We start from the raw sequence: 70,519 nt of genomic DNA, 5'->3' as shown, positions 1-70,519 counted from the left end.
AAGTCTTACTCAATCCTACCATTCCTTCACAGAGCAACCCGGAAATTAGTCTTTTATCCTTGGATGATTGCTTTTCTTTTCTGTTGTTCTCTGTTTTTACTATTTCTCATCTTTTACATTTGTACAGAAAGGATGGCTCATTATTGAGGAGAATTGTTGCCTAGACCTAAATTCTTTTAATCCTTAGTTTGAATTGGTTCTCCCAATAGGTTCCGTTTGTCTAATTCTAAAAAATAGGTGAATGCTGCTTTTTCTAGCCTTAACAAGAGCCCTATGTTTGTATCCTCATCCTTCACATCTTGGAGGCCTCATGCTGCTGGTATCTGCCAATCTGCTCCCTTCCCCTTTCCACAGGAGGAAAATTGCTGTGGCCAAGCAGAATTACCGCTGTGCAGGATGTGGCATCCGGACAGACCCTGGTGAGTATCTTCTCTCGCCCCCATCCTGACTCCAAGGGCTTTATTCTTCCACTCATTTGGGCAGGGAGATCTGGTCAGAGAGGTAGTAAGAGTAGGTGACAGACAGAATTGGGAAAAGGAAGGAAGGGGCCTGGAGGGGAAGGGATAAGACTAGGCAAGAACACTGGCAGTCAGGGGGGGATTATTTCTAGGAACACATTGCCAGGAGTGTATACCAGGGAAAAGTTGGTACTTTTGACCAAATTCTTGGAGGATACAAACTCTGGCAGGGTTTGTTTTCTGAGGTTCCTCCAGGATGGTACACAGAAGCCACAGGCCCCACTACATAGGTTGCTGCCAACTTTGGGAGCTCGAACAGAGGTGGCTAGAGCCCCCTGGCCATTCATTCCTCCTGCTCTTCAAAAGGAACAGCAGCGCTGCCTCACCAGCTTATATACATGGGGAAGACACATCTGACCTTTTGACTTCCTGGTTTTTCTAGATTATATCAAGCGGCTGCGGTACTGTGAGTACTTGGGCAAGTACTTCTGTCAGTGCTGCCATGAGAACGCCCAGATGGTCATCCCCAGCCGGGTTCTGCGCAAGTGGGACTTCAGCAAGTATTATGTCAGCAATTTCTCCAAGGACCTGCTCGTTAAGATCTGGAATGATCCTCTCTTCAATGTGCAGGACATCAACAGCGCCCTCTACAGGAAGGTCAAGCTGCTCAATCAAGTTGGGGTAAGACCGTGAAAAAGGTCACATCAGAGATTACCCTTCGCATCTTCTCCCTGTGTTTGTACAGACTTTCCCACGATCACCATGCTTCTCTTTGTCACTGTGTCATCGCTGTCACATCTCACCGTCCATACTGTCTCTGTGTCCCTCCTGTTGCCATCTCCCAGGTGTCTGTCCAGTTAGAATCCGAAACCTGCCAAGGCAGCTCGGAAGCCGTAGGTAGCGCTCACTGGCAACAGCAAGATTTCTCCCTTCTCTGAAAATATTATGAATGGAGAATAGGGTCTCAGGGGGGAAATTTGAACTCTGGATTTCTTAGCGGCTCCTAACTGTATGTGATTTGGGAGACTGACCCATCAGAGGGGCTGACTGGAGGTCACTTTGAAGTGAGTTGTTAAGTTACCGGTATAGAGAATGTCTGACTCTCAGGTTTAAAGGTACTGATCTAATGGTTGCTTCTCTTCTTTTCATACCCCTTCTTACCCCCACCCACCACCACACCGTCTGTCCCCTCAGCTGCTGCGGATCCAGCTGTATCACATGAAGAACATGTTCAAGACCTGCCGATTGGCCAAAGAGTAAGTCTTGCATGGAGGCCTCTGGCTGAGTGAATGTCTCTGACAGAAACATGTCCCAGCAGTTGGCCCTTGTTATGTGTAGAAGGAGAGTAGGGGGATGTTGCAGAAAATTCCAGAAAAGGTAAATGAGAAGCAGTAGCTGTCTGTATTCCTCTCTCTGGAAGGGGGAATCTGTGGTGATTCTCTCCAGGGCAGGCCCACCACTTTTTGCAAGCTGTCATTAATCACTCTGCAAAAGGGTATACAAGTCACTTCTGCCATCCAGACACCTGGTAGTGTGGGAGGGAGGGGGTGGCCTGGAACACCTAGGCTGGCTGAGCGTTGCCCACTTCATTACCCCTGCCCGGACCCCTTCTCTTCCCTTATCCTGCTTATGGATAGAGATCCTTCTACTCTGGTGTTCATTCTCTGCTCCCACGCACCTCCCCTCCTCTCCTGTAGCCTTCTGGATTCCTTTGACACAGTTCCAGGCCACCTGACAGAGGATCTCCACCTGTACTCGCTGAATGACCTCACTGCAACCAGGAAGGGGGAGCTGGGGCTCCGGCTTGCTGAGCTCACCAGGGCGGGGGCTGCCCATGTGGAGCGATGCATGGTAAGAAAGTCTCACTTTAGTGTGTGACTGGACCCTTGCCTAGGGATACGGGTTGTGGGGTGGACCCAGGGTTCTTGCCATTTAGTTCCAGGAAGTTGAAATGACCTGTCAACACTGAGAGAGAAGCTGGACAGGATTGCTAGTCCCTAGGATGAATAGCTAAATCATCCAGGTGGAAAGAATCTAGAATCAGGAGAGGATTTGGTGCTGGCATTGCCCCTGAGTAACTGGGCAGACCTTCACCAGAGAATTGCCATGATGTGGGAGGAGAACCTGGGTTAGCATCTGGAGAGGGCCTGGGTCTTGACTTTAGTATTTTCAGTCACTGTGACCAATGGAAATACTTTGCCCTCTCTCAGGTAAGCTTCAATTTTCTTGTCTCTCTCGCAATCTGGAACCCCTCGGGGGATGTCAGAAGGCCGGTTTTGGCCCGATCCCCACAGGCCAGGCCAAGGGACCCACCAGTGCACGAACCCGTGCACTGGGCCTCTAGTTTCAAGATACAGTCATTACCCATGCTGGAATTTTGACTTTAGGAAGCCTTCTGGCACTTTTCTTCCTTTCACTGGGAGCCATACTCATGGGTGGAATTTCTGAAACTTGTGCCTCTCGTCTCCACCTTGAAGTTTTGTCTAACACTGCCCAGCCTGGTCCTAGTTTTCCTGTCACACTTCTGAGTCCAGCCTGGGTCTCTTTTCTGAAAGTGGGAGAACACCCGAGAGCCCATTCAAGTCTCATTTATATTTTGCCCCTCCCTTCACTTTTGTTCACCTTCTTGTGCCAGTTCCTGGCGTTCTGTCCCTCATTTTGCTGCCCGTCCCTTTCCTCCCCAGCTCTGCCAAGCTAAGGGCTTCATCTGCGAGTTCTGTCAGAACGAGGATGACATCATCTTCCCTTTTGAGCTCCATAAATGCCGGACCTGTGAAGGTGAGGGCTGGTGCCGGGTGTAGAGTGGGCAGATAAGACTGAACACAAAGCTAATGTACTTCCCTTCGGCCACCCCAGTTAGTAAGCGTTTGGCCCGATTTAGCAGCTCCCTGTGTTTACCCCAGGCACCCTGGGCCACGAGGTGGGAAGGGGTGTAGCGGCAACTCACTTCCAGCCCGAGAGAATACAGCCTGTGCTCTTCTCTGTCACCTTTCCGTCCCCAATAGAGTGTAAAGCGTGTTACCATAAAGCTTGTTTCAAATGTGGAAGCTGTCCCCGGTGTGAGCGACTGCAGGCCCGGCGGGAGTTGCTGGCCAAGCAGAGCCTGGAGTCCTACACGTCGGACTGCGAGGAGGAGCCCACGGAAGCTTTGGCCTTGGAGGCTGCCGTCCTGGAGACCACCTGAAGAAAGCACGTCACGCCCTTTTTCTCGGGGCTAGGGTCACACAATGCAGAGCTGAGCCGCCCTGTTAAGGATTTTCCCCGCTTCTTTTTTTAATTATCATTATTCTCATGTTTTAATGACTTGTCTAATGTCCATATAGAGCCAACCTTTGTTGGGTTGGTGGGGTCCAGTCTGCTGTGACAAATCAAATCGTAGGTACCAGGTATTTCCATCAGAACTGACACATGGGTCCTTAAGCGAAGCTTGCGGTGCCTCTGCCAGGGGAATGGACGGTGAAACTCAATTCTCCGACATCCGTGGCCTCCTTCACCTGGACCAGATCCGGTTGCAGCTGCATCTCAAGTATCATTTCCAGTTTCATTTTGTTTTCGTTCTGGAGCCTCTGAGCCAGGCCTGTCTCAACCAACTCACTTCTCCTTTGCTGCTGAAACAGGAGGGTGGAGCTTTCTCCCTCCCAGTCCTGAAATAGGGCAGACCATGCCCCGAGGAGAAGCAGCAGAGGACAGGACACTGTGGACACTGTGTCCAGCTTACTTCGCTATTTTTGAGGCCATAGAAACAGCATTCTTACTCCCCTGGACTCCACAGAGACCTCACAGAGGCAGCCATGACTTCCTAGCTTGAAGTCTTTTAGGCGCAGGTGATGTGACCGCTCGCTGACTTTATCTTCCCTGATGGGCTTGAAGCAAAGAACAGAACTAATACTTCAGCCAGGCCCATTTATAGCCTTACACCAAGCATAAATGAGGCTGATTAAGGGTAATTTATTCAGTCAGAGAAGCTGTTGGTCTCTTCTTAGGTGATAAGGTCCCTACCTCTGGTGCAGATCTGATTTTTCAAGCTCAGACAAGTCCCTGATGCCATCCTAAACTGAGGACAGAAACCCCATCCGCCATCTTATTTGGTGGGTCTCTTGCTGCTGCATCCTCTGTTAGGTGGTCATTGTGATTCTGAGTAAAAGTATGGCCCAATTCCATTCTCTCTTTCCCCATCCTGTAACAGAGCTCGGACCCTCCCTGGTGGCTGGCTGATCTCTTCTTGCCTTAGTTTTTTTTTGTCAAAGTTGGGAAAAGCTTCCTGCGATTAGTGGTGTTAGAGAACCTGACAATTTGTGTTTGTGAGTCTAAGTGTTCCTGGGAGAATAAGTGTCTTTATGTCAATTATGCACTTAACTCTTTAGCTTGGTGATAGTCATACGTTTATTGATCCTTTTCATATTACTAACTTTAACACACACACCCCTTTTTTTAATGTGTGTTTGATGGGAGAAGTTGCTGACGGGACCATGTATGTTTGTGGTTGTTCTTAAGTTGCTGAAGCTCCTGACCTGTTTCTGAAACACTGGTTAGGGTCGCTGCCCCAAGGGCTGGCAGCTCTGTGACCTAAAGCCCACAGCATTTTTGTTCTTGGACTGACTTCTTCCCGTGTACCTGTCTTTCCATCGCTGCTTGCTAGTCGGGGAAACTTGGCGTGTGTGCTGCCCCAGGAAGCTGAACAGAAAGTTGCACATGGTTGGTGGAAGCTGATAAGTGCCTGAGCTGGAGGCAACCAGGAGTCTCACAGGAAGTAGCAGGGACTGTACGGTAACAGTCAGACCTTAGGCACCACCGGGGCAAGGGGAGCAGGGAGGGATTCGCCAGTGGCATTGGTCCCTCTGCCCCCTTGGAAGACCCTGAGGCCGTTCTCCCTTTAATTCGTGGAGGAGTCTCTGAAAGCAAGGCCTCCAGACCAGCCCTGTTTTGAAGGACTGACCAGCAGCCCTCTTGTCCTTCAAGGAGTTTTGGGAATGATCCCATAAAACTCAAGGCTCACTACTTTGGTTGAAATGACAAATCCAGCTCCTCATTCCAAGTCACTGCACTGGAGGAGAGACGTCCTCTCATTCCTGCGCTGCCTGTTTCATATCAGCATAGGATCAAAGGATGGAAAATGCTGACACCGTTTCCAAAGCCGAGCTCAGCAGTCTCACCTGCTGCTGGGCTCTCACGTATTTCCCTTCACCTCCCCACCCCGTCCCTTTAGGTTGCGTATCTGTTTTAGTGACCCTGACATCTGCTGTCACCACTGTCCAAAGACCCGTTTACTTATTTATTGGAGAGCAGGGGGAGAGAGGAATGAGGGTGGGATATTTTGAAAGCACTTTGCAGCTAGCCAGTGTCTGAGAGTCCCTGCTGTTGTGGGGAGAAGCTTTGAATGCACTGAAGAGAGTTCCTTCTGAATGAAATGGGAGGGAGGAGGTATTCTTTTCTATAAATAAAGGGAAAACGGTTGCTTACTAGGCGGAGACAAGATTCAGGACACAGCAGAAGAGTGGAAGGCAAATATTTTCCACTTAAATGAAGCTGTACTTGACTTTCTCCGCTGAGGCTTTAGACTCTAAAGTTTAGAGCTTTTTGTTAAGTTAACATAAAAGGAGCAAGAGTCTAAATCGAGATGTTCTGTGTATACAACTCATGTTCTGAACTGGATTCCTAATTGCTGTAATTCACACATACCTAACAGCTCATTGTCCTCTTCAATAAACTAAGGAAATGAAATTCTGCCTTTTATTTGCCTGCCTTGACTATCCGGAAATGGTAGTCAAGTACGGAGCGTCTACTGTAAAGAAGGCACATCTGAAAATCCAGGCGGTGTCTGTGTTAGAATGCCAGGGAACTGGATCTTACAGTTCAGGAAAGGGGGGTTAGATGCTTCATCACTGACTTGCTATGTGACTTTGGGAAGATCATGTCACCTCATCAGATTTCTGTTTCTTCATGCGTAAAAGATTTTGTGGTTCCCGAGTAGCTGGCTGTGCGGGTCGGGGCTGCCCGAACCGTTGGTCCTGCGGCGAAATGTTTCAGAGTCTTGTGAGAAATGTGTGGGTCCCCATGAAGCCCCACTACACCCAGGTTTACCAGGAGATCTGGGTGGGCATGGGGCTGATGAGCCTCATTATCTATAAGATCCGCAGTGCGGATAAAAGAGCTAAAGCTCTGAAAGGTTCGAGTCCCGCGCCTGCTCATGGTCATCACTAGCAGCCGAGCCGAGGGCACAGCGGGGGAGCGTTGGCTGTTAGATGGGGACGAAGGACAGTATCTAGAAGTGCCGTGCCCTTGCTGGCATGAATAAACATACCTGTAGACACCAAGAAAAAAAAAAAAGGTTTTGTGGCATGTAGTCCTTTCCAGTACATGGGTGTGCCCCCTGTCCATCCCTTGCTGTAACTATCACTTAAGGTGAGGCATGTCTTCCTCTCCACAACATCTGCATTGTCTTTGGTCAGGGGTGGGGAACTTTTTTTCTGCCAAGGGCCGTTTAGATATTTATAACATCATTTGAGGGCCATACAAAATTAGCCTGCTATTTGTGGTCAAACATTTAATTAACTCGCCCCTAATACCGTAGCAGGGCCAGACCAAATGATTTTGTGGGCTTTATACAGCCTGTGTGGGCTAGATGTTCCCCACCCCTATCTTAGGTGCTTTAGTCCCCACTTCTATGAACAGCTGGCTCTGAGCTTCTACCTTGTGGCCCAATGGAGCTCCAGCTCCACTCTGTAACTTTCTATGACCCTTATTCATCTTCAACCAAAAGAGCCTCAATAGAACACTCAAATCTGAGATGAATATGAAATATAAATATCCTGTTTCCCCAAATCTAATCATTATTCACCCCAATTTCTAAATTTAGTTGTCTTCGACTCCTTCCTCTCTGAGTCAGGTGGCACGTTTGGCTAGTAAAGTATTGTCTCCTTTATCTCCTTCCTACTACTCATCATGAAGTTCAATTGATTTCACTCTTTAAATGAAATCTATCTCATTCCTTTTCTACCACTAGCACACAAATCAGGTTCTTTTCTTACATCTCAACTGCCTCCAGCCATGCCAGTCTTTTCCTATTGAATCAGCCATCAACTATTTGGGAACCTCTTGCCCTCCGTAGTGTGGATAAAGAGATTGGACAGTGGGGAGGACAGAAAGCATTACTGTGGGGTCACACTCCCTTGCCTAAAACCAGTATTCTCTCCCCATATGATAAAGTTTGGTCCCTTCCCCTGGCACATAAAGAATCTTCAATACATGGCCACACTGCAGCTTCCCAGTCAGAGCTCTTGAACCACTAGCAGTTTCCCAAAAATACCTTGGTCTTTCCTCCATTCAAGAGCTAACTCAACTATATCCTGGCCTTCCCCAACAGCATTCTACTGTACTCACCCTGTGTGTGCCCTTGACACTCACTAAACCTCCTGTTAGATCACGTCTCACACAATCTTGTTATTTAGTATTTTTCCCCTAATAGAGCAACAAACAGGTGAATGAATGGAATGAATGAATGAATGACTTGCCATGTTGGGGTCCAACCCCAACAGGTCCAGGGGTTCCCAAAGGCGTAGACGGAGTCGGCAAAGAAGGAAGGACACGGAGACAGCGTTCAGTTGATCAGCAGCCTAGCCAGGATCTCTAGCCCGGATCTCCAGCCAAGTTTTGGTCTGGCATTATAAACTTTTGAACAATAATAGATACAGAGGCAGAGCTGCCTCAAACAGATTGTCGAGCTGCAGCGGGAAGGCCGGGGAGGGTTGGGGGGCAGGAGGTAGGGGGGTAAGAGATCAACTAAAGGACTTGTATGCATGCATATAAGCATAACCAATGGACATAAGACACTGGGTGATAGGGGAGGCTAGGGGACTGTCTAGGACGGGGGGATAAAATGGATACATATGTAATTCCCTTTGTAATACTTTAAGCAATAAAAAAAAAAAAAAGAAAGAAAAAATAAAAATAAAAATACTTTGGCCCTGAAAAAAAAAAATAAATAAAAAAATAAAAATTTATTATTTTAAAAAAAAAAAAAAAAAAAAGTTTTGGTCTGGATCTCCAGAGAGGTTCTGCTTCAGATCTCCAGCGAGGTTCTGTAGCCATGTTCCCTCGCTAGGTTCTCCAGCCAGGTTCTGTCCAGGCTCTCCAGTCAGGTTCAGTGTCCAGGTTCCAGTCAGGTTCTCCTGCCAATCTCTGTAGTCAGGTTCAGTCCAGGATCCCTTGCCATGTTCTCCTGCTAGGCTCTGTCTCTAGGCTCCGAGGCCAGTCCCTCTCCAGGATCCTCCGGCATGCTCTCGCCAGCGAAGTTCTTCTGTCTCTAGAGAACGTTCTGTGTAGGTTCTGTGCCTAGGCTCTGTCTCTCTTGGTCCTGTCTTCCAAGCCCTGTGTCCTTAGTTCTGTGTTCTGAGTTCTGAGTGTTTCTGTCTTGTTACAACTGTATTTATACCAGTTGATTCAATCCTATCAATCTCTATTACAAAGGTTAGGGCGTTTCTTATCTCCATTCCAGGGAGAAAAGATTATGTAGTTTAAGCATGATTGTTCGTAGTTAAAGGGATTAATTACCCGCCTGGCACTTACTTGAGGGGTTTTATTCCCTCCCTAACTTCAGGGGAAAATCCCTACCTGGGGATTCAACCTTTCTCGGAGAGGTGACCTTGGTTAAAACACAGCGCCAAGAAGGTGAGCAAACATATTAAGAACCGTATGCCATATATGCCAGGTCCCTTGAAACAGCAAGGATGGATCGGCTCCCGGCATTGCCAGGTAGCCATTCAAATAAGGAACTGTCCTACGTGGAAGGAAGTGGACAGCTGAAAGGACCCTTTGAAGATCCTTGCTGACAAGGATGCTTTTGCTGCAGCAGTGGCCCTCACTTACCACTGTCAAACACCTGTCCTCTTTAATCACTTTAAACTCAGCAGCCCTTCCTCTGCAGACACTCAATGACAGCCCCAAAGACCCAGCACAAGCCCTTCCAAGTTAAGCCAGAAGAACCAGAAGCCAGAGGGTCTTAGGCAGAAAGAGGCCCTGACAGGCTCAGCCCACATATGCTCTTCCTGGCTGCCTCCCTTTCCCTTGTAGTCACTGGATCCTGTAGTCAGGCGAATTTGGTCAGTTTTCCTCTTCGCCACATGGATCTTTGTAATAATGGTTCTTGACCTTATTACTACCAGCATGAGCAGGTCTGGTTTCTCCCAACCAAAAGAGCCTCAATAGAACACTCACTCAAATCTGAGATGGATATGAAGCCAACTAACCCTGGGGGTCTCTACTTGCGGGGTCTGTCTTTAAGGTACCCCTGTTATTTTTCTCCAGGGACCCACAGGGGAGTCTAATATAGGTGGGGGTCCACCTCCTCAGAGTCTGTGTGGGTTCAACTCTTCATTAGCTTTCTATAAAATAGACACGACCCTTCCTGGAGAGTGGGAGAACCATTTGGGGTTTATTCTGCTCTTGATCATGGTTTTCCCTCCCAGCCTCTCAGTGGGAAAAAAGAATGATCAAAAGTGAGACAAGGGACAGAGGGTGTTCCAACCTTGGCTCTGACTACCTCCGCTCTTAGCTGTCTTATCTCTTACCACCAAATCTCTGCAGTGGTTGCTTTCCCAAATTTTGAAGTGATGAACCGTTCTCATCCCTCGGCTTCTTTTTTTGCAATGATTTCTGTTTTGTTTTCTCCGGCAGTCATTATCAGAGTAGATAACATTCCAAATGTCCTTCACTCACTTTATTATTGAACTGCCAGCTTTTTCCTTGCCAGGAACTAAACTAGGAGATCTGATGATATTTGTATGTCCTAAAAGCACCCTAGGTATTTAAAATCAAGATAAGCTGAGAGAAGTAAAGCCACGTGAAAGACTGCTGAAATGAGGTAGGAAACTAGCTTACAGTACACAATCTTTACTTGGTTCTAAGGACCTTTGTTTATTGTTACAAACTAGGTGTGGTTTACAGAAAGCCAGACCTTGATTTCCAGGAAGTTCTCACATTTCTCCTCTACACATTTAACTTAGACTTGAGATCTTCATAGGCCAAGAGTGAGAGGACTGTTCAAAGGACCACTGGTTTATATTGCTAGCCTAGCATCCACCCATCTATCCATCCACCAATCCACCCCAAATAAACATCTATTGAATGCTTCCTATGTTTCTGTGTTCAGAGCTGGAATACAAAGAATCATAGAACGTTGTATCCAGAGATGTTTACTGCAGCATAATTTATAAGACTGAAAACTTAATAATGGAAAATATAAAAAAATAGATGCAACCATTAAAATGATGGCTATAAAGACCATGATAGTAACATGGGAAAAAATTTATAACCCAATGTTATTGTGAAAAAAGAGGAAAAAGTATATGTCAAATGTACATGAGTTCATACTGATATAAATAATGAAATAAATGGGGAATAGGAGGCAAATCTTCCTCACAGAAGAATTCCAAACAGTATATTTAAATTCTGCCCTTCTGGGAGATGGAGCTTAGGGTGGGCTGGAATTAGTAATTCACTTAAAAAAAAGAGTGTGGGAATAGAAAAATAGCAACTTTACAATGGGGAAACCTGGCCAATAAACACTAAGTGATCAAGGTTAACATCACTAGGGGTGTCATGTGTATATCATTTACCTGATATGATGAGTTGGACATATCATCTCTGCGGTGTTCTTTCCCCAAACCCATAACACCAGCCTAACCATGACAAAACACAGGAAAAACCCAATTTGAGGAACTTTCTACAAAATACCTGACCAGTACTCCTCAAAACTCTCAAGGTCATGAAAAACAAGGAAAGTCAGAGTAACTCTCACAGACCAGAAGAGCCTATGACATATGCTGACTAAATGAAATGTGCTACACTGGGTTGGATCCTGGACCAGAAAAAAGGTACCAGAAGCAAAAACTGGTAAAATATGAATAAAGTCTAGAGTTTAATTCAAAATAATGTGCCAATGTTGGTTTCTTAGTTTTAAAAAAGGAAAGACGGTAACATTAAGGAAAACTGCAATTGGGTAAAGGGTATGCAAAAATTTCAAACTACTTTTGCAACTTTTCAGTAAATCTAAAATTGGCTAACTGCCCTCCCCTGCTGGCCATCTTGTGGCGGCCATCGTGTGACCACATGGGGGCGGCCATCTTGTGTGAGGGCGTGATGGTCAGTTCGCATATCACCTCTTTATTATATAGGATTGAAATATCTGTAAAGTAGTTGTATTATTATTATTAAGTATATTTTAATTGACTTCAGAGAGGAAGAAAGAAGGAGATAGAAACATCAGTGATGAGAGAGAATCATCAATTGGCTACCTCCTGCATGCCCCCTACTGGGGATCAAGCCTGAAATCCAGGCATATGCCCTGACCAGTAATTGAACCATGACTTCCTGGTTCAGATCTACACTCAATCACTGAGCCACACCAGCTGGGCATATTATTATTTTTTTAATTATAATTTGAAGAGTTAATTTTGGTTTGGTTCGGTTTTAGGAAAAAAATTCTTTCTCTTGAAATACAGAGAAAATGTAGGAAAGTATGTAGATATTAAAGGGCAATTAAGACAGCTATTGCTTTAAAATACCACCAAAACATTCTTCTGCACAAGATAACTTGATGTCCCAGTGGACCCTTAAACTATCTTCATTTTTTAAAAATTCTTTTTTCTTTTTGCTTTTCTGATTGGGTGTTTTCTGCTTCCTTATCTTCCAAATCTCTGTTTTGATCCTCTGCTTCATCTAATCTACTATTTATTCCCTCTAATGTATTCTTTACCTCAGTTTAAAGTTTTCACTATTGACTGGTTATTTTTTACGTTCTATCTCCGTTTTTATGTTTCCTGTGTATCTCTTTGTTGAAGTTATCATTAAGTTTATCTACTCCTCCCCTAAGTTTATTGAGTATCCTTATAACCAGTGTTTTGAACTTGGCATTTGATAGATTGCTTATCTCCATTTTGTTTAGTCCCTTTTTATTTTGTTTTGTTTTCTATACATTTTTTAATTGATTGATTTGAGAGAGAGAGAGAGAGAGAGAGAGAGAGAGAGAGAGATCAATTTGTTGTTCCACTCACCCATGCACTCACCAGTTGATTCCTGTATGTGCCCTGATTAGGGATCAAACTCACAACCTTGGTGCATTGGGACGACATTTCAACCAACTGAGCTACCCAGCCAGGGTCTGTTTAGTTCTTTTCCTGGAGTTTTGTTCTGTTCTTTCATTTGGGACATGTTTCTTTGTCTCCTCATTTTGGCTGACTCCCTGTATTTGTTTCTATTAGGTAGAGCACTTATGTCTCCCAGTCTTGGTAGAATGGCTTTATGTAGTAGGCATCCTATAGGGCAGTGAGTTTTGATTGCTCTTGGCATGTCAGTGGGAGGGATTTATCCCCAGGTCCATGGGCTGTGAGGACTGGCTGCATCTATAGTAGAGAAGCTGCTGTGCAGAGTCTGATCCCATGGAGCAGGATTCACTTCAGTGGGACTCTGTTGCTGGTGAGTCTGCTGGTTTGTTGTTTGTGAAGGTGATTGGATGGTGGTCTGAAGCTTTCTATCAGCTGGCTCTGGGGCCTCCTGGGAGGTGCAGGCCAAGGTCAACAGCCACGTGTGCACTTGGGCTACCTAGCATGAGCTACAAAAATCTGCAGATGGCTGCTTCTTGTGCTGGACTTAGAGGTGCCTGAGAGAGATAAAGCTGCAAACCAACACTGATTGCCACTAATGCCAGACTTGGGACCACTTAGCAAGAGGTACAGGTGTGCCCTTGGCTGTGACAGGGTCTCAGGGAATCATCAGGGTGGGGTGATGGAGACTCAGATATCACATCTGCCTGCACCCACAAGGGAAGGGCTCAGTAAAGGAACAATGGCCTCCATCAGCACTTCCATCTGGAAGAAAGCTGCCCCTCCAGCTCTCACCCTAAAGCTAGACAATTCAGTTTCTTCCCATATGTTCCTGGCCTTTTGAGCTGCTGCCCAGCATTGGAGCTGAGAATGAGTGAGTCTAAGTAAGTCTGTGTGTGAGTCCTTTAAGAGGAACACCTGGATCTCATTCAGCCACAGTTCCCACTGGTTTTCACAGCCAGAAGTTATGGGACTTCTATACCTGGTACCGGAAATCTAGGCTGGGAAACTGGTATGGGCTGGGATTCCCTTGCTCTTATGGGGGCCCTCCACAGCTGAGATATTCCTTCCTATTTATAACAACCAAAATTTCCATATTTTTATACCTGAATAATATTTCATTGTATGCATGTACCACATTTTGTTTATCTTTTCATACTTAGGTTATCCATTAGAAACTTGGGATGCTTTCACCTTTTGGCTATTATAAATAATGCTGCTATGAACATTGCTGTACAAATATCTGTTCATTCCCTGCTTTCAATTATTTTGGTATATACCTAAATGTTGAATTGCTGGGTCACATGGCAATTTTGTTTTTAATTACTTGAGGAACCATCATATTGTTTTTGTAGCAACTGCACCATTTTACATTCATATCATAGTGCAATATTATTCAGTAGTTAAAATAAATGCTGAGCCCTAGTCAGTTTTGCTCAGTGGATAGAGCATTGGCCTGTTGTCTAAAGGGTCTTGGGTTCTATTCCTGTCAAGGGCATATGCCAGGTTGTGGGCTCGATCTCCAGTAGGGGGCATGCAGGAGGCAGCTGATCAATGATTCTCTCTCATCATTGATGTTTTTATCTCTCTCTCCCTCTCCCTTCCTCTCTGAAATCAATAAAAATTATAAAGAAATAAAAATAAATAAGTGCTGAGAATTACATGTATGGCATGGGAACTTCTAAACATGCCAGTTCCTTTCCTTGGAGCATTCTCTCATCCTATCCAGGGCTCCACCTGGGTAAATCCCACTCATCTTCTTAGTTTTGCCCTCAGCAGGATACTTCTGAAAAGTCTTTTCAGTCCACCTGCTTTCATCCCCACCTCTCAGGCCCCTGGCAGGTCCCCATCCTCTGTATCTCCCTCTCACAGTCATTGTCATATTGTATTATAATAAAAGGGTGATATGCAAATTGACCCTAATGGCGGAACAATCGGGAACGACTGGTCACTATGACGCACACTGACCACCAGGGGGCAGACGCTCAATGCAGGGCTGCCCCCTGATGGTCAGTGCGCTTCCACAAGAGGAGCGCCATTCAGCCAGAAGCCAGCTCATGGCTAGCCAGCACGGCGGAGGTGGTGGGAGCCTCTCCCGCCTCCGTGGCAGAACTAAGGATGTCTGACTAATGGCTTAGGCTTGCTCACTACAGGCTCCTGGGCTGCCAGAGGGATGTCTGACTGCCAGCTTAGGCCCAATCCCCTGAGGAGCAGGCCAAAGCCCTAAGTCAGACATCCCCTGAGGGGTCCTGGACTGCGAGAGGGTGCAGGTTGGGCTGAGAGACCCCCTCCCCGCCCCACCCCAAGTTCACGAATTTTCATGCACCGGGCCTCTAGTTGTATTATAATTGCCGGTTATAGTATGTCTCTTTTACTACTAGACTGAAGCTCCTTGAAGGCAGAACTGTGTCTGTCTTGTTCATTATTGAATCATCAGAGTTGGGTTAGAATGGATGTTAAATAGTCTTGTTAAATCAATTGATGAGTTTTTGAGATATGACCAAGTGATAGAAAGCATTTATAGTCCTGAGACCCCTGAATCTTCCTGTGTCCCCCAAAGCAAATATTCATAGGCTATGAGTTTCTGCACTCAGAGGTGCAGAAAGATTATTTCCTATCTCTATCTCACAGTGCCTCAGAATCTCTGAATGGGAAGGGACTTCTGTGGATCATAGTATCCAGCCTCCTGCAGAGTACAGTCTCCACCACAGCTTCTCTGAGAGTAGTTTTCCAGCCTGGCCTAAGTGCTTCCAAAGATGATCACTATATGGTTATGTTTTGCATGTTACAGAAACTCCAACTAAGAGTGACAAACAAATGGAGGTTTATTTCCCTCACATACCAAGAAGCCCCCAGGTAGGCAATTGGTGACCCTGGCTTAGTAATTCGATGATGTCTTTGGGGCCCAGGCTTTGATTATAGAATGGCTGCCACAGCTCCAGGCATCATATTCCATTAAAGACAAGAAGAGAGGAAAGGGGGGCAGTGCCATCAAGCTCTCCTCTTCTGCCTTCCCCTCTTTTTAAAAATATATTTTTATTGATTTCAGAGAGAAAGGGAGAGGGAGAGAATATCAAGGATGAGAGAGAATCATTGATCGACTGCCTCCTGCACGCTCCCCAGTGGGAGCAAGCCCGCAACCCAAGCATGTGTCCTGACCAGAATTAACTTGTGACCTCCTGGTTCATAGATCGATGCTCAACCAATGAGCCATGCCAGCTGGGCACCTCCACTGCATTTTGTTGAAAGAACGCTGGAGTGGGAGCAAGGAGATTGGAGCTCTCACCTCAGCTTTACAATGTTCGAGCTGTGCGAAAATGGGTGCCTCTTGTCTTACTTAGGCCTCAGTATCCTCATCTATAAAATGGGAGGGTCAGACTAGATCCTCTCCAAAGTCCTTGCCAGCAATAGCACTCTGATTTCTCTGATTCTGCTTCTCTCACAGGCCTGAAGACACCAAGAGATGGAAAAATAGGTGTGTTTTTTTTGTTTTGTTTTGCTTGTATTACCTCTGCTTGGGCAAACTATTCCAAGCAGCTGGGACACCTGTGCTACTGTCTTAGTGCCACAACCCCCCACCCTCTGCCCAGGTGTCAGCTGGCTCCTCCCCGGGGGTGCAGATGCCAAATGAGCATAGTGGAATGGGGTATTAAAAGCTTCAGCCTTGGTCCCTGAAACACTTGGTTTCTACTTGATGCCTGCAGCCATGTGGCTTGTTCTCCTACTCCTGCTGTGGCTGAGTCCTGTGGCCCGAAACTGGGAGACAGGTGAGGAGCCAGGCTAGCTGGTCAAAGGGACCCAAGCTTCTAGTCTCTTTCTTTTATTTATTTTTTAAATATATTTTTTATTGATTAAGATATTACATATGTGTCCTTATCCCCACGTTACCCCCTACCCCCACCCCTGCTCATGCCCTCACTCCCCCGTTGTCCATGTCCATTGGTTAGGCCTATATGCTTGCATATAAGTCCTTTGGTTGATCTTTCCCCCTTACCCCCACCCTCCCCTACCTTCTCTCCAAGGCCTGACAGTCCAATCAATGCCTCTCCGTCTCTGGATCAGTCCTTGTTATCAGTTTATGTTGTTCATTATATTCCACAAATGAGTGAGATCATGTGGTGTTTATCTTTCTCTGACTGGCTTATTTCACTTAGCATAATGTTCTCCAGTTCCATCCATGCTGTGGTAAATGGTAAGAGTTCCTTTTTCTTCTTCCTCTTCTTAAAGAATACCTTTCAGCATTTCATATAATGCTGGTTTGGTGGTGATGAACTCCTTTAGCTTTTTCTTATCTGTGAAGCTCTTTATCTGACCTTCACTTCTGAATGATAGCTTTGCTGGATAAAGTAATCTTGGTTGTAGGTTCTTGCTGTTCATCACTTTGAATATTTCTTGCCACTCTCTTCTGGCCTGCATGGTTTCTGTTGAGAAATCAGCTGACAGTCGTATGGGTACTCCCTTGTAGGTAACTGACTGTCTTTCTCTTGCTGCTTTTAAGATTCTCTCTTTGTCTTTTGCTCTTGGCATTTTAATTATGATGTGTCTTGGTGTGGTCCTCTTTGGATTCCTTTTGTTTGGGGTTCTCTGCGCTTCCTGGACTTGTAAGTCTATTTCTTTCACCAGGTAGGAGAAGTTTTCTGTCATTATTTCTTCAAATAGGTTTTCAATATCTTGCCCTCTCTCTTCTTCTGGTACCCCTATAATTCTGATGTTGGTACGCTTGAAGTTGTCCCAGAGGCTCCTTACACTATCTTCATATTTTTGGATTCTTTTTTCTTTTTCAGTTGGGTATTTTTTGTTTCTTCGTATTTCAAATCTTTGACTTGATTCTTGGGATCCTCTTGTGTGCTGTTGGATCTCTGTAAATTATTCTTTATTTCAATCAGTGTATGCTTAATTTCTAGTTGGTCTTTTTTCATATCCTCTAGGGTCTCACTAAATTTATTGGCGGCTTCCATAAAATTCTTGAAAAACCTTATAAACGTGGTCTTGAACTCTATATCCAGTCATTTGCTTTCCTCCATTTCTGTCATTTGTGACCTGTTTCTTTGTCTCCGCATTTTTTATGCTTCTCTGTGTTGGTAGAGTGGCTTTGTGTGCTAGGTGTCCTATAGGGCCCAGTGGCTCAGCCTCCCCAGTTACCTGAGGTGGACACTCTTGGTGCACCCCTTTGTGGGCTTTGTGCACAGTCTTGTTGTAGTTATGCCTTGATTGTTGTAGGATCACTGGGAGGAATTGACCTTCAGGCCAATTGGCTGTGAGAATCAGCTGTGTCTGCAGTGGGAGAACCTCTGTGCTGGAGACACCCTTCTGGGGCAAGACTTGCTTCAGTGGGGCTTTGGTGCTCACTGAGTCTGCCCCCTGAGTGTGTCCCTTATGGATCTGAGGAGTTGTAACCTGGATGGTCCCACTCTGACCACTGGGTACACTGGCTCTTGGATCTAAGGAGGTCCTAATTTAGCCTCTGCCTGAGGTTACACAGTAGGAGCTATGAAGAGAACTGCAGATTCCCCTTCCTTGTTTGGGATTTGGAGGTGCCCAGATGAGGCCCAGCTGTGAAGCAATGCAAGCTGCTGTGGGGCCTTGGGCCTTCTCTTGGAAGTTCTGGGTCTGTCTGGCCCAGCTGCAATTTTCAGGTTGCAAAGGGCCAGGGCATTCATATGCAAAAGCCTCTGCCACAGCCTGGGTGGGGCGGGGTCTCAAGGAATCAAAGGGCGGAGCAAGCAGCTATGGCGGATCCTCAGCCCTGCCCTAAGGGGCCCCTCGTCTCAGTGTCCTGGTAATTGCTACAAGCACCTCTGAGGGAAAGCCACCCTCAAGTTCCGAGTTTTGCCTGCTGCCAGACAGTCCAGTTTCTCTCCGTATGAGTCCTGGGACCCAAGAGACTTCTGGAACCGCAGTTCAGAGCAGTCGGAAGCTTGTGACTCCCTCCCGATTCAAAAAGACAGCCGCTTCCTCAGGTGCCAGCCCCTTTCCGTGCGCGCTCGAGCCTCCGTACCTCTGCACTTCCGCACCTCCTCTGAGTCTCTGTGTGCTTTTCTTTTTCCTTCTAGTTGTAGAGTTTCCACTCAGCCAGCCTTCCTGTAGTTCTGGATGATGTCCGTTTTGTCTTTTCGTTGTATTTTTGAAGTTGTTGTGGGAGGCAGCAATTTCCGGTGTTTACCTATGCCGCCATCTTGGTTTCTCCTCTCTTTCTTTCTTTTACTTGTTCATTTGTTCATTCATTCATTCATTCATTCATTCATTCATTTGTGTTCCTGGCATGATCTACCTCCTTGGAGTTAGTACTTACTAACTCAGTAATTAAGTAATCCATTTATTCAGACACTTACTAAGCACTTGCTAGTGTAATGTGGCTTCTCTGTGTATCCATCTTTATATTTATAAGATGTCCTTTGGTGATTAACCTAGGAAGATCTGTTTTGGTTGGGGAGTCCAGAGGAGTGTCTGGAGAGGTTCCTGTGAGTAGAGGTAGCATGGGGCTCTAGAATGTGCACTATTGCAGAGGGAGGATGGGAAGGGGAGAAGGTGGTGTGACAACCCCAGATCCAGATTAACCAGACAACTGCCATGCACCAAACTGTTAGGTTTCTCAAACATCCCTGGAAATGCAATGGATGGATAAAGTTGTATTCACCAGCCCGGCCAGTGTTGCTCAGTGGTTGAGCATTGACCTATGAACCAGGAGGTCTTGGGTCAATTTCCAGTTAGGGCACATGCATGGGTTGTGGTCTTGATCCCCAGTGGGGGCATGCAGGAGGCAGCTGATCTATGATTCTCTCTCTCCATTGATGTTTCTCTCCCACCATTGATGTTTCTCTCCCTCTCCCTTCCTCTCTGAAATAATATATATGTTTTAAAGTTGTATTTACCAGAACTTCTTTGGTAAGAAAGCTAGATGTCAATGGGAGGAATATATTGAGGGTGGAAGCCTTAAGGGACATGCTTAAGTAATAACAGACATGTTATTAAATTGCTTTGTGAAAAAGGACGTTTGGGGAAGGACAGGGCTTCAATTTTGCTGAGTAGGGCTTGCAAGTTTGGGGCTGGAGCAGGATTGTTGGGAACCATAGAGGTGAGGAGGAGGCTGCCCTGTGCCCTCCTTCTTCACTCTTCCCCAGCAGTGCTCACCCTCTTCAATATAAAATTGTAAAACATGTTTAAAGAGTATTGCTCTGGAGAGGTGCAAATTATTAGCTTTGGGTTCTTCAACCAGCCCTGTTTGGGCCTGTTCCTGCCTCCACAACTTGTCCCTTTACGAGCCTTTTGATATGAAGCCAATGGGATGGTCACAGAGGAGCCATTTAAGGTGTGGCTCCTGACCAGGAAGCTTTCTCTGATGGGGTCATTGCCCCTGCACCAGACCCTGTGGCTCTCTCCTCTTAACTGCGGCATAGCACTTACCTTCCAGTACAATGACATTCTGGTTACTTGTAGTATGATGATGCTCTGTTCATTAGACTGAACTCCTGGAAGGGGGGGGAGACACAGCACAGTGGAATATATCTCCATGATCCACCATGGTACCTGGTTCAGAGTGTCACTCAGTAGAACAAAATGAATGCTTGGTGCATTGGTCACTATGGAGGTAGACTTCCTTTCCCTTACTGTACTGTCATTTTTCTGATGGTACCAGTTAGGACTGTTAGAAATGGTAACTTTCTCCTGGCCCATGGACACAGTGGGAGCTCAATGTGAGCTCAAGAATTCAACTCAGATCTTTTATTTATTTATTTTTCTTTATTTTTTAAAATATGTTTTTATTAATTTCAGAGAGGAAGGGAAAGGGAGACAGAGAAAGAAACATCAATGATGAGAGAGATACATCGATAGGCTGCCTCGTACACCCCTCCTATCGGGGATTAAGCCTGAAACCCTGGCATGTGACCTGACCAGGAATCAAACTGTGATCTCCTGATTCATGGGACAATACTTAACTATTGAGCCATATAAGCTAGGCTCAATTAAGATCTTCTAAATTAAATTAAGAAAAAAAATTATTTGGCACTAGATATACAAAAATGCATTTTCTGCCCTGAAGTTTCTGGTATGGAAGACTGATACACACCTCCAGAAAGAAGGCTGTAGCAATAATGGAGACAGGGACACTGGACACAAGACACTAGGGGGGTGGGGTAACAACATGTGCCAGTGGGTAGGGGAGGCCGGGGGAAGGTCAATGGGGGGAAAAAAGGAGACATATCTACTACTATTTGTAATACTTTAAACAAGAAAATAAAATTTAAAAAAAGAAAAATATAAAAATGTATGAAGGCAAAAAAAATGGAGACAAGGATTAATGCTATGTTAGAAGGTAAAATCAATAGGTTTTAACAGTAAGAAGAAAAGGTTAATCTCGGCTGGGAGTATGTAGGAGGGCCTCTCAGAATAAATAAATTTATTAAAAAAAACTATTATGGAAAATTCCAAACACACACAAATGTAGACAAAATAGTGTAATGAACCAGATGTACCTATCGGCTAGCTTCAAAATTATCAACCCCAGTTCTTATCCACCATATTTTAAAACTATAATCACAACACTGTATCAGAGCTGAACTAATTATAATAATTACATACTATCATTTAATGTCTATCAGTGTGCATATTTTTCCACCTGTCAAAAAGGACTTTTTGCAGTTGGCTTATTTGAATCAGAATCCAAACAAGGTCTATATATTACATTTATAGTATGAGTGAGCGACAGAGCTGGGAGTAGAACCAGCCACCACACCACGCTCAGGTTCACATTAAAAACGAAACAAAACAAAAACACCTCTGGTTGCACTTGCCACCAATCTCTGCCATTCTCTAAGCACTTTGCAGACTTCTGCTTTTGAGTCTTTGTTCAAGCTGTTTCCGCTGCTTGAAAGACACTTCCTCCCATAGGCACTGGTATATTTCCTAAGTATCTTTAAATCTATATCCATCCCCTCTTTCTCCTTTTTTTCATGCTGTTGAAGAACTCAGGCCAATTGTCCTGCAGAATGTCCTACACTGGGGACTTGTCTGAATGAATCACTGTGGGTGTCCCTCTGTCCTCTGAATTTTCTGAAACCTGGTACTTAAGGTCCATTTCTTTTGGCAGGAATATTCCATAGGTGGGCTGTACACTTCCTATTGCGTCCTGAAGGAGACACACAACATCGCGAAGGAAACACACAATGTTCAGTTGTCCTACGTTTATTGGTGTTAAATTTGATTAGTCAGATGCATCCGTTTATTGCTGATTAGATTAATTTTTTTCATTGGTGGTTGCCAAATGGTGGTTTTCTAATTCCATCATTCCTTCTGCATTTATTAGCTCGAGTTTTTCTATAAAGAAGACACTTCCCTTTAGTTTGTATGAAAAGATTGTATGAATATTTGATTCTTTGTTTGTCATTTTTCAGAATAATAAGCTAGTTCCTTAGCAGCCCCAAGAAGGTTGAATTTAAACATAACCTTGAAAGATAAGAATGTGTTTTTTCTAGTGCCTATGGGAGGAAGTGTCTTTCAAGCAGCGGAAACAGCTTGAACAAAGACTCAAAAGCAGAAGTCTGCAAAGTGCTTAGAGAATGGCAGAGATTGGTGGCAAGTGCAACCAGAGGGTTTTTTTGTTTGTTTGCTTTTAATGTCACTCACTCATGCATGACCTTGAGAAAATGGCTTTTCTATTTCTAGATCAATGGCTTTCAAACTTTGCTGGCCACAATCCACATTAATAAATATATTTTACACTGTGACCAAGTACATACATGTATATAAAAATAAGCAAAAAATTCATAAAGAACTCTAAGCAATTTATACTTATACTAGAGGCCTGGTGCACAAATTTGTTTACGGGTGGGGTCCCTCAGCCTAGCCAGTGATCAGGGCCGATTGGGGCCAGCCGGCTGGGGGGAGGGACTGTGGGAAGTTGGCCAGCCACGGGAGGTTGGCTTTGGGAGCACACTGAGCACCAGAGGGCAGCTCCTGTGTTGAGCATCTGCCCCCTGGTGGTCAGTGCACATCATAGTGACTGGTTGAATGGTCATTCGGTCGCTAGGGCTTATATATATATATGTTATATATAAAATATATATATGTAGATAGATAGCTAAACAACGTATGTGGATATTTTCTACTCTGTTCTATTTTACTCCTATCCTATCCTATCCTATCCTATCCTATCCTATCCTATCCTATCCTATCCTAATGAATGCTGGTCATGACCACTGAATTGATCTCTGACTCACAAATGGGCTACAATTCTTGTTTGGATTGGTCCCTGGGGCTCTTTTCCAGTTCCAATCCTCTTTGATCTGTCCCTGTTTTGGTGACAACCTGATGCTGGACCAGGCACTTGGGAAAAGTGATGATGTGAGAGAGGAAACTAATCATTTGCAGGAGGCTCCTAACTGAACATGAGGCAGAAGTCAGGCCAAACTCAGAGGCCTCCACTCCAGCCCACCATCACCTTGAGAGGTCTGACCTTCTGGGCCACTGCTCCCCTTTCACCAGACACCCATGGTGCCTGTTTCCATAACAGGCTGGTTTGGCCACACCTAGTCCTCTCAGAGGCCTGCTCCCTGTTGATCATGTCAACTTTGGAAAGCCCTCAAGCTTATCCCTAAACAAAGCCCAGGTGCAAACCTACCAGGAGGCAACTGGGAAGGTCAAGTTAAAGTAGAGAAGAGCACTGAGAGTCCTGGGCTTGAGAACACCTGGGGCCGATTCCCACCTGAGCCGCAGAATTACTAGGTCACCTGGACCATGCCCCCTACCTGCCAATGCCTTGCTTCCCCGATCTCTTAAAGAAGATAAACCCACCACGGGAACATTTAAGAACTTGTTAGAAACTCATGAAATACAAGTAAATAAAGCCGTTCTAACATTGTGGCCGTGTTCAAGCACCGAGATTTCAGGTAGAAAGCAGAATACTGCTAATGTTTACAATTCCGGGGACTTTACTTGGCGAGTTAGGAACAAAGTTCTTTCGAACGTTAAGAATTCCCGTTTATAGAGTTCAAAATTTGTATGTGTAACATTTAAATAAGGAAAATACTGTTTCTATTTACCACTGTAGTTGAATTGTTTATGGTTTTTTGAATAAAACATCTTAAATAAAAAAAAAAAAAAGAAAAAAAAAAGAAGATAAACCCTCTCATTGTATAGTGGATGGCAGGAAAATCAATACTTCATTCTCTTTTATGACTTAATAATATTTCATTGTGTAGATATACCATATTTGTTTTATCCATTCATCAGTTGATGAATTTGTTTTGGCTGTTATGAATAATGCTGCTAAGAACATTCATGTGCAAGTTTTTATGTAAACAAATATTTTCAGTTCTCTTAGGTATATACCCAGAAATGGGATTATTGAACCATATTGTTAATTCTATGTTAAACATTCTGAGAAGCTGTCAAAATCTTTTTCAAAGTGTGTTAGCCATTTTTCAATTCCATCAGCAATGTATGTAATTTCTCCATATTCTCACCAACACTTGTTATTTTTTATTTTATTTTAGCGATCTTAGTCGGTGTGAAGTGGTACTGAGAGTGGGGAAGGACATGTAATGAGAATAGAGCCACAGTTGTCTAATAATTATTCACCTCACTAACTGTAGATAAGAAGTTTTCTTACAGACCCTGGGAAACTGGAGGATGAAACAGGCCTGTAAAAGACAAGACACCTTGGAGCCCAGATGGGTCCATTACTCAGGAAAGAAATACATTTTGAGAACAGACCAAGGACAGGACACGCTTTGATTTGGTTGCTGCACCTGGACCCTGACCCCCTCTGGGAGTTTTTCTCAGAAATGCTGACCATGCTCCAGTCCCAGGAATGGGCTGAGCTGTTTGTAACATCATAGAAGATTAGCCACCTTGTTATCAGACTTTGAGCTTCTGAAGGTTGGACTGCAGACTCTACCCTCCCCTTTTCATGTTACAATTGTAGCTCATAGCTGCATGTAGTTATCTTTTCCCTGTGTATATAATCAGCCAACTGACAAGGGGGGTCAGAGCAGATTTTTGTGGATCACCTGCTGCTCTCCCATACTGCCAGCGTTTTGGAGTAAATGCTGATATGATTCAACCCTGTCTCCACTTAATTGGCTCAAGTGGCGACAGGCAGCCCAGACCCCTTGGTTGTCCGGTTACATAATCTCATTGTGGCTTTGACTTGCATTTTCTTGTTGACTAATGATGTCTCATGAGCTTATTGGCCATTTGGATATCTTCTTTGGATATTTCCTTTGTCCATTTAAACATTGGGTTATTTGTCTTTTTTGGTTGAGTTGTGGGAGTTCTCTACATATTCTACATAAAATTCTCTTGTCACATATATGATTTGCAGATATTTTCTCCCATTCAATGGGTTGTCCTTTTACTTTCTTGATAGTATCCTTAGAGGCACAAAACTTTCAAATTTTGATCAAGTCTAGTTTATCTGTTTTGTTTTGTTTTTTCTCACTTGTGCTTTTGGTATCATATCTGAGAAACTCTGGCTTAATCCAAGGCCATGATGATTTACATCTATGTATTTGCCTAAGACTTTTATAGTTTTAACTCTTATGTTTAGATCTGTGATCCTTTTTGAGTTAATTTTTGTATAGTCTGTGATGTAAAGGTCCAAATTCATTCTTTTGCATTTGGATATACAGTTTTCCAGCACCATTTGTTAAATATTTTGTTGTTGTTGCTGTTAATTCTTATCCAAAGAGTTGTTTTTTCTCATTGATTTTTAGAGAGAGTGGAAGGAAGTGGGAGACACAGAGAGAGAAACATGGATGTGAAAGAGACACATGGATTGGTTGCCTCCTGCGCGTGTCCTGACCAGGGATCAGGCCTGCAACCGAGCTATGTGAGCTTGACTAGAATCAAACCTTAGACCCTTCAGCCTGCCAGTAGAAACTCTATCCACAGAGCAAATCGACTAGGACTAAATATATCTATTTTTCAATGTCCCCTTTTCTGCAGGCAGCTGTTCCCAGCCCCAGCCCCTCTGCTGCCTTGGAATAGATAACCACTGCAAGAGTGGAAACTGCTACTGTGATGCATTCTGCCATAAGGCATCAGACTGCTGCCCAGACCACCACGCCCTCTGCAGCCCTGGTAACTCACCTGCAGGCACCTTTCCACCTCTCCTAGGGCTGAATGCTGTGATTGACAGAGACAAGCCCCTCGTATCTACTTCAGGCCAAGGTCAGCATGTCAACCCCTGAGGTCCCTAACAATCCTGAGAGCCTTGCATTCTGTCCATGTTACGTTGAAAGTGCCTACACGTTCCTCGCAGCTTTGTTTCCCCGCTGCTCCTTACCACCTGCTGCTCCTCTTGGAGACACTTTTCCAGGCCCCACAGGGAGAGGTTAAGTTGTTGGTGGTGGGGGATCAGGGTGGCGAGTGGGGTGGTTGGGTTCTAACGGTCCCACCTTCTCTTGCAGTGTAGATGCCTCTTGACTGTGCCATGTAGACTTTTGAAGGCGACAGGAGTCTGCAGAGAGGTGCAGAGGATGTTGGGCAGTAGCAGGAGGGTGGAAGGCAGGGACAGGAGAGGTGCTCTCTCTCTGTGTTTCTCAGCTCCTCAGAATACCAAGATGGTGCTGCAGATGGTGCTGAGGATGGAGAACCCACCAAGCCCTAAGAGAAGCAATCTCAACCGAGTGCAGAGCATGGTGAGTCCCCAGAGGTTCTCCCCGAAAGGGTGGGGGCAATCTGCTCCTGCCTCCCTGGCTTCCAGGCCCCAGAGTCAGGGAGCAATTTACTGAAGGGGAAGGGAGGCCTGAGCTGAGGTGGAGTTGGTTGCAGTCATGGTTTTAGGGATACGGGCCAGGATGCTTGCTCCTGAAACCAGGCAGCAAGACAGATTTGGCTTATAGACTGTAGTTTGCTGTTTTCTGCCCTATCATCCTCTGTTTTTACTTTTCTTCTGAGTCCTGGCTTCAGCTCTCTGCCCAGCACTGGAGGAGAGGCCTTGGCCCCCATCCTAGCACATGACGCCTCTGGGAAGAAAGGCAGCATAATCCAATGGAAAGAGCAGGGACTCAGAGCCAGATAGACCTGGGTTCAAATCCTGGCTCCACCACTTATCACCTGGTGACCTCCTGCAGCTCCGTCAGCCTTTCTGAGCTTCCCTTTCCTCATCTGTGCACTGGAGCTTGCCTTGTCGGGCTGTGTGGAAGGGCCTGGTTCTTGGGGGATGTGCAACAAGAGATAGCTGTTAACTGGGGACCTGTGAAACTAGAGAGGGAACAGGCCTTCACTTACTTACTGCTCACTGCTTACTATTCATGTAGGTCCAGCAGTTCCTCCAAACCAGCCTCCCAGAGATGCCCCTCTCCATCTCTGTGAAGGGGACCAGGAAGAGAGCCTGACACCTCTCCTGAAGCCCCCCCGCCAGTCCATGGAGCAGAGCTCACCCTGCCCACCGGGACCTGCTGGGCACAGTGGTGCTTGCCTCCCCGCTGCCATCCCGTGTGCTTCCAATGTGGCTCAACCAGAGGAAAATGGAAATCTGCTATGGTTGTAAACACACTTTAATGTGCATAGAATCAGCCATACAAAATATAAAACATCAATTTGACTCATGCTATTCATTGTTTTGTGATAGTTACAGTGAATCTAGTAAACTTTTTTTTAAAAGAAATTTAATGAACCGTGAAGCACCATTTTTCACCCAAAGTAGATACTAACTGAGCCTGTACAGTAAGACACGACAGTTTTCTGGCCCATCATGGCCTTTGTAATGCTGAACCCTCCCTCACCTGTGCACCTTGGGGTGTGTACTATTTTTTTAAAAATTCTTTATTGTTGAAAGTTTTGCATATGTTTCCTTTCCCCCCCCCCCATTGACTTCTCCCCACCTGCTCCTACCCACAAGCGCATGCCCCCATTCCCCTATTGTCTGTGTCCATTGGTCATACTCTTATGCATGGATACAAGTCCTTGGGTTGATCTCTTACTCCCCCCCATCCCCCCACTCCAACTTCCCCTACCTTCCCTCTGAGGTTTGACGATCTGCTCAATGCCTCTCTGTCTCTGGATCTGTTTTTGTTCATCAGTTTATGTTGTTCATTATATTCCACAATGAGTGAGATCATGTGGTATTTTTCTTTCTCTGACTGGCTTATTTCGCTTAGCATAATGCTCTCCAGTTCCATCCATGCTGTTGCAAATGGTAAGAGTTCCTTCTTTTTTACAGTAACGTATTCCATTGTGTAGATGTACCACTGTTTTTAATCCATTCATTTGCTGATGGGCACTTTGGCTGTTTCCAAATTTTAGCAATTGTAAATTGTGCTGCTTTGAACATAGGAATGCATATATTCTTTCTAATTGGTGTTTCTGATTTCTTGGGATATATTCCTAGAAGTGGGATTACTGGGTCAAATGGGAGTTCCATTTTTAATTTTTTTTTGAGGGAACTCCATACTGTTCTCCACAGTGGCTGCATCAGTCTGCATTCCCACCAGCAGTGCATGAGGGTTCCTTTTCCTCCACATCCCCGCTAGCACTTGTCGTTTGCTGATTTGTTGATGATAGCCATCCTGACAGGTGTGAGATGGTTCCTCATTGTCATTTAATTTGCATCTCTCGGATGATTAGTGACTTTGAGCATGTTTTCATATGTCTCTTGGCCTTCCTTATGTCCTCTTTCGAAAAGTATCTATTTAGATCCTTTGCCCACTTTTTGATTGGATTATTTACCTTCCTTTTGTTAAGTTGTATGAGTTCCCTATACATTATGGAGATTAAACCCTTACCAGATGTAACATTGGCAAATACGTTCTCCCATGCAGTGGGTTCTCCCATGCAGTGGGTTTCTTTGCTGTGCAGAAGCTTTTTATTTTGATGTAGTCCCATTTGTTTATTTTCTCCTTAATTTCCATTGTTCTAGGAGATGTATCAGTAAAGATATTGCTATGACATATGTCTGATATATTGCTGCCTATGAATTCTTCTAAGATTTTTATTGTTTCCTATCTTAAGTTTAAGTCTTTTAACTATTTTGAGTTTACTTTTGTGTATGCTGTAAGTTGGTGATCTAGTTGCATTTTTTTGGTATGTATCTGTCCAGTTTTCCCAACACCATTTATAGAAGAGGCTGTCTTGACTCCATTGTATGCTCTTGCCTCCTTTATCAAATATTAATTGAACATAATGGCTTGGGTCGATTTCTGGGTTCTCTGTTTTGTTCCATTGGTCTATATGTCTGTTCTTGTGGCAGTACCAGGCAGTTTGGAAAGAACAGTGGCTTTGTAATATAGTTTGATATAGTAAACATTTCTTTATAATCAAAAGTAAGAACCTAGCATCCTTTGGCTAAGTAATTTGTGCTTCTCTCTCTGATATTCCTTCTCAGGTACCATATTATTCCCTGTATGTCCTACAGTAGCATGGTCTGAGTCCTGTAGCTTCATGCCCACACCTTTTCTTCCCAGGGTGAGAGGAGAAGCAAGGAACCATCTCTGGTGAGCTGGAACCGGCATGGGGGGGGGGGTTCTCCTCATGTGAAGATTTCAAAGCTCTAGGAGGATGATGCCAGCAGGGGCAGGGGTCAGCCGTGCCCATCACCTTCTCTCTCAGACCTGCTCTTCCTTTTATTCTGTGAATAGATCCCTGCCCTCCAGCCTTCTGGACTCCAGACCGCAGGGCCACCTTTACTTCTCTCTGCCCCTGCCTGTCCCTTGCCAAGTCTTTCCACGTGTCCTTCCCAACATGGTTCACATCAGCTCCCTTTACAGTTCCACTGCCCAAGTCCCAGCCACAGCCTCCTCACTGGTCCTCTTGCCCTGGACTCTCCTCTAACTGGTCTCTGCCCACATTGTACTGCCCAAAGCAAGCTTTGCTGTTGTCACTTCCCTATTCAAAAACCATCACTGGCTTCCTATGGTCTCTAGAATAAAGGCTAACCTCCCACTCATGGCAGGAAATGTCCTCCACCTCATGGCCCCAAGGCACACTGTGGCCTTATCTCCTGCTGGTGGTTCCTTCCACACTCTTACGTTCCAACTGAATTGAGTGGCCCATTACCCCTGCCCAAGCCTCACTCTACACCTTTGCGAATCTGTTTTAGCTCAGTTTCTCTGAACCCAGGACCTGAATAATTTATTTAGGAACACAGTCCAATGAGCAGGGGTGAGGGAAAGGGCAGTGGAACAGGGAAGAAGGGAGACAAAATATCAAGATGCCTTATCCACTTGGCCCCTATTATGGCTGACTGGTGGCTTGATCCTGTGGGACCTCTGAGAAGCCTTATGAAGTGTCTGAGAACTGTCTATCCCAGGAAAGAAACGGGAAGCGTCTGCCCATCAGCTCCCATGCCCACAGCTTATGAGTTGCTCTATAGGGTGGCTGACTCAGTCCATTGTTGCTGCTGCGTGAGAGCTGAGCTGCTCCCAGAAGCATCCCCGGGGCAGAGAGCAAATGGCACGTGGCAGGACACCACCTGGCTGCTCCTCGGAAAGTGGCCTTGGCACAGTGGCTGGAGTAGGAAGGGGGGCAGAGAGGACTTGAGCTGAGGCACAAAAGGTACCCCACCATTGGCTTCCAGAACACATGTTTCTTCCCTTCAGCTCTTCCAGCCACAGGTTTTTCCTCCTGCCCAGGGACAGAGGAGCCTGGGGGAGAGACAGCCCTGGGCTCTGCTTGGGTGAGCCTCACTCATATTGCCAGAGCCTGAGTTCTCCTTTCTTTGCTGGGAAGAGTTTTTTCAGGTGAGACTCAATGAGACATGGTCTCTCTGCTTGGGATGCATCATCCTATGGGCCTCATAGAGAGCCTCAGAATGCTGATTTGTGGGATCCCTATTCTCTCTGGACTTAATACTCTTCTCCTTCCAAATGCTCAGATATCATATCTCCTCTTCCTCCTGTCCCAGCTTGGTCATCCATCTACCCCAGCCTGGGTCCCTGTTTATCCCCCAGTTCTGAGATGTTCCAGTCCCCACATAGCTTCCTCTGTAGTGGAGTGTGCATGTGTGTGCACACCTGCATGCGAATTTCATTTCTACCCAGCCCCTCCTTCTCCCTCCTGTGTCCTCCAAATACCTCCCCTGTGAAAGGCATTTCCCTGGCAGCAGCACGCCACCTGGGAAAACAGAGGGCTCCCTGCAATGCACGTTAAATCCAGTGAGAAACACACATCCCCAAGAATGTCTACGGTGAAAAGGACCAATGATGCCAATTGTTGAGACTGTGGAGCGTCTGGAACTCTCATACTTTGCTGGTGTGGTATAAGCGGGCACAATCAGTTTGGAAAACTGTTCGATGCTATATATTAAGGAGAACATGTGTCCACCCACAGGCCTAGCAATACTACTCCTGGATATATATGCTCAAGATGTGTACAAGAATGTTCATAGCAGCTCTATTTAGAATAATGAAAAACTGGAAACAATCCAAATATCCATCTGAAGGAAAATGCCTAAATAAATTGAGGCATATTTATACAATGGAATGTTACCCAACAACAAAAGAATGAAGTCCTGTTACACACAACAACATGGGTGAGTCTTGCAGACATACTGTTAAGAGAAAGAAGCCAGACACAAAAGAGTATAAATGCATAATTCTATTTATATGAGTTCAAAAATAAGTAAACTAATCTACGGTGATATAGGTAAGAATGGTGTTTTTTTTATTGGGGGGGGGGTGTAGATATTGACTGGAAGGGAACACAGAGAAGCCTGTTGAGACACTAAAAATGTCTTATTATTGTGATTTGAGTGGTGGATACATCCTAGGTCAGTGATGGCGAACCTATGACACGCATGTCAGAGGTGACACACAAACTCATTTTTTTGGTTGATTTTTCTTTGCTAAATGGTATTTAAATATATAAAATAAATATCAAAAGTATAAATCTTTGTTTTACTATGGTTGCGAATATCAAAAAATTTCTTTTCTTTTCTTTTTTAATTAAATCTTTATTGTTCAGATTATTACATTAGTTACTCTTTTTTCCCACCATAACTCCCCTCCACCCAGTTCCCACCCCTCCCTCCACCCTCACTCCCCACCCACTGTCCTCTTCCATAGGTGCACGATTATTGTCCAATCTCTTCCCGCATCCCCCACATCCCTTTCCCACCCCCCCCAAGAATAGTCAGTCCATTCCCTTTCTATGTCCCTGATTCTATTATAATCACCAGATCATACTGTTTATCAGATTATTTATTCACTTGATTTTTAGATTCACTTGTTGATAGATGTGTATTTGTTGTTTATAATTTGTATCTTTACCTTTTTCTTCTTCTTCCTCTTCTTAAAGGATACCTTTCAGCATTTCATATAATACTGGTTTGCTGGTGATGAACTCCTTTAGCTTTTCCTTATCTGTGAAGCTCTTTATCTGACCTTCAATTCTGAATGATAGCTTTGCTGGATAAAGTAATCTAGGTTGTAGGTTCTTGCTGTTCATCACTTTGAATATTTCTTGCCCCTCCCTTCTGGCCTGCAAAGTTTCTGTTGAGAAGTCAGCTGACAGTCGTATGGGTACTCCCTTGTAGGTAACTGACTTTCTGTGTCTTGCTGCTTTTAGGATACTCTCTTTGTATTTTGCTCTTGGCATTTTAATGATGATGTGTCTTGGTGTGGTCCTCTTTGGATTCCTTTTGTTTGGGGTTCTCTGCGCTTCCTGGACTTGGAAATCTATTTCTTTCACCAGGTAGAGGAAGTTTTCTGTCATTATTTCTTCAAATAGGTTTTCAATATCTTGCTCTCTCTCTTCTTCTGGCACCCCTATAATTTGGATGTTGGTACGCTCGAAGCTGTCCCAGAGGCTCCTTACACTATCTTCGTATTTTTGGATTCTTTTTTCATTTTGCTTTTCCGGTTGGGTGTTTTTTGCTTCTTCGCATTTCAAATCTTTGACTTGATTCTTGCGCTCCTCTGGTCTGCTGTCGGGAGTCTGTATAATATTCTTTATTTCAGTCAGTGTATGCTTAATTTCTACTTGGTTCATTATCACAACATCGAGGGTCTCACTAGATTTCTTGAGGATCTCACTATATTTATCGGCGGCTTCTAGACAGTTCTTTAAAGACCTTAAAAGTGTGGTTTTGAATTCTATATCCAGCAGTTTGCTTTCCTCCATTTCTTTCGTTTGTGTCCTGTTTCTTTGTCTCCACATTTTTTATGCTTCCCTGTGTTGAAAAAGTGGTTTTCTGTGCTAAGTGTCCTCTAGGGCTCAGTGGCTCAGCCTCCCCAATTACCTGAGGAGGAAACTCTTGGTGCACCCCCTTGTGGTCTTTGTGCACAGTCTTGTTGTAGTTAAGCCTTGATTGTTGTAGTTATCACTGGGAGGAATTGACCTCCAGGCCAATTGGCTGTGAGAATCAGCTGTGTCTGCAGTGGGAGAACTTCTGTGCTGGAGACACCCCTCTGCGGCAAGGCTTGCTTCAATGGGGCTTTGGTGCTCACTGAGTCTGCCCCCTGAGTGTGTCCTTTATGGTTCCACGAGCTGCAAACTGGATGGTCCCACTCTGACCTCTGGGCTTCTTGACTCCTGGATCTCTAGGGAGGTGCTAATCTAGCCTTTGCCTGCGGCTATCCAGCAAAAGCCTCCCTGCAGGGCTTGGGCAGGGCAGGTCCCACAGGATCAACAGGGCAGGTCTAGCAGTTATGGCTGCTCTCAGTCTTGCCCTCAGAGGCTCTGCTTCTCAGTGTTCCGGTAATCGCTGGAAGCCCCTCGGAGAGAAAGCTGCCCTTGGGTTCCGACCGATGCCAGACAGTCCCACTTCTCCCGTATGAGTCTGGGTCCCTAGAGACTCGCCCGGAACTGGAGCTCAGAGCCTGAGACTCCCTCCCGATTGAAAATGACAACCACGCCATCAGCTGCCAGCCCGCTCCGCATGCACTCCGCACCTTAGTGTTTTACTTCAGCACTGCGCCTCCTCTGAGTCTCGGTATGCTTTTCTCTTTCCTTCTAGTTGTAGAATTTTCACTCAGCCAGCCTTCCTGTGGTTCTGGATGATTTCCGCTCTGTCTTTTAGTTGTATTTTTGAAGTGGCTGTTCGAGGCAGCAAACTCCAGTGTTTACCTATGCCGCCATCTTGGTTTCTCCAAAAAATTTCTATATGTGACACAGCACCAGAGTTAAGTTAGGGTTTTTCAAAATGCTGACACGCCGAGCTCAAAAAGTTCGCCATCACTGTCCTAGGTGTATACATAAATAAAAATTCATCAGGCTATATACCACCTGAGATTAGTATAGTTTACTGTATGTAGGTTACATGTGAATAAAAGAAATGAATGGACAAATGAACAGAAGGCTTGCTGGAGTTTCCTGTGCTACCACCCGAGAAAACAGGGCTGGGGGGCCCACTCTCAGGGCCTTGCACTCTTAGATGAGTCTCCCCACTTCTCCTGTACCTCACCTACGCAGTCTATGCACACTCAATGTTTTGAGCCTGTGGAGACCTACTCAGAACCTCAGAGGTGGTATAAAGGTTATTATTATTATTATTATTATTATCCTATCTAATAAAAGAGAAACATGGTAATTGGCACACGACCGCTACCCTTCCCATTGGCTAATCAGCGAGATATGCAAATTAACTGCCAGCCAAGATGGCGGCTGGCAGCCAGGCAGCTTAAAACAAACATGAGGCTTGCTTGCTTCAGTGACGGAGGACTCCAACGTTCCCCGCCTGCCTTGCCGGCCTCTGAGCCTGCAGTTTAAGAAACATTGTAACAAATATAGAAGCTAAAGAAAACCCCAGAAACCTGCTTTCAGCGAGCTGGGATCTCAGAGCTGGAGTTGATACAGAGTTTCGATTATAGAACTGAAACAAACCAGATACCTGCTTTCAGCAGCCAAGGCCTAAGAGCTGGAGCCTCAGAGCTAAAGCTGGCCCAGAATAAAAAAAAAAAGAAAAAAAGGAGCGGTTGGGAGCTTCCGTCACCCGCCAGCCTGAAAACAGCCCTCAGCCCCTCACCTAGACTGGCCAGGCACCCCGGTGGGGACCCCCACCCTGAAGGGTGTGTGACCAGCTGCAAACAGCCATCATCCTCTCACTCAGGCTGGCCAGGCACCCCAGTGGGGACCCCCACCCTGAAGGGTGTGTGACCAGCTGCAAACAGCCCTCATCCTCTCACTCAGGCTGGCCAGGCACCCCAGTGGGAACCCCCACCCTGAAGGGTGTGTGACCAGCTGCAAACAGCCCTCAGCCCCTCACCCAGGCTGGCCAGGCACCCCAGTGGGGACCCCCACCCTGATCCAGAACACCCTTCAGGGCAAACCAGCCGGCCCCCACACATGCACCAGGCCTCTATCCTATATACTAAAAGGGTAATATGCCTCCCAGCACCAGGATCAGCGGAGCCGTGAGGCCTCCCAGCACTGGGATCAGCGTGACAGGGGGCAGTGCCCAAACCCCCTGATCGCCCTGCGGCTCTGTGTGTGACGGGGGTGGGGCCACAACCTCCCTATCGGCCCTGCTCTGTTCGTGACAGGGTGCGGCACCCCAACCTCCTGATCAGCCCTGCTCTGTGCCTGATACGGGGGAGCTCCCCAACCCCCTAATCGCCCTGTGGCTCTGTGTGTGACAGGGTGCAGCGCCCCAACCCCACCCACCCCCCACGGGCCCTGCTCTGTGTGTGACAGGGTAGAGCCATAACCTCCCCATCGGCCCTTCCTTGAGTGTGACAGTGGCGGCGCCCCAACCCCCTGATCGGCCCTGCTCTGTTGGTGATAGTGGGCAGCACCTCAACCCCCTAATCCGCCCTGCTCTGTGTGTGACAGGGGGCGGTGCCCCAACTCCCCTATCGGCCCTACTCTGAGTGACAGGGGGGAGCTCCTCAACCCCCTGATCGACCCTGCTCTGTGCGTGACTGGGGGGAGGTCCCCAACCCCCTGATGGGCCCTGCTCTGAGCCCGACCAGAGGCTGCACCTAGGGATTGGGCCTGCCCTCTGCCACCCGGGAGCAGGCCTAAGCCAGCAGGTCGTTATCTCCTGAGGGGTCCCAGACTGCGAGAGGGCACAGGCCGGGCTGAGGGACCCCCCTTCCCCCCCTGAGTGCACAAATTTTTGTGCACCGGGCCTCTAGTTTAATATATTTCTTTATTGATTTCAGAGAGGAAGGAAGAGGGAGAGAAAGATAGAAACATCAATGATAAGAGAGAATCATTGAAATGCTGACTCCTGCACGCCCCCTAGTAGGAATCAAGTCTGCAACCCAGGCATGTGCCCTTGGCCAGAATCGAACCTGAGACCCTTCAATCCGCAGGCTGACACTCTATCCACTGAGCCAAACAGGCTAGGGCTAAAGATTATTTTAAAGTGGAAACATTAAAGAAGATACAGAAAGCAATGTTATCTCAACTTCTTTTATCTGACAAAGGCAGGACCTTCCAAAAATGCAGCTGCCATTATTTCCCTTCAGAGGGGTTTTCTAGCCAATCCACCTCTCAAGGAGACAGCCAGCCAACAGAACCTCCCAAACTTCTCTGTGGAAGCCCCAGAGCTCCTCCCCCACTCCCATCCCCTTGTTAAATTTGGCAAATACACCTTTATTTAGTGAGTTACTCACTACTGAGCAACTTCCTGGTGTACATGTAAATAAACTGTCTTTGTTCCTGTTAATCTGTTCTCAGTTGCTTTGCAGGTCTCCAACCACTGGACCTAATTTTTTTTTTCTTTTTCCCCATAGTATTTGTCCTTATATAATTCACTTTATTGTGTTTATTATTTGCCATTTCCTCACTAGGAAGTTAGTTCCACGTGGCAGGGATCTGTCTTACTAAGGCGATATATTCCAAGTGCCTAGAACAGTGTCTGGCATACAGTAGGTGCTCCAAATGTTTGTTAAGTTAATGAAATAGCCTCCTATGTTGATTCTGGGAGAGAGCAGAGTTTGGCTGAAACGGGGGGGGGGGGGGGGGGGGGGGCGGGTCCAGGTACTATTTGATTATTATGGCCCTGAAGCTAACAGTCATGTGGACAGGCTTGGTAATTCCCCCAGAAACAGAGGAAGATGGACCAGACAAATTTAGCAAACCCAGGGAAGCTCTCAGCCAGCTTCCCTCCTGGAGGATTCCTCACCTCCTTAATTGCCATGGCTGAGCTGGTCTGTGGATCATTGATATGATGAAAAAAAGAAGAAGAATTGGAGAGTGGGGATGTGTGGTGGTGGTGAAAGGGCACCTGGAATTCCTCTGTAGATTAAGCCACTGGCTGCTGGAATGAGGAAGTCCCTTTCCTGGCTGGGGTGGGACAGAGGCAGCCCAGCAGGGAAGGGAGGTGGCAGAAAGGAGCTGCATTCTTGATGGATTTCTCCTGTCTTCACTAGGAGGAAGCCTCACACTACATCACACACTACTGGACAGGGTCCAGCAGAATTCAGTCACTGCTCAGGCCCTGGGCCCCTTCTACTCACCTGAAACCCCTGAAGGGAAAATCCACCCTCCCATTTTATAAGGCCAAGCACTGGGGTTGAATGGGAGGGCTCAGCCTGTCAGTAGTCTACAGATTAATGGTGTAGTTGGACCTGGAGTCAGATCCTTGACCCCAAGTGCTGGGCTGTACCCCAGATGGAGACCCTCAGCTTCTTCTCATACAGCATCCCTTCACCACATGCCCTGGATGACTCTCTCCAGCAGCAGAGCCCTTTATCCAGGGCAGGGTCAGGTTCTGGAAGACAGTCACAGACCCAGTGCACAGCCTCAGACTGCATGGCCAAGAAGATGGCGGAGCTCTTGTTGACCAAAGCCCAGAGAAGACAAATGACTTGTCCAAGATCACATGGCTGCTGGGCCACCGTTAAGGAAGAAGCAGAAAATAGAACCCAGACCTTTAGATCCCACTTTAAAGTTCCTTTTAGTCCTGAGAGCTTGTGATTTCTTGATGCTGATCCAGCATCTTTCCTCCTTTCTACAGCTGCTTTCATCATAAAGCTCTTGTCCGGAAATTCCCAAGGTACCTTGTTCGACCAGCTCATTGGCCCCAAGTGGGGTTGGGGTTCTTCTCCAGGCACTTGGGTTTATGCCCAGCAGCTTTATTTCCTTCTTTGTGGCCAAATCCCCTAAGTTTCCCTAAGTCATCACCCTCACACTTCCCTCCTCCCAGACCCTGTGACTGCGACTAGCACATGTACCCTTTTCCTTCTCCCAGCTAGTGCCTTCTCCTCCCTGAACCTCCAGGCTGGCAGCAGGGCATGGTCCTGGCTCCGGCTGGGATGCGGAGTCACAGGATGTGACAATGGAATGTTAGAATCAGAGTCCTGCCTGCCCCACACTGGAGAGCTCTCTCCTGCAGACCTCAGGGCTGTCCCTTCTCTCTACTGCTTGAGGGTCAGGGCAGACATCAGGACTCTCGCTCATTTATTGAGCACCGGAGAGACATGTTTTTGGTGAGCACCAAGTGTGTGGCAGCAGGCACTGTGCAAGAGTTGACTTTCTTATGTAATTCTCACAAAACAGTCCAGCGAGGTAGCAATATGCCCATTTAACAGCCAGAAAGTTGAGGTTCAGAAAGTTTCTCTAATTTGCCCTAGATTACTAGTATACTAATGAAGTCTAGGATTAGGAATGAGATCCAAGTCTGTCTAAGTAAAAACCCATTCCAAGGCATAAGGAGGTGGAGAGGGGTGAAGGGCAGGAGACAGGGAAAGGTGTGTGAAGCACCGTCTTCCATGACCTCCTGGGCTGCAGGACCCAAGGGTGAGTATCACTGTGAAAATGATTCCATGTTTTCAAATGAAACTGCAGAGAGGAGAGGTCACTGGGCAAGGGGACAGAGGGTTATCTTGCTGCCAGTGCTCAGTCTGTGCATGGGTGATCAGCTGGCCGCAGTCTGGAAACTACCAGGTCACACCTGGGCAGGTGGCTGGCCCCTCCTCTCTGGGTAGAGGAAGCAGGAACAGGTGGCTGTGAGAGGCAGTGGGAAGATCTGCTGAGCAGCGGTGGCTGGAGTCCCAGCTAGGATGGGCTCTCTCTGGGCCCTGGCTCTGCCCCTTTTCTTCTGCTGCTGGGAGGCTGGGGCCCCTGGGAGCTCTGCAGGTAAGAGGGCAGGAGGGTCCTGTGGGCTTCTCTCCTGGCAGCGCTCTGGGAGTGTGTTTCTGCCCTGGCAGAGGGTGAGGGTAGCACTCTTGGGCTAATTAAAATTAGCCATAAAGCTAAATGTGAGGTATTACTTGTGTTATAGAAAGACTTGTCCACCCAGTGCTAGCCGAGCTGAATACTAGAATTTCAGTGCAGAAGGATTTTATTGATGAATGGCGCCATCCAGGGGAACTGGAAGCTATGCTCAAAGTCTGAACTCCCTGATGTCAAGTAGGTTACAGCATATAGGGGGCAAAATCTCAAGACACTGTGGGTTAGGGGGTTCAGGTCATGCTGTGAGCTGATTGGTCAGAGGTGAGGGTAATAAATTATTTCTTCAGGTCTTGAGGACAGCTCTGAAGTCTGTTCTGGTGTCCCTCTGTCTGTTCTCAAGGGAAAACAGCCAGGGGGTGGTTCCTCCTTAGGGCTCAGGGATGGAAACATAACTTAGATCAAGATGTTATCTGTAGCCTGCCAGAGGTCAGGCCTTATAATCATTAGTCAGGTCCAGGCAACTGGCTTCTGCTGCCTGGCGGTTGCTGCTTGTGGAGAAAGGCTAGGTCTTTGGGGTGTAGATATATGGTGAGAGATACGATTTCTAGAGCTAGGATTTAAACAGAATTTAATCAAAGTCATAAGGACCCTGGGTTTCACTATCATTGATAAAGAGTATGCAGATGGCAGTGTGTCCCCTTAAGCATGTATGACACTGCAGTGCTTACAAATGAGTGATATCATTTGAGGTTCCCAGGAGTTTGTCTATCCTGCCTGTGGGAGCGTGAGCACGTGGGGTGCAGGGAGGTGCAGGCTGGTGATAAATGTGACTAAAGCCAAAGAATGTGGCTTGACGAGATTCTAACTCCTCCAAGTTTATCCTTAAGAAAACACAGTTTTTGTGTGAAACACCTGGCTGTCACAGACTGTTTGGGGAGGGTGGATTCTGAGAGAGACAGGACTTTTATGAAAGAAGAGAACATTGATCTGTATTAGGAACTGTGCCAAGCTGGTCACATGCAATCTACACTAATAAAAGAGAAAAATGGTAATTGGCGTACGAGCTACCCTTTTCATTGGCTAATCAGGGCTATATGCAAATTAACTGCCAACAAGATGGCGGCTAATTTGCATATGTAGGCACAATGCAGGGAGGCGAAAGGGAAAGCAGGAAGAAGCCCCCTGCCACTGACAGTGATCGGAAACCCAGGGGGGAGCTAAGAGCTGGGGGGCAGGGCCAAGGCGGCCCTGGGGCCGCCTTGGCCCTGCCCCCCAGCCATGATCGGAGAATCAGGTGCCTTTTCCGCCCTGGCCAGTGATAGCAGGAAGTAGGGGTGGAGCCAGCGATGGGAGCTGGGCACAGTCGAAGCTGGCAGTCCCAGGAGCTAGGGGTCCCTTGCCTGGGCCTAAAGCGAAGCCCACGATCATGGGGCCGCTGCAGCTGCGGGTCCCCGCTGCCAGGGCCGGACGCCTAGGCCAGAGGCGTCAGGCCTGGGCAAGGGGCTGATCCTGAGATTGGAGGGTGATGGGGGTCAATGCCTGAGGGCTCCCAGTATGTGAGAGGGGGCAGGCTGGGCTGAGGGACACCCCCCCCCACACACACACACCCAGTGCACAAATTTCGTGCACCGGGCCCCTAGTGTATATATATATATATATGTATTTAAATGGACTTTTTTTTTTAAATGGACTTTTTTAGAGCAGTTTTAGATTCACAGCAAAACCGAGCAGGAAATACAGAGATTCCCCCACTCCCCATCTCCAAACACACACAGTGTCTGCCACTAGCCACATCCTGCAGCAGTGTGGTCCCTGTGTTACAATCAATAATCCTTCATTGACACATCCTTTTCATGCAGTATCTTTTTTCCCCCAACTTAAGTAATAAAAATTTATTGAGAATTCCTGGGATGGTTATTATCCCCCAACCCGCAGGGCGGAGCCGACACTGTGGGAAATCCCTGAGAAATGACAGTGTCCCAACAACCCCAGCCAGCACAGTGAGGGGGAAAGTCATTCCCGTGAAAATGGGTCAGTCTCATTCATCCAAGCAGGGCTGGGAGAACAGATGCAGAGGGACCATCACATGGTACTGGGGAGGGGCAGGGGTGGTGGTGGTGCTGGACCCCAGGCTGGCTCCTCAAGCACCAGGGCAGAAACAGACCCACTTCCTCTCTGGGGGTGGGGTTCCTGGCCCTCAGACTCATTTCTTATCTTGATGAGGCTGTCATTCCCTGTTTTTTTGAGACTTTAGTTTTCAAGAGCAGTTTTAGATTCACAGAAAAATTGAAAGGAAGGTACAGTGATATCCCATGTACCGCACACAGTGCACTATCTTTTTAATCCTCACACTAACCCTATGAGAGAGATATGATTCCCCCTGAAAGGTGAGGAGACTGAAGTTTACTGGGATTAAAGTATCTCATCTGCAGAGCCAGGATCTGATGCCACACATGCCCACCCCTGAGCAGCCACCCACCTCTTGCATGCACTCTGATCTGCAAGGCTTGTGCTGCACATTTTACTTTTAATGTAATTGAATCTTCACAATCCTATGAAATAGGGACCCCTGACTCCCTCGCACAGGAGAAAATGCAGCCCGGGAGCCGGGAGACATGGCCAGGGTCACAGGTTGGTAAGCAGCAGAGCAAGCAGCAAAGAGAGAACTCAGACTCAGAGTCCAGAGTCCACACGCTTTCCTCTCCACCAGTTCCATTTGAGGAATGGAGCAGGAGAGTGCAGCACTCTAGAGCTGTAGAGGCCAGGATGACCTTGAGAAGAGCCCTTCTTGAGGTCTTCTGTTTGAGAAGACCCCTGGTGGGTAAGAGATGTGGGGAGGGGGTTGTGAGAGCCCGGAGATCAAGAGGTTATGGGGTTGGGAAGCATGATGACACCACAAGGCTCCTGGAAAAGGGCAAAAATGTGTGAGAGGTCAGTGGTGAGAGTCTAAGAACCCAAACCACTGTTTGGGCTTCAGGCTGTGTGGGCTGACCCAGAAAGTCTCTGCTTCTATTATGTGGGATCTGAGAGCCTGGGGGAAATATCTCAGGCTTTGAGACTATATTCCATAAAAGCATGATTTGTGCATGTAGTTAGACTGCACTGAATGAGTCAGGAGATTGAATGTCATGACCTGCCTGACAGGCATGTGGGTACAGCAGGAAATTCTCACTGTATTGAAATAGGTTGTGTGCCCTCAATCTTAACTGACTCCTTGAAAGGACTCGCTGGGGAAGGCATGCTTAATAACCCTTGCAGGCTTTGGAATATAAGAACTTCCTATTCCCCCCACGGCAAGGCAGGGATTGGGAGCCTCTCTCACAGGGAGGAGATGGGGACTTGAAGCAGTCCGGTGGCTGGCCTCACTGGTGAGAGGCAGAGTCAGGATCTGCATCAGTAAATCACTGAGCTCCAGAGCTAGTAAGCAACAGATCTAGGCTGGACCCAGTCTCCTGCCTCGTGGCCCAGTGCTTGTTCACCATTCAGTGGGAGACACCAGAGGACAAGCTGAGGACCTGTGGCCTCATCGTGACACCCCGGGTAGAAGTGACTGCATGGTTCTGGACCTCCTTCAAGTCCTTGGGTACTTTTGGGGCAGTAGATTTCAGAAAAGATCATCTCAGACCATCATAACCTTGAAAATGGGGCTTATATTTTTATCTTTTTCCTTCTAAGAGTAGTGTTACTAGTAAAATGCACAGTGTCCCCTTAAATTTGAATTTCAGGTAATGAAGTTTTCTTTGGTATAAGGATGTCTCAAATATTGCATGAGAAATACACATACTAAAAAAATTATTTGTCATTAATATCATTCCTTGCCCTGGTTGTTTTGGCTCAGTGGATAGAGCGTCAGCCTGCAGGCTGAAGGGTCCCAGGTTCAATTCCAGTCAGGGGCACAATTCTGGGTTGCAGGCTCCATCCCGTGTAGGGGGCGTGCAGGAGGCAACTGATTAATGATTCTCTGTCATCATTGATGTTTCTAGCTCTCTCCCACATCCTTCCTCTCTGCAATCAATAAAAGCATATTTTAAAAGAATAATTCCTTGTTTATCTGACATTTAAATTCAAATTTAACTGAGCATCCTGTAATTTTATTTGCTAACCCTGGCAGCCCTCCCCAGGAGGCTCCTTGGTCCACCGACAGAGAGCCCCTCCCCTTTGGCAGACAGGAGAGGCCCCTCTGTCAGCATATGAAAGAGCCTGTTGTAGCCCCTCCTGGGGCAATGAGCACCTGCTGGCCGTCCACTCACTAACATCAAAGGGCTGGTCAAGTGAACAGAGACATTGTGCCCTGTGGAGAAACGCTGGAAGCATCTCTCTACAAACTGAAGTTTTGCCTCCCCTGGCTCCACGTTCCCTGTAAAAAATGCCTGGTACATAATTTCTGGAGTTCTGGGGTTCCATCCCCATCATCTCAGGCCCATGTTAAGGAGAGGTTTGAGCGAGAATGGGAAGCTGGCCCCTTTATCCTTGCTACAGCCCCAAGAACTCTGCCTGCTCCCCTCCCCTTTGCAATAGCCAATACCCACATTGTCTCTGGAGGGTCCTCTCTCCTAATCCCCCCAACTACCTCTAAACACAAAACCACAGATGCTTCTTATATTTGATGTGTTTTTACTTCCGTGGGGAAACATTTACTGAATGAGAAAAGTATTGATGGGAAAGCGACAAGGATTATTTTAGAAAGTTCTGAGAATTGTGGTCCCTGCTCTGCAGTTCTTGGCTCATATGGGCTTCTCCTTTCTTGCTCCTCCTTGAGGCTGGATTCTGTCCCTACATATTCCCTCGGAAGTCTTCAGACCAATAATCAACTAGATTCTGGGGCTGGCTTGCCTCAAGTGGGCCATCAGAGGACATCAGTTAGGGCCATCCCAGTTTTGTGGCTGCCACATGGGACTGGTCTTCCCATTCCTATCTCCTTCTTCCTTGTAAATGTAGATGACAAATGGGGTAAAAGCAACATTCCATTCCCATCCTCCTCCCAGCAGTGCCCAGGGCATAAGTGTGAGAGCTCCTGGGAAGTCAGTCCACTTGGACTCATGGCTCACAAAGTTGTCTTACCCAACACAGGCGCCAACACCCAGGGACCAAGCCCTTTGGTGACAATGAATCACACAGAAGTGCCTGCTGTGACTCTGGGGGTCAACACAAACTTAGAGGGAGCCTCCGAGACCACTGACCTTGCTCAGGCCTATGTGCCAAGTCACACCCCTTTAGAAACTCTAACCCTGGGCACCCAGACCTTTGATAAGACCTTACTCCCAGCCAGCACCATCTCAGAAGCAAAGATCAGGGAAACCCAAACCGTATCTCCTGCAACAGAGACCAGGGCCCTCACAAAAATAACACCTTCCAAGTCCATGTCTGGGATCACTACTTCTGTGGAGACATCAGCCACAAGCGACAGCCCCTCAGGAACTGGAATGACCACAGTTGAGACGGTGACAGATAGTGATCTCTTGGAAGCTGTCTTTGACACCCTTTGTGCTGATGACAGCTCTGAAGAGGACGAGCGGATCACCATGGATGCCTTGACATGGGCTCACACCTCTGCAGAAGCCAGGGCTCTGGCCTTGGAGAGCAACTCAGCTCCAGATATCACCTCACAAGCCCAGGAACCTGACATCACTGTTCCACCGAAAGCCTTGGTTGCCTACAAGATCACCAACATTGAGGCTACTAATTGCAACATAATAGAAATAGAAGAAACTGCCATCATCGCTGGGACCTCAGACGTAGATCACAGCCCCACAGGAGGAAAGACCCCATCCATCCCTGAGACATCAGCTTTGCCTGACTTCACTAAAGCAAAATCACATCTCACCAGGACCACAACCCCTTCTGAGGCCTTGTCAGCTGACAGCACCACAGAATCAGTTGAGACCCCACATACTGCCAATAGCTTTACAGGAGAAACAACAGCAGCCAAGGCCACTGCCCCCAGTGGAACTTTGGTGACAGTAAACATGAACCCCTTGGAAGAAACCTCAGCCCCCTCTGTTGAGACAACAAGCCACGCTGAGGTCTTAGGAGCAGTTAAAATTTCCACAGAGGCTGGGTCAACAGTTGGCAGAGCAACTTCCTCTGCTGAGTCCTCAGCTATGGGCTACAGCTTCTCAGATGTAGCCACCATCAAGGAATCCACTCGCTCGGAGACTTCTACCACAGACAGCACAACCAGTGGGCCCATTCCCATCAGCAGGGGTCCTCTTCCTTCTGTCCATTTGGCTGCAGCCAACAGCAGCCAAGAAACAGATATCACCTTAGCCAAGACCACAGCCTCCCCAAAGAGCTCGAGGATAGCCAGCATGGCCGGAGGAAAGTCCCCAGTAGCCACACCCACCACTGCTCGGACCACAGGAGTCACTACAGGTAAGAGAGTACCCGTGTGTGATGTAGGGGGATTTGAGGTTTAGAGTCTCCCGGATGTCTACATGCTTAAGGAATAGACAGGAAGGATCCGAGAGCCTCTTTGGAGCCCTGTTTCTGATGTCACCTCTTCGTGATCTTCTAGTGATTCTTGCTAAATCAGTAACAAGCAGAGTTAGGGCAGAGTATGGAAAGAGTGCAGGGCTGAAAGTCAGGAGAAATGGTTTGCGATCTGGCTCTGCCCTTAACAACCTGAGTGACCTAGGACAGGTCCCTGACCCTCTCTGGGCTTCAGTGTCTCCATCAGTAGCTGGCATGAACAACGAAGTCCTTCCCGGCTCTGCCCTTCTGAGTAACTACTGTGCCCAGGTGAGTTCCCAAAGCTTATTTGAAGGACATGGCTCTCACGCTCTGGAAGCCTCTGGTTCAGCCAGAACCGCACAGAGGAGCATCCTGTGGGCACCTGCCCCAAGTTGCTGCCCTCTGAGCATCTAGGACCCATGAAAGCGGGCTCACTGGATGCACTTGCTGGGTTGGTGCCATAAATGGTGACAAAATAAATAAACTGGGCAAAGGTGTGGGATTTTAAGCTACACCTGTGAGACAACAGCTCCTTCTCAGAGAAGAAATCCCTTGTCCAAGGCTGCTTGGTCAGCTCAGTTCCTGGCCAGTCTGCCACCCCCACCTGCACTTCCTCATGCCTCATCCGCACAGTATCCTCCGCTTGCCCTGCCTTTCTGGGAAGGTGATATAAAAACATTAATCACAACCACCTTGCCAAATTTCTTTTGCATTCCAGGCAGAGGTTGCATAAAAATACTGCTCTACCGGAAGCATTGGCACCCACTGCGTGTTTTCTCTGGTCGTAGCGATGTAAAGTGCAGCCTAAGGAATAGAGTCAATAATATTGTAATATCCATGTATGCTGCCAAGTGGGTGCTTGAAATATTGGGGTGGGAACACTTTGCAAAGCATATGACTGTCTGACCACTATGCTGTACACCTGAAACTCATATAAAGTAATATTGAATGTAAACTGTAGCTGAAAAATAAAATAAAAAAATGATAATTAAAAGCAACCATCACTTGAGGTGGGTATTATTATCCCATATGGCAGGTGAGGAAAACAGATTTAAAGAAAAAAGATAGTGGGGTTCCAGATGAAACTCTGTTTGATGCCAAACTCATATTTTAATTTTCTAAACAATTTATCAATATATTTTTATTTTAAAATTATTTTATTATTTTTATTAGATGATAGAGTCACATGATTTGAAATTCAACAGATACAAAAGGTTACCCCATAAAATGTCTCTCTCCCACTGCTGACCCCAACCACCCAGTTTTCTTCATACCCATAACTGATGGTGTTACTTTCTTGTGCATCCTCTTCTGCACATGAAATATGCATAGGGAAGTATCAAAAGGAGGATGAAAGGTAGCTATATAATATTGATATCTAGCTATATCTATATAAATCTATTAAGATATAGATAGATATCTCACATTCTCCTTTTTATGCATGCAGAGTGTATGATAAAGATTACACTTTTTTTATGGCTGCTCAGTATTCCATTTTGTTTTATCATAATTTATTTAACTAGTCCTCTATGGATGGACATTTAGGTTGTTTACAGAGGGAATTCTCTTTCTCTTTGCAGTGAGGAAATGTAAGCTCCTATGTGAACACAGACACATTTACATATGAGATGAGCACATATATGCTGTGGGGAGGGGACAGGGGCTGGGTAACACCATTCACGTCTTGATTTCTGAACTGACTCCCCCATATTTTTATCTTCCTACTGATCTCAACTTGCAGGTGGGGATGAAGGCTTCCTCCTCCTGAGGCTGAGCGTGGCCTCCCCAGAAGACCTCACTGACCCCAGAGCGGCAGAGAGACTGATGCACCAGGTGAGTGGGTGCTTTCTGGGCCAGGGGAGTAGAGGAGAGTGAACGATTCTTGTGAACTAACTCCCGGGAAGATCTGCAGGGTACAGAAGAGCAACTGTTACACCTGGGAGTCTACTAGTAGTTTCTTATGGCGTATTAGGAGCTAAATCTAAGGATCCCTGCCTGGCTTTGCTTCTGCCTGTTTTTCTTGAGTTCTGAATTCCCCTTCTCTGCTATGTAAAAAAAAAATATTTTTCTCGCCCTCAATTTCCTCAGGCCCTTAGAAGGTCAGGCCTTCTGGCCTCTGGGAGAAGGACAATCATATCCATGGGCAGATAGGCAGGAATTTGGTTGCAAGTGGCAGAAACCCAACACAGCTTATACAGAAAAGGCAAAGTATTGGCTGAGAAACCTAGAACTTCACCAAAGTTTTCTCTTTTTCTCTCTCTTAGCTCTGCTCCCTTTATTGTTCAGAGTCTCTCTCCATCTGTAAGGAGAGGTGGCTATGACAGCCCTAGAATCACAAGGCATTTCCTTTCCCAAGTTAATCATATCATTCAAAGGAGGGAATGATGTTATTGGCCTACAAGGGCCACCATGACGAACATTCCAACCTGAACCACGTGGAAATCAAAGGATAGCCCCCAAAGGAAATAGGAATGCTAGGAAGAAAAATACCATCGATGTACACTCTAGGGAACCAAGACTGGGCTCTACTTGTACAAGTGGGAAAATTCTCCTAAAACCCAGATCAATGCTTCTAGTGGTAAAATTCTGGGGTTAGGGCTTTCAGGAATGTTTGGCTCTTTGGAAAATTAGAGTGGGTCAGCTCAGTCTACCTTTTGTGCCATATCTTGCTACCAGGGAATGGGAACATTTGGGTCTTGAAGTTCTTTTAGGACAGTGGTTCTCAACCTTCTGGCCCTTTAAATACAGTTCCTCATGTTGTGACCCAACCATAAAATTATTTTCATTGCTACTTCATAACTGTAATGTTGCTACTGTTATGAATTGTAGTGTAAATATCTTATATGCAGGATGGTCTTAGGCGACCCTTGTGAAAGGGTCGTTCGACCACCAAAGGGGTCGCGACCCACAGGTTGAGAACCGCTGTTTTAGGTGAACTCCTCAGATTTCCATAAGTAGTTCCCTGAACATGGCATGGGGTCTTGAAGCAGGACAGCCAAATAAATGACAAATGCCCACTGCACATGATAATCAAAGTAGCAAGTGTGAATCTCAGCCGAAGAGGAAAGCCAGAGGGTGTCATATTTGAACTCCCCCAAACTGGAAACTATTTCAGGGGTCAGAAAGAAGCCAAGGAGACATAAGCAGGTCAGGAGCCTAGGTGTAGGACCAGGCCATGGGGGTATAGGACATCAGTTCTTGGGGGCTGGCCATTGGTTTAGGGCTCAGGGATCAAACAACAAATTATGGGGCCAGATAGATCTGGGTGTGAATTTCACACATCCAGACATGGGGCAAGTTACTCTATACACTTTCCTCTCTTATAAAATAAGGCTGATACTACCTGTTTTATAAGGTCACTGTCAGGTTTAAACGACATTATGTGTACAAAGCACTTAGGCCAGTGGTCGGCAAACTGCAGCTCGCAAGCCACATGAGGCTCTTTGGCCCCTTGAGTGTGGCTCTTCCACAAAATACCATGTGCAGGCACGCACGTACAGTGCGATTGAAACTTCGTGGCCCATGTGCAGAAGTCGGTATTTTGTGGAAGAGCCACACTCAAGGGGCCAAAGAGCCGCATGTGGCTCGCGAGCTGCAGTTTGCCGACCACTGACCTAGGCTGTACCCAGCCCGCAGGACGCTCAGGAAATGTGGTGGCCTCCTCCTTTGTTCTCTCCCTCTGTCCCTTCCTGTCCTTGGTCTGTGGGGAGTGCATGGGCCAGATGAGCTGTAAGTACTCACCTGCTCCTTTTGCCCTCCAGCTCCGCCATGAACTGCACGCCTACCTGCTTCCCATCCAAGTCTCTCTGCTGCGTGTCAGGGGGGACTAGAGAGCATCAGCTGCAGCCAGGCATGGCTGTGTGCCAAGAGGGGGCAGTGCTGCCTTTCTCTGTAATCCACCACAGACTGGAGCCCATTGCTGTGCCAAGATGTACCTGGAAGGTTCCCACGGAGGTCAGCTCGCCTAAGCCCTTACCCCAGACATGACTGCGGGGTCCTGGCTCACATATGCCCCAGTGTATCTGTGTGGTGGGTGGGGCTTCCCCTGTTTCATGTCCTTGGACTTAAATGGCACATAGTTGTCTTTCAGTAAAGAGTGACCTGATCACCCATCTGTCATCGACGGGAGGGGGGGGGGGCGGCTTTCATCCTACAATAAATTACACTCAGTGTGGCCCGGAGGTTATCTACGTGACCTGTGTGTTTCTGACATTTTTATGGTACAGGGATTTTGTGCATCCTCACTGCCACCTCCCTCCTTTATTGCTCCCCTGGTTCTCGGTTTGGACTTTGATTTCAGCGCTTACTGAGGCTGACACTGGAGCCTGTTGAACTGTGAGCTCCTTCAGGGCAGGGACCGTATTTGTTTAACGCAGCATCCCCTGAACCTAGCAGAGCGCCTGGCCCACAGCAGGATCACAGAGAATGTTTGTTGAATTGACTTGAATTGCAAGCTCTGGACACAGACAGGTTTAACAGAAAGTCTGTAATACTCAATTATTTCTCTACTCAGAGCTCATAAATCACATTATTGTTTTAAATTAAATGAGATGACCATGTCATCTGTGAACAATGAGTTTCATTTCTTCCTTCCCAATCTGTATATGTTTTATTTCCTCCCCCTCTCCCCCTGTATTTGAATTAGTTAGGACTGACTCCTAGTGTGATGTTGGAAAGCAGTGGTGAGCCCGGCGGTTGTGACTAATTGGTTGAGTGTCCACCTAGGAACCAAGAGGTTACTGCACAATTCCTGGTCAGGGCACATGCCTGGGTTGCAGGCTCAATCCCTAGTCTAGTCCTCTCCCTTTCTCTCTCTCTCTCTCATCAATAAAGACATATTTAAAAAAGAAAGCAGTGGTGAAAGCATGTCCTTGCTTTGTTCCTGATCTTAGCTGGAAAGTGTTGAGTTTCTCACCATTCAGTATGATGATAGCTGTAGGTTTCTGTAGATTAAAATTTTTCAATTACAGTTGACATACAATATATTAATTTCAGGTGTACAACATAATAGACATTTATATGACTTATGAAGTGATCACCCCATAAGCCTAGTACCCATCTAACACCACACAGATTTCTTTTTATCAACCTGAGGAAGATGCCTTCTATTCCTAGTTTGCTGAGAGTTTTGATCATAAATGGGTGTGGATTTTGTCAAATGTTTTTCTTGTGTGTGTTTTTTTTGCATCTAGTGATGTGATCATATGGTTTTCCTTCTTGAGTCTTTTCATGTGATAGATTACATTAATTGATTTTTGCATGTTGAACCAGCTTTGCATACCTGGGATAAACACTACTTGATTGTGATGTATAATTCTTTCTATTCATTGTTGGATGAGACTTTCCAATATTTTGTTGAGGATTTTTTATACTTCTGTTCATGAGAGCTATTGGTGAATAGTTTTTTGTTTTTTTTTATGGTGTCTTGTTCTGGTTTTGGTATTAGGGTACTGCTTACCTTATAAATGAGTTAGAAAGTATTCTCTCTGCTTCAGTCTTCTGAAAGAGATTATGGAGAATTTGCAGAATTTCTTCCTGAAATGTCTGGTAGAATTCACCAGTGAACCCATTTGGGCTATGTGCTTAATTCTTTTATTTTTATTTTTATTGATTTCAGAGAGGAAGGGAGAGGGAGAGAGAGAAACATCAATGGCTAGAGAGAATCATTGATCAGCTGCCTCCTGTATGCCCTCCACTGGGATAGAGGCCACAACCCGGGCATGTGCCCTTGACTAGAGAATCAAACCTGGGACCCTTCAGTCCATATGCCGATGCTCCATCCACTGAGCCAAGCTGGCTAGGGCTACTGCTTCTACTCTTGCTTTACTCAAAGGAGCTCACCTGTACCATTCCTTTCCCTCTCTCCTTCCCCCAACCTCTAAGGGACCCCAGGAGACTTGCAACCAGGGGAGCAATGCACAGGGGTGGTTTGTCCCAGGCTAACCCCTGAACCTGTCTCCAAGCCCCCTTTTCTCTGACTCCCCAGTGAGCCAGAGCAGCCCAGCCGGGGCTCTCCTGTTGCTTCTTCTATGTCCTTCCTTGTTTCACTCTCCTAAATCTATTTTTGCTGCGTCAATAAACTCTTACTTGCTTTTCTACATTTTGAAATATTTTCTCTTGATTGAAATCTCTCTATCAAGAAGACAAGAACCGAGGTCTCCTCATCTCCTCAGTAACAGAAGGACAAAGTTACATGCAGCAGTAGGCAAAAGGAATAAGAACGAACGTGTAAAATGGCTACAGATTACAGGCAACCGGGGTGTGTGTGCAAAGGGCGAGTGCCTTCGGAACTCTATTGTTTCAGCAACAAGGTTGTTAATCTTTCCATAATGATATGCGGTTCTCAGAAAAGGAGGTTAACTCCCATGTCCCTCCTCGTAGAACTCCCAGCCAGATTAGAATGTGCTTTCTCTAATCACAACAGAACAATCACGGTTAACAGAGCATGCTTACTATTTCTTATAATTATAGCTAGTCCCCAACATTCTATTTCTGCTCCTAATAAGCCCACAAAAATTCTTTACAGGTTTGAACGTTTCTTACGTTGACAGGCAGTACCAGTTATTAAGATATTGAAATACTACTGTTTGGAAATGGCTAAGGCCCCAGGCCCCCTGAACAGTCCTTTATCACCTTGGTCCCCAACCTCCCTGGGTGGGCACAATCAGGGGTTGGGCACCTGGTGCCCACTGGCCCACACCCTGTCAGCTCACCACAGAAGTACTGCCGGACCTCTGCCCCCTTCCTCCTGGCCATTCTGGCCTGAGCCCTGCTGCACTCCTGGGAGCTGAGTCCTGCTGGGAGACAGTGCCTGCCAAAGGCTGGAACCCATTTCTGCCTGTACCCTCTGCGAGGGGTGGGGGTGGGGGTGTTGGCAGGCTGAGTCCTGCTTCCCTGGGCCACTTCCTGCCACCGCTAATCTCCTCCCTGTTGCCGGTTCCTGGCAGTGAGCCCTGCCTGGCACCACAGGTTGCATGTGGGGTGTCTTTGTCAGGCAGTCCTGCCTCTGTCGCTGGCACTGGCCCCACTTCCCTCGAATCCTTCCTGGGTGGCACCGTCCCTTTGCAGAATTCTCCTGGGATCCTCCAAAGTGCCTCTCTTGCTAATCTAGCCCCTCCCCATCTAGACCCTGAGGATGCATCCTCCCCCCAATCCCTGTCCCAGGGCACAAAGGCAAAGGCAGAGCAAACCATTCATGAAATCTGCTCACCCAGGGCCCTCAGTCTCAGGGGTATCACTTGCTTTTTGAGGGGCTTTTGAGCATCTGATAAGATGAAATGCAAAAGTGCTTTGCAAACAGTAAAGCATCTTGCAAACACCAGAAGAATTTAAGGCAGTGATTCTCAACCTTCTGGCCCTTTAAATACAGTTCCTCATGTTGTGACCCAACCATAAAATTACTTTCATTGCTACTTCATAATTGTAATGTTGCTCCTGTTATGAATCATAATGTAAATATCTGGCCTTAACCGGTTTGGCTCAGTGGATAGAGCATTGGCCTGTGGACTGAAGGGTCCCAGGTTCGATTCTGGCCAAGGGCATGTACCTTGGTTGCGGGCACATCCCCAGTAGGAGGTGTGTGGGCGGGCAGCTGATCAATGTTTCTCTCTCATCGATGTTTCTAACTCTCTATCTCTCACTCTTCCTCTCTGTAAAAAATCAATAAAATATATTAAAAAAAATAAAAAAATAATGTAAATATATGATATGCAGGATGGCCTTAGGCGACCCCTGTGAAAGGGTCGTTCAACCGCCAAAGGGGTCGTGACCCACAGGTTGAGAACCGCTGATTTAAGGGGAAAATCCAGGATGATCAGGTGTGCGGCCAGCTGATTGGGACCTGAGTCTTCTTCCTCTGGGAAAGGCATCAGAGGGTTGGGAGAGTCTGGAGCCTGCTGTGGCTCCCTGCTTGCACGGTCTGAAATGGTTACAGGCAGTTAGACCAACATGAGCAGAGCAAGGGCGAGGGGCCAGGTACAGAAGGTCACCAGGGTGAAAAGCGCTAGATGCTTAGCAAGGGGCAAAACTGGGAAAACAAGAACCTCATCGTCCCCAGGGTAGCCTTTCCTCCCTGAGCATATCACTGGTCATGCAGTTTGGACCCCCTAGCTTTTCATATTGCTAGTTATGGGGTTTAGGCCCGCCCCCCTGTCCCCCCCCGCCCCACCACCTTTCTTCCCTGAAGATAACTTCTAGGCCTCAGTTGTATTTCAGCTCCAGGCCCAAGAAAGCAGCACAACCAGACAAGCAACACCAGCCATTCTCCCATGTAAATTATTTAGGTTATTTCTAGTATTTTGCAATTACAATGCTAAAGTGAATTACTTTGGGCATACATATTCTGTACAACTGGAGATGTCTGACCAGGGTAAACTGCAGTTAAGTGAAAAAGCATGTGTCATTTTGTTAGATATTGCCCAATTCTCTCAAATTAACATTATACTAATTTGCATTCTGACCATCTATCTTTAAGAGCACCTATTTCCCCCCAGGCTTACCAACAGAATGTGTTGGTGTACTTTTTAATTTTTGCTAATTTGATAGGTGAGAAATAATATCTCAGTGTTATTTTAATGTGCATTTTTCTTATTAAGTAGTTGAATATTTTTTCATATACTTATGGAACCTTTTTTCTTTGTTGTTAATTCTCACTCGAGGATATTTTTTCATTGATTTTTAGGGAGAGTGGAAGAGAGAGGGAAAGACAGACAGAAACAACAACGTGAGAGAAACACATTGATTGGTTGCCACCTGTACAAGCCCTGACTAGGGCCGGGGCCTGGGAGGAGCCTGCAACCAAGGTATGTGCCCTTGACCGGAAGCAAACCCGGGACCCTTTGGTCTGCAGGCCGATGCTCTATCCACTGAGCCAAACTGGCTAGGGCAAAGAACATTTTTTATTCTTTTTGTGTGTGTGTGTTTGAATCATCTGTTCATGTCTTTGACTTATCTATCACGTTTTTGCAACTTTTCCCCCTCAATTTTTAAAAGTGCTTGTGTATTAGAGATGTTATACATTTATGTATGCTACATGTCAAAACAGTTTCTCTCAGTTTATCATTTATTTTAGACTTTTCGTGTTTTCTTATAATAATTTTATTTTCATATAAAGAAATGTATTAGTCTTTTATTGCTTCTGGATGAATTTGCTTTTATTAAACTCAGGAACGCTAAATTATAATAAACTCATTTTGCTATAAATAAAATATTTGAGCTTAAAAGAATGTGAGTTTTAATAACCTACTTTTCCATTTTTAAATACTTTTCCACTTTTTAAATATGTTCTGGAAAAAAGTAACCATTTAACAAATACATAAAAACATGTACCTAAGGGCACAGGCTCCAATATGGCTCAGCAGGGCACTGACCAGAGGCCCATACTCCTTAGCAGCAGTAACAAGGCATGTCCGCTGCTCATGGCAGCAGCAGCAGCAAAGCTGGAGGAAGCTTCAATGGACTTAGTTCTCAGGTCTCCACTAAACTTCCCTGTGCTGTACAGACTTTAATAGACAGAACATTCTCATTTTTCCCTAGCTGCCTAATGAGATTTGGTTTCATGTCACCTCCTGTGACACACTGTTGCCTTCCCCTCACACACCAATATGAAAAGCATTTACTCCATGAATTGCATTGCCGCAATCTCTAAGCCCACCCACCCTCCTTCCTTTTCCTACCAATGGAAAACCCCATGGCTGCTTTACCTGTTATAAAACTATCCACGCTCCTTGCGGATCTTTTAGATACTCCTTTGGATATCCCTAGTTTGTGGATGGTTCATACCTGAAAAGAAGCAGTATAAATTGCCAAGCAGGTTATGCTACCACAGACTTGAATTTACGTTTAAGCTTCTCACAGAAAATCATATCTGAACTATGTGGGTCCACTTATATGTGGACTTTTTTCAATAAGTACAGTCAGCCCTATACCCCCCAGGTTTTGTATTCATGGATTCAACCAACTGAGGATCAAAAACAGTATTTTCTACCTGAGGTTGGGGATCTGCAGATGTGGAGGGCTGCCTGTAGGCACTGTTCTATGTCATCTATACTAATAGCCTAGGTGGCATCACGTCCTCAGGTCGTCAGAAGATGGCTGTCAGAAGATGGCCACACGCAGAGTGGAGGCGGGGCCTGGCGGCTGCTCCTTGCGGTGAGGCCTGGGGGTCCTGTGGATCTGCATGGCATGGCGGAGGCCCTTCCTGGTGGCTCTACCGCCTCCCGTAGAAGAGGTGGGTCCTGGCAGAGAAGGCGGGTCGCGGCAGGGGAGGCAGTTGTGGGCGATCAGGCTGGCAGGGGAGCAGTCAGGTGTCAATCAGGCCAGCGGGGTAGCGGTTAGGGGGCGATCAGGCTGGCAGGCAGAAGGGGTTAGGGGCAATCAGGCAGGCAGGTAGGCGAGCGGTTAGGAGACAGTGGTCTCAGATTGTGAGAGGGATGTCCCAGATTGGAGAGGGTGCAGGCCGGGCTGAAGGACACCCCCTGCTCCCCGTACACGAATTTCATGTGCCGAGCCTCTAGTCTATATATATAAAAGCCTAAGCGTCCCTTCGACTGGTAGCTATGATGCACACTGACCACCAGAGGGCAGACACTCAATGCACAGGCATGGAAACATGGAACAGATTGATGAATCTCAGAGGGAAGTGGGGAGGGAAGAGGGCAGGAAGAGATCAACCAAAGATCTTATATGCATACTAGAGGCCCGGTGCGTGTGGTCCCTTGGCCTGGCCTGTGGGGATCAGGCTGAAACCGGCAGTCCAACATCCCCCAAGAGGTCCTGGATTGCGGGAGGGCACAGGCCAGCCCGAGGGACCCCACAAAGCCATGCACCAGGCCTCTAGTTTTATATAAGGGTCTTGAACAACCATGGATTTTGGTATCCACTGGGGGGTCCTGGAACCCATCCCCTGTGGATACTAAGGTATGATTGTAGTTAAGCTTTTGGGGAGTCAACAGTTACACCCAAATCTTTAGCTATGGAGTAGTGGGGGAGTTAGTGCCCTAAGCCTTAAGTTGCTCAAGGGTCCACTGTGGTGCTAATGCAAGCAAGCAGTCCATTACATGGATGTACCCAAACTAATTTATCCACTTTTGAAAACATTTTTGTATTTATGTGCTCCTCCCAAATTTTTTTATATTATGAACAATGATATAATCATTATCTTTTAGTGTCCATTTTACAATTTGGTTATTTCTTGAGAATAGTTGGATTTGGATTGATGGGTGAAATGGAAGCAAATACGTTTAAGGGTTTTTTCTTTGTTTTTCTCTTTTCTTTTTGTGTGTTTAAGGTTTTAAAAAAATTAAAAAGCTGAACTGTCAGCCAGTGAGGCTTTATTAGTTTATGATCCCAAGAACAACCCATATGTCACCTGGCTCACACCCACATCAATACTGGAAATTAGCATGCCTTTCCATCTTTGCTGGATCAGGAGGTGAGCCAAGTGAAAATGGTGTCACATTTCTGTTTTATTAGAAATTCTAGGATTACTGGTAAAGGTGAACTTTCCTTTTGTATGTTCAGCTGGACTCAGGATGCTGTCTCTGGAGAGATGGTCTCTGTGCTGCAGGGGGGCCCACCTGTGAGAAGATGGGGCCTTACCATTGCCGTCCTCTCCTGCTGCCCCATACCTCACACAGAGGTCCCCAGGTCAGGGAGAGGGAGGAGCTCCCGTGCTTATGCCATTTGGGGACAGTGCAATGAAAAATGGCTGCAGGAGAAGAGGAAAAGAGGAACTTGCTCATCATACACAGTGAAGAATGGGATATTGTTCTAGAGGCAGAAAACTGTTAACTACAAAAGGAGGCTGAGAAGGTATCCTACGAGAAATGGACAAGAACACAGTTCTCATAGTATAGAGACAGAAGGACAGGTACAGAGACACAGAGTAGGATGGTGGCTGACAATGAGGCAGCAGAACTGAGAGAAAGAAAGTGTCTTTCACCCAGAAGCTCCGAGCAGCAGTCGATGGCTGTGTCACATATTAGCTGTGATTTGGGACAGTTTAGCTCACCCTGCGACGCCTCAGCTTCCTGTTCTAAAAAATGGGGATAACAGAACTAATACATCATGGCAATGTGGAGGAAACTAAATGAGAAGTGTGTAAGCCATTGTCTTACAATTTTAAAGGCTCAATAAACCTTACTTCTTAGAAACAGTATTTACCTCATGGTGAAGGAGCTCCTATTCTTTGAAAGGTCATCTAGATGGCACAAATTGCAACTCAGGGCTCTTTCCACATTGCAGTGCTTCCTCTAAACTGACTGTGAAGATCAGTTCCAAGCTGGTTCATTTTCCCCTTCTCCTTAGTGCCTCATCTTGATAACTTCTGCAGCTCCCTGTGATGTCTCAAAGAATGACCTCTTTCCAAATAGTCCTCTAGACCAATGGTCGGCAAACTGTGGCTCGCGAGCCACATGTGGCTCTTGGGCCCCTTGAGTGTGGCTCTTCCACAAAATACAGACTTCTGCGAATGGGCCACAAAGTTTCAATCGCACTGTACGTGTACTCCCACACGTGGTATTTTGTGGAAGAGCCACACTCAAGGGGCCAAAGAGCCACATGTGGCTCGCGAGCCCCAATTTGCAGACCACTGCTCTAGACCCATGCATGTTCAGCCAACTCCTCTCTGAAAAAGGAGCCAATAATACACAGTTAGGAAAGGAGTGTTTCTCTTCAATAAACGGTGCTGGGCAAACTGGATATTCACATCCAAAGGAATGAAGTAAGACCCTTATCTTGAGTCAATTGTTGATTTTATTTGTTTTCCAGTATCAAAAATATTTATCCTATAAAGCAAAAAAGACACAAAATGAGTGAAATTCTAACCTTCATTTTTGTTGTTTCACTGACCTTTTGTTAAAGAAAATTGCCAAAATTTATAGTTTTGGTAGAACATATGCTCAGACATTTTACTAAATAGAGAGATAGCAAATGCACATCTGAAAAAAATGCTCACCGTGAACCCTTACTTAGAAAGATGCAATCCAACAACAGTGAGAGAGCATGACAAAGTTATAAAAAAAGTTTACATAAAGAATGAATGACCAAACCAAATCTTCTCTAGGATGTGGAGGAACTGACTACCTTACACACTGCTGGAAGAATGCAAAAATGTACAATTGGTTTAAATGACTTCCTAATTTCTTTAAGTTAAACATTCACCTATCCTCTGACTCAGACAATGCATTATGAGTTATTGACAAGGGTAAAAGAAACATATCTCCATATAAAGAATTATGCACAATCCCTATTAGGCGTGATTCTGTAGCAGTTATGCTTTCCCCTAACCCTTATTGTCCTACCCCAAGTGACCATCACGTATGGAATTGTAGACATTAGGACACATAGTCCTTTGCAAGATCTTTGAAAGTGATTCCCTCCAAAAGTACTGGCATAACCTATGAACAAGGGAAAAATCATGCTGCTCCCAGAAACACTTGAGGTTGTCACACCTGCACCTGCCCCCCTTTTTAAAATATATTTTTATTGATTTCAGAGAGAGGGAGAGGTAGAAACATCGATGATGAGAAACACCAATTGGCCGCCTCCTGCAGAACCCCTACTGGGGATGGAGCCCACAACCCTGGCATGTGCCCTGACTGGGAATCGAACCCTGACCAATGCTCAACCACGAGCCACGCAGGTCAGGCTCACCTGCCTCCTCTTGAACCTGACCTCTGTCTCCTAAAACTCACAGCATCCAGGCTTCACATGAGTATCAGAGCCCTGCAGTCTTTCCTAGGAGGATGTGGGCAGCAATGCAAATTTGGAAAAAACTGGTGAGCTAATTTCAGCACTACACCGTACCCTCAGATGCAGAGAAAGTTTGAGACCCCATAAAAGTTGTTCACCTCTTCATGCTTGTAGAGCTCAAGCCTGCTTATAACCTACCCCATACAGTAAATAAAACATCCAAGATTAAAGAGGACTTAAACAAAAGGGCCTTCATTATTTTACAAACCAAAAGGACATGGACCTGGCAGTTCTTGCACTGGTGACTTTGACAATGGAAATATTCATCAAAGATAGTCAGAATAGAAGAAATGCAGATCTCATAAAGGCTCAGGCTACTCCTAATTTCCTCCAACAAATCAGAGAACAAAGTTAGCTTACCTGAACACATTAGGATGGTGACTGATACAAACTATGGAGACCTACTACTAGGAAGTGGTTAGCTTCGGCCACAGAAACCTGCAGTGACATAAATCTGGGATGAACTCTGGGCAGGTTAGAAAGTGCAACACAGACACGTTTCCCACATAACTAAACTTTAAGGAAAATCTCCCTACTGTTGACATTTTGATGTATGAGATTAAAATCAGAAAAATGGGGTCTGTTTCCTCCAGTGTTGTTAACATGAACAAAAAACCGCTGTATGTTTCCTACACTAAAAACTTCCTTCATTGTGAACTCTCTGATGACAACACAAGTGACTGTTTTTGGTAAAAGATTTCCCACATTCGCTGCAATCATAAGGCCTTACTCATGTGAACTCTCTGATGACAACGCAAGTGACTGTTCCTGATAAATGATTTCCCACATTCGCTGCATTCAAAAGGCCTTTCTCCAGTGTGAACTCTCTGATGATAACGGAGACTACTGCTACAAGTAAAAGCTTTCCCACAGTCACTACAATCATAAGGCCTTTCTCCAGTATGAAATCTCTGATGGTAACGGAGGCCAGGGCTAGTGATAAAAGACTTTCCACATTCATTGCACTCATAAGGCCTTTCTCCAGTGTGAAATCTCTGATGACAACGGAGGCCAGAGCTATTGATAAAAGATTTGCCACATTCACTGCACTCATAAGGTCTTTCCCCAGTGTGACATCTCTGATGACAACGCAAGTGATACTTCGTGATAAAAGATTTCCCACATTCACTGCACTCATAAGGCCTTTCTCCAGTGTGAAGTCTCTGATGACGATAAAGGCCAGAGATTCTGGTAAAATATTTTCCACATTCACCACACTCATATGGCTTTTCTCCAGTATGAACTCTCTGGTGTTGAAGGAGGCTTCCACTTTGGCTAAAGGATTTCCCACATTCGCCACACTCATATGGCTTTTCTCCAGTGTGAACTCTCTGGTGTTGAATGAGGCTTGCACTTTGGCTAAAGTATTTCCCACATTTGCCACACTCATGAGACTTTCCTGCAGAATGAACTCGATGGTGTAGAATAAGGTTGGAGTGTTGTCTAAAGCATTTTCCACATTCACTGCACTCGTATGGCCTTTCTCCTGTGTGAACTTTCTGATGATTATGGAGATCAGTGATTTTTGTAAAATATTTTTCACATTCAAGGCATGTAAAACACTGTACTCCAGTACAGACACCATGGTCCTGAGCAAGTGTTTGGTTGCAGCCAAAGGCTTTCTTACATTCTTTCCTGGTGTAATCATTTTTTCTCCTTTGAAAACTCACCCCAGATGCTGACATTTCACTTGGCTGACCTGTGGTGTGAGCAGCCTGCTCTTGGATATGTCCTGAGCTGGTGAGAACATGCTGCCCAATCTCCCCACAGGTAAAAGGCTTCTGGAACACATTGAAATGGCAGCCCTTGGCACGTGAGGCCCTGTCCACACCTCTTATGAAAGGCGTCTCTCTCACGTGCTGCTCCTGGTGCTGGGGACACTTTGTGCTGAAATAAAACCGCTTAGCACATGCCCCACACCTCAACAGTTTCTGGCTGTGTTGTGTTTCCTGCTGCTCAACCAAGTAGAAAATATCTCTCAGGACTGGCCCACAACTCTCACAGGGGTGGCTCTTCTGGGAGGACAAAGCTACATTGGGATTCTTTGCCTGTGACACTCTCACAGAAACATGCTGTTCAGTGGGTGCCTCCACATCCTCTGTTCTACAGCAGCAACCTAGAGAGGAGATGAGGTCATAGTTCTCCAGCATCACTTCGAGGTACAGGTGTCTCTGAGCCTCATCAAGGAGGAACCATTCCTTCTTGGAGAAGCACACGGCGACATCCTCAAAGGTCACACCAACCTTAGCTGGGGGCCTCTGTGGGCGAAGTGGGGTGGGAGTGGTGGGAGCAGAGGCAGCCGTGGGCACAGTGGTCCCTGTCCTGGGCCTAGCTCGGGTCACCCGGGCGGCTGGTCGACGGGGACCAGAACTCTTGCGCCTTCTCATTCTGGCGTCTCCACCATGACCTAGTGCTCAGGATGCTCCGACCCACTTAGGTGATCCTGAAAGAAGAGGAAACGTCCATCACGAGTAGAACACTGGAAGTCAACTGTTGACTTTAATAGGCAAACAACTGCACTGCAAAGCTTTCTGTAAGAACCTCAAAGAATTTCTATGAACAAACGTAGCCCTAAAAAAGTTCAGTTTACCTATTTCCTAAAGCACACTTGTTTCCTGGGTTTTGAAGTAATTTGGATGAAATAAACTCTTGTGTTTGGTCACCAAAATACAAGAAAGAATAGCTACTGATTTCAGATGAAAAGGTGTCTGGAGAAGATGATCCTTCTCACAGAAGTAATTACAGAGAGACATAAAATAACTTTGAGAGCAACCTATTTTTTTTTGGATAAAATTTTAAAAAATGAAAAAAAGGGAAGCAATAATTAAAAAAGACACCCATAACATTAAAACACTAACTATGAGGGAAAACCATCTCAGTAAAAATGAAAATTAAGCACATCATGTTTAGCTAAAAGTGAAAAATCTGAGATGATTATGAGTTCAACAGTGACCAGAGTTGGCAGATCTCAGGTGTGGAGACCCACTCCCAAATGGTCCCGTAGGGTGATGGTGGCATGGGATGAAAGCACCAGAGACCGGGGTTTAGGAGGACTGGCACAAGGCATCAGCAACTTTATTTTTCACACACACTGTTTTATAGCTAAGCTGTGGCTGGTCATGCTTCATAGATCACTGTTAGGGCTTGGCTTCTGATGGGGAAGTAGCAGATCGTTACAGGCTGGGCAAGACTGGGCAAGCTTTGTCTAGTTCCATCTATGTTTGACAGTTGCTATGACAAACAGCTGCTATGACAAAATGTCTGCTTGCCTAGATCACAAGAACTGGGGTGCAAGCCAAGTTCATGTCCTTTACATGACTTGGAGTGGGGTCAGGCCTTTCCTGTGGCCCCACGGCCTCTTACACTCAGGAAGGCCTAAGGGACCACATGTCACCACTTCTTCTAGCTCTTAGTGCCACATATGTCAGCTGTCACTGCACTGGCCCACTTTAACAAGACTTCCTCAAGGCTCAGCAACAAATGAAGAGAAAAACATGGGACCATGGCATTAAAAACACTAGCTTCAAGGACAGTTTACTATCCAACGACACAAAATCCTGTCATACCTAGGGGAGATAAGGCTCTGAGAGAGTTCTTGCTCTAATGTTCCCCGTCTCCGAGAAGAGAGGCTTACATGAAGCTGTCACTTAATTACAGGAGTTGTTTCCTCAGATACCTTCCCACATTTATTGTTAACAGCCCAGAATTTCCTAAAAAGGAAAAGAACTTCACACATGTACTAGTTCACAGACTACAAACTCCACTGTTAAGAGGAGGACCAACTTGTCCCAGTTTGCCTGGGACTGCTCTGGCATTCCAGTCTGCCTCCTGGGAAACCCCTCAGTCCTGGGAATTTTTGGACAACTGCCACTGGAGCTACACAGCAGCTCAGTGAGGCCCTGGGAAAGTGACTGGATAAACTGCAGGAAAAAAAAAAGTAGATTCATGCAGTAACTCGGTTCTCCTGGCTCCCAGGGGATAGATTTCCATTAAACTAAGTGGTGACATCCTAGAAATCCAAGAATGATGAGAAGAGCCCATCTGGGGAAACCCAAGGCCTCAGCATGCCCAGGATGTGATTTTCTCAGGAGGGAGGTCATCCATCAGACAGGTAGGCAGGAGGAGAGGTCACTGTTACTGATTCCTCTAAATAGGCCTGGACTTATTTCTAAGACTGAAGTATGAGCTATGGACTAAAACTCACCTGAGGAGTGTCTCGTGGATCTTCATGGGGAAAAAGAACAGCGGGAGCTCAGGAAGCTGGGAGGAAGCATGGAGAAAAAAATTAACCTGAATACTCCCTGTAAATTTAGCTATTGTCTGCACAAAATGACAGTGCTTAATATGGAAAGCAAAACTCTGGACATTTAATTTGGAAAAAATATTAATGGACTGGTACACTGGTATGCCCATTGGCAAATCCATTGCTTGTTTCACAAACTTCCTCATTTTGGGCCTCAGAGAACTAGGTAAGTGTTTACTGCATGAAAATGTTGATTTCCTTGTCCTTCTACTCACTGCAGTAATTTCAACTGTATAACTCTGTGACATCTTATATGAGAACTTTTTCACCTTTGGAGGTCAAAGAAGAAATTACTGTTAAGGTTGAACACTGGATTGTGCCTTTCAAAGTTTTCAAGTAGATTTTTCAGATCTCCAAAGGAAGAGATATGAATATATTTTATTCCTGTTTATTCCCTGAGAGTAAAAAATAGTTGCCCAAACCCCTGATATTCAAGTGGATAAAACTACAGTTTTCAAAGTCATCATCTTTCTGAAACACTTCATATTTACATTCAGGAAATGGTAAATCTAGTTCATGTGTTTGAAATTTATTACACAGGATTTCCTGTTCTCAGATCTCTCAGCAGCTAAACAGCATGGGCCCCTCAGATCCTCAGGCCACCCAGACACCTGGGCTGAGTACATTAGAGAGAATGCATGAAGGGGGTTGTGGTGGTCTGGGCAGTGGCTGTGGGGTCACACCATCTGCTCAGTAGGAGGAGCATCGGCCGAGGCTCTGCCCCATCTTAACAGATCCTCTGTGTGCTCCTCACAGAGTAATCTCAGTTCATCAACCCCATCTAGGAAGAACAAGAGCTTCTTGCCTGGGCCAGGATCTCTGGATGGAGGCCTGGGTGCTAGGCCAATCATGGCAATCCAATCAGCAAATTGTATCTCTATCTGCTGGTACAGTTCTCTGCAGCTCAGATGGAGGACTTCATGGAACCTGTCATAGTAGAGCATTTCTTCCACCCAGTCCAGCACTCCCTTCCTGGTCAGAGTGGTCTTCCCCATCCCCAAAGACGCCCACCCCCTGCAGCACCAGAGTCCAGGACTGGACTCCTGCCTCCTAATTAGAATAAAGTAAACAGGCATCTTTACCAACTAGTCTCAGTCCTTCACGATCCTGCTGTGTTTCCTACCAGAGGCCAGGGCTCATGCTCCTTCTGCTTCTGGTGATCAAACAGCCTTATGCATATGTGATGGGAATTTTTATACTCTACAGGACAAGAGTCCCTGGCCTTCATGAGCTGAAACTTCTCTATTATATCTCAGATGCCACGGCATCTGTGAACTCCAACTTCTTTCTTCCCAGCTCAACTGAAATGCCACAAGCCCTGGCCACCTCTTTCAGCTTGGTCTCCATCTAAGACTTAGCAAATATTCGGGGGGGAGGGGGAAGAAGCCCAGGCAAATGTGGGACTTGCCTAAGTGCTTCCACATTCTCTCCAGCAATTTCCTTTTTCAAGTCCTGTCTGACTTGATTTTTCTCTAATCCTTCAGTTGCTTTAAGTATTTTATTCAGCTTTTATACTCACTATCGATCGGAGGGTTAGTGTGATATAAGCTACTCCATCATACTCAGATGTGGAGGTTGGTTGTACTTTATGCTCATCCACAAATGACCTAAAGCTCCAAGGTACTGAATGGTTTAGGTTTCAATCTCCGGCACCTGGACAATCACACCAGCTTTCTGACTGTTCTCTTACACCCCTTACTCTTTACTTAGTAATCAGTTAGTATGGACTGGACATGGTAGGTCTGGAGGCAGAGACCCCAAAATGGGACATTTTAAACATCAAAAAGAATACTATCTGCCATAGATCTAAACTAATCAACACTAATAAAAGAGAAAAATGGTAATTGGCGTACGACAATACCCTTTTCATTGGCTAATCAGGGCTATATGCAAATTAACTGCCAACTAAGATTGGCAGTTAACTGCCAACAAGATGGCGGTTAATTTGCATATGTAGGCACAATGCAGGGAGGCGAAAGGGAAAGCAGGAAGAAGCCCCCTGCCACTGACAGTGATCGGAAACCCAGGGGGGAGCTAAGAGCTGGGGGGCAGCCATGATCAGAGAATCAGGCGCCTTTTCCACCCTGGCCAGTGATAGCAGGAAGTAGGGGTGGAGCCAGCGATGGGAGCTGGGCACGGTCGAAGCTGGCAGTCCCAGGAGCTAGGGGCCCCTTGCCTGGGCCTAAAGCGGAGCCCACGATCGCGGGGCCGCTGCAGCTGTGGGTCCCCGCTGCCTGGGCCGAACGCCTAGGCCAGAGGCATCAGGCCTGGGCTGGGGGCAGAACCAGTGATGGGGGGAAATGAGGGTCCCCTGCCCAGGCCTGACGCCTCTGGGCAAGGGGCCGATCCTGTGATTGGAGGGTGATGGGGGTCAACGCCTGAGGGTTCCCAGTATGTGAGAGGGGGCAGGCTGGGCTGAGGGACACTCCCCCCCCCCCCCCACACACCCAGTGCACGAATTTCGTGCACCGGGCCCCTAGTGAACCTATAAAGCCCAAGAGTTTGTTTTGGGTTAATTACTTACCTTTTAAAATTCTAAGGGACTAATTCATTATCCTGAAAGCAGGTAATGGGAGGACAGTAAACATGTCTCAGTTCTATAAACCATCGGTTCTCAACCTGTGGGTCGCGACCCCTTTGGTGGTCGAACGACCCTTTCACGGGGGTCGCATAAGACCATCCTGCATATCAGATATTTACATTATGATTCATAACAGTAGCAACATTACAGTTATGAAGTGGCAACGAAAATAATGTTATGGTTGGGTCACAACATGAGGAACTGTATTTAAAGGGCCAGAAGGTTGAGAACCACTGCTATAAACGATGTCTCTACTGCCAAATCTGAAACTTTCCGGGCATCAGTGTAAGTGGGGCACGATGTCCCTACAAACTGCTCTTAGCCAACTCCAATACCCTCATCTGGGCCTTAATATCCCTCAAGGCATCTCAATGGCATTTAACCGAGGGGAACACTTCGCTCTTGCGGAGACTTCCTTCCCTTGGTCTTCAGAACACTTTTTCCGCGGCCCTTCCCTTCCCTCTCTCTTTCTCCCGCCCGACCCCCGGCCCCTCAGTGCCCCGCCTGGGGTGCCGCCTCCCTCAGCCCCGCCAGACTCACCCGCCAACTTCAACTCCGCGTGTCTCTTTGCGTCCCGCAAGGAGAGGCAGCCGCGCTCCTCGGGCTCTCCCGCACCGGGCCCGGAAGGGACGGGTCCAGCAGTGAACTGCGAAGGCGTGTGCGGCCGCCTCGCACACAGCGAGAAGCGCGCACCTCTTCCGCCTGGCGGGCTGGTAACCGGAAGCTCCGCCCTGGCGCTCCGCCCGCGTGGGCGGGGCTACCCCGTCCCGCTTTGTTACGGGCTAAGCCAGACCCAGTAGTCCAAGCTGATGTGGGCGCTCCGCCGGAAGCTAGGTGGTGTTGAGACAGGAAGGGGAACCCCGGCGTGGGGTCACGTTTCCTGGGCGGTGCTACCCTGTCCAACCTGGTCTGTAGTCCGGTCAGCGATCAGCGGTGCAGCTAGTCTGGGTGCTGTCGCCGCATCTGGTGGCTTCACTCCTACCCCTGAGGTCACCCGGGTGGGTTCCACTCCTGCGTCGCAGGAATCACAGGACAAGAAAGGAACCACAGCCCCTGGCTACCCTTAATGACACAGACGGTCTGCGTATTTTAGAGGGGGACTAACTTAGGGGTTAGGTAACTAAATCGTTACATCTGTCCCATACACTATAAAGGAGTTGTAAGTGGGGCACGATGTCCCCACTTTATTCCTGCTCTCAGGAATAACTTTTTATGAAGTGCAGAGGGGAGATTTTTTTTTTTTTTTACCCATTCACATTTTTTTTAATTGAATCTATTGGAGTGACATTTGTTTGAAAAACCATACAGGTTTCAAGTGTACAACTCAATAAAATATCTGCACACTGCATGTGTGCCTATCTCCCAAAGCAAAGTCTCTTTCCATTCCCATTTCCAACCCCCCTTTGCCCACCTCCACCTACTGTGGGAAGCTGCCTATTGTCTTCTCCAGCAGAGAGGTGTGGACAAGGAACCTGGAATGCTGGTGACCCTTGAAGCCCTGGCAAAGGTCAGGGCTATGCACCCACTGTTTAGTGGAGACAATGGTAGCTGAAGCAACTTCCCCACCAGATAGTCATGTCAATCCTTACTGATAAGGGAGTCTGCCTGTTACTGGAACTTGCCTGCCTAAGGGCTATGGGTGGATCCCAAACTGAATAAAAAGATGGTGAGGCTTGAGCACAAGTGGAGTCCATACTCTTGGGATGGGCTCTCGCCTGGCCCCCCAATTTCCAAATTATTATCTCTTGTCTAGTATCTTTCATTTGTGTGCGGCCCCTCTTCCAGATTCTGAACCCTGAACCACGCAGGATGTGGGGGAACATATACACATATACACAACCTACCCCCACTCCTCTTTCTTTCTGGGTATCACCACACTGTTGTCTGTGTCTAGGTGTTATGTATTTATGTTTTATGGATAATCCCTTAACCTTCTTTCATCCAGTTCCCCCTTCTCCCCTCCCCTCTGATAGCTGTCGGTCTGTTCCATGTATCCATGCCTCTGTTTCTATTTTGTTCATCAGTTTATTTTGTTGATTAGATTCCACATATGAGTGAGATCACACGGTATTTGTCTTTCTCTGGCTGGCTTATTTCACTTACCATAATAATATCCAGGTTCATCCATACTGTCACAAAAGGTAAGATTTCCTTCTTTTTATGCTCAGATAGTATTCCATTGTATAAACCACAGCTTTTTTATCCACTCATCTACTGATGGGCACTTGGGGTGTTTCCAGATCTTGGCTATCCTATACAATAAAGGCCTAATATGCAAATTGACTGAATGGTAGAACAACCGGTAGCTACAATATGCACTGACCACCAGAGGGCAGACACTCAACACAGGAGCTGCCTGCAGCCCGCAGGCCCCAGGCAAGCCAAGGCGGGTGCCAGAGGGGGGGCCTCCTGATTGCCCCGCCGGTTGCCCACAGATCAGCCCTGATTGCCTGCAGAGCCTAAGGACCTTACCCGTGCACAGATTTTGTGCACCTGGCCTCTAGTTGTAAATAATGCTGCAATAACATAGGGGTGGATATATTCTTTTGAATTGGTGTTTTGGGCTTCTTAGCATATATTCTCAGAAGTGGGATCGCTGGGTCAAAAGGCAGTTCTAGTTTACATTTTTTAGGAAACTTTATGATTGTTTTCCATAGTGGCTGCACCAGTTTGCATTCCTATTAACAATACACAAGGGTTCCCTTTTCTCCAGTTCTCACCAGCACTTGTTTGTTGATTTTTTTATGATAGCCATTCTAGCAGGTGTGAGGTGATATCTTATTGTGGTTTTAATTTCCATCTCTCTGATGATTAGTGATGTTGAGCATCTTTTTGTATGTCTGTTAGCCCTCTGTATTTCCTCTCTGGAGAAGTGTCTATTCAGGTCCTTTGTCAGTTTTTAATTTGGATTGTTTGTCTTCCTGATGTTGAGTAGCATGAGTTCTTTATATACTTTGGAAATTAACTCCTTATCAGATGCAACATTGGCGAATATCTTATCCCATACAATGGGTTCCCTTTTCATTCTAATGATGGTTTCTTTTGCTGTGCAAAAACATTTTAGTTTAATGTAGTCTCATTTGTTTATTTTTTTCCTTCGTTTCCATTGCCATAGGAGATAAATTGGCAAAAATATTGCTACCAGAGATGTCTAAGATTTTACTGCCTATGTTTTCTTCTAGGATTTTTATGGTTTTGTGACTTACATATAAGTCTTTTAACCATTTTGAGTGTATTCACATGTATGATGTAAGTTTGTGGTCTAGTTTCATTTCTTGTGCATGTGCCAAGATTGATGAACCTTTAACTAGATTCATCAAGATAAAATCAGAAATGAAAGAGGAGAAGTAAGTGTGGGAAACAGTTTATTGTCTTCACTATCTGATAAGCATAGACAGAGAACGTGGGAAGGAAACACACAACATCTGGCGCCCGACAGGAAAACTGGAAGTAAAGGTTTCGCTAGAGCGGAAAAAGGGAAGTTTCACCGAAAAAGGTGTGGAAAATTCACCGAAAAACGGTGGAGGAAATTCACCGCACGCAATGCCCAGGATCAACTTCAGAAGTCATGAGCTGTAAGTAGGCTGGGAACGTTTTCTTTCACCAGGCTAACGGGGCAGGATTTGGCTTTAATAAAAAAGTAGATTCGGCTTTTAAAAAAGTAAGAAACTTTATTATAGACTATTGATTTGCATGCTTAAGGAGTTAAAATTTTAGAAGGTAATCTCTTATAGTTTTTGCATGTTATTAAAGAACAAAATCCTTGGTTTCTTGAAAAAGGTACATTAGATCTTAAAAGTTTGCCAAAAAGTTAATCAGAACTTGCCAAAAATTGTTTCCCCTTGTGGAAAACGGTATTTCATTTGCTAGAGCCTTTAGGAGAGGTCAAGGAGTATATATCTCCTCCCCTTGCACCCTTCGCTCCTAAAAAGGAGCAGAAAGAAAAGAAAAAATGGGAGGAATGGCCTTCATGGCTCCCTCCACCTCCATGTCCTAATCCTTAAATGTTTTATTCTCCATGAATAGAATCACCTGTGCAAAAAGGCCAAATTATAAAGAAATTGGAATATTAAAAGGTACTTTTTAAAATCAGGCTGAAAAAAGAGTGCCATGGTCATCTTAATGTGGTTTCTTGTTCAAATTAATATCTTAATTTGTGTTTGGAATCTAAAATCTGTAATAAGAAATGAAATCCCGCTACCGAATCCACCTCTGGTGTGGAGAGATTCAAAGGTGGCAGGAAAAGGCAGAGCTATAAGCTCTCCCGCAATGAGATTACTTAATGTTTTGTTTAAAAATTACTGGAGAACATCTTATGACAACCAAACTTTAGCTAAGATAACCTTGGGTGCTAGCCATTGCTTTAGAAAGCAAAATAGGAAAAAATTTAAAATGTCTTCTATTAAGCATGACTTTGGGGAAAATACGCCATCTGAGTCATTTGCTGAAACTTCCCCCAAAGCAGGATGTGGGGGAAGGGAAGAAGGGAACACGTGGCGATCCAATGTGAATGCCCCCTCCCCAAGTATTCTAAAATTAAAGTCCTTCTTGTAACTGAAAAGCTTTTACAAATTTATAAATGCATCCGGGATTTCTGCACATGTAAAGGAAAAAGGCCAGTTTAAAAACGAGTGCGCGTAGTTTTGAGCTGAACTTGACCTTTTGCTGTGTACAGAATAAAAACCCGAGACTGTTTTGACCTTAAAAATGGCGAAGATGAACCTGAGAAAGAAATACAGGCTGGTTTCCCAAGGCGATTTAAAGTAGCTCTTTTGAAATTTCCTGCCCTGAGGCAAGTACCACCAGGAAGTTGATAGTCACGTTTACATGTGAATAGCTGTGGGTTTGCTTCTTGACTTCCCCAGCAGGAAAATTG

General features: G+C 46.1%; 4 protein-coding genes across 13 annotated transcripts in view; 3 read left to right on the top strand and 1 right to left on the bottom strand.

Annotated features, from left to right (window-relative positions):
• RUBCN (rubicon autophagy regulator) overlaps window positions 1-6,179 on the top strand; it is a 67,502-nt gene extending 61,323 nt beyond the window's left edge. For all 10 annotated transcript variants that reach the window (XM_059687548.1, XM_059687545.1, XM_059687547.1 and 7 more), the window contains 6 exons: window positions 355-419; window positions 901-1,139; window positions 1,653-1,714; window positions 2,156-2,309; window positions 3,143-3,236; window positions 3,464-6,179. In XM_059687548.1, coding sequence (XP_059543531.1) covers window positions 355-419; window positions 901-1,139; window positions 1,653-1,714; window positions 2,156-2,309; window positions 3,143-3,236; window positions 3,464-3,642 — 793 coding nt within the window. In that variant the 3' untranslated portion in view covers window positions 3,643-6,179. The remainder of the gene's footprint in view (window positions 1-354; window positions 420-900; window positions 1,140-1,652; window positions 1,715-2,155; window positions 2,310-3,142; window positions 3,237-3,463) is intronic.
• A 240-nt stretch (window positions 6,180-6,419) lies between these two features.
• Window positions 6,420-6,785, top strand: LOC132230306 (ATP synthase subunit ATP5MPL, mitochondrial-like). Its single transcript, XM_059687555.1, has one exon. It carries the CDS (start codon window positions 6,477-6,479, stop codon window positions 6,657-6,659), a length of 183 nt encoding a protein of 60 aa, XP_059543538.1. The 5' UTR covers window positions 6,420-6,476; the 3' UTR covers window positions 6,660-6,785.
• Window positions 6,786-38,307: 31,522 nt separating this feature from the next.
• On the top strand, window positions 38,308-49,340 carry MUC20 (mucin 20, cell surface associated). Its single transcript, XM_059687538.1, has 4 exons — window positions 38,308-38,521; window positions 43,628-44,929; window positions 46,749-46,840; window positions 48,769-49,340. Exons 1-4 carry the CDS (start codon window positions 38,446-38,448, stop codon window positions 48,835-48,837), a joined length of 1,539 nt encoding a protein of 512 aa, XP_059543521.1. The 5' UTR covers window positions 38,308-38,445; the 3' UTR covers window positions 48,838-49,340.
• Window positions 49,341-57,599: 8,259 nt separating this feature from the next.
• Window positions 57,600-66,348, bottom strand: LOC132230299 (zinc finger protein OZF-like). The gene is made up of 3 exons (XM_059687526.1): window positions 66,184-66,348; window positions 62,964-63,019; window positions 57,600-61,202 (listed from the first exon to the last, which is right to left on the bottom strand). Exon 3 carries the CDS (start codon window positions 61,144-61,146, stop codon window positions 59,476-59,478), a length of 1,671 nt encoding a protein of 556 aa, XP_059543509.1. The 5' UTR covers window positions 61,147-61,202; window positions 62,964-63,019; window positions 66,184-66,348; the 3' UTR covers window positions 57,600-59,475.
• Window positions 66,349-70,519: the final 4,171 nt, after the last annotated feature.

The sequence above is a fragment of the Myotis daubentonii genome, chromosome 3, assembly GCF_963259705.1.
Source record: "Myotis daubentonii chromosome 3, mMyoDau2.1, whole genome shotgun sequence".
Taxonomy (NCBI): Eukaryota; Metazoa; Chordata; class Mammalia; order Chiroptera; family Vespertilionidae; genus Myotis; species Myotis daubentonii.
This window is presented reverse-complemented; position numbering and strand designations above follow the sequence as displayed.

What these genes read in the sequence shown, in the direction of transcription:
- LOC132230306 (XM_059687555.1), top strand. Translation starts at nt 6,477, where the DNA reads ATGTTTCAGAGTCTTGTGAGAAATGTGTGGGTCCCCATGAAGCCCCAC.
- MUC20 (XM_059687538.1), top strand. Translation starts at nt 38,446, where the DNA reads ATGGGCTCTCTCTGGGCCCTGGCTCTGCCCCTTTTCTTCTGCTGCTGG. An exon ending in GGCCCCTGGGAGCTCTGCAG is followed by an intron (nt 38,522 to 43,627) that starts GTAAGAGGGCAG and finishes TACCCAACACAG; the next exon opens with GCGCCAACACCCAGGGACCA. An exon ending in GACCACAGGAGTCACTACAG is followed by an intron (nt 44,930 to 46,748) that starts GTAAGAGAGTAC and finishes CTCAACTTGCAG; the next exon opens with GTGGGGATGAAGGCTTCCTC.
- LOC132230299 (XM_059687526.1), bottom strand. Translation starts at nt 61,146, where the DNA reads ATGAGAAGGCGCAAGAGTTCTGGTCCCCGTCGACCAGCCGCCCGGGTG.